This window comes from Nycticebus coucang, chromosome 10 (genome assembly GCF_027406575.1).
Source record: "Nycticebus coucang isolate mNycCou1 chromosome 10, mNycCou1.pri, whole genome shotgun sequence".
Taxonomy (NCBI): domain Eukaryota; kingdom Metazoa; phylum Chordata; class Mammalia; order Primates; family Lorisidae; genus Nycticebus; species Nycticebus coucang.
This window is the reverse complement of record NC_069789.1, coordinates 15,882,728-15,946,097: the sequence shown is the minus strand read 5'-3', so window position 1 is coordinate 15,946,097 and position 63,370 is coordinate 15,882,728. Positions and strand designations below refer to the sequence as shown.

At 41.8% G+C, this 63,370-nt stretch overlaps 2 protein-coding genes across 7 annotated transcripts; one reads left to right on the top strand and one right to left on the bottom strand.

The window, feature by feature from the left end:
* Positions 1-2,712: 2,712 nt before the first annotated feature.
* C10H1orf131 (chromosome 10 C1orf131 homolog) lies at positions 2,713-18,794 on the bottom strand. Of its 3 annotated transcripts, XM_053604720.1 has the most exons (7): positions 18,654-18,794; positions 16,145-16,488; positions 6,560-6,616; positions 5,751-5,846; positions 5,525-5,611; positions 4,249-4,301; positions 2,713-3,205 (listed from the first exon to the last, which is right to left on the bottom strand). In XM_053604720.1, exons 1-7 carry the CDS (start codon positions 18,739-18,741, stop codon positions 3,067-3,069), a joined length of 864 nt encoding a protein of 287 aa, XP_053460695.1. In that variant the 5' UTR covers positions 18,742-18,794; the 3' UTR covers positions 2,713-3,066. The 3 variants fall into 3 exon arrangements, 2 of the variants coding, with proteins under 2 accessions (XP_053460695.1, XP_053460696.1); XM_053604721.1 differs by lacking the exon at positions 4,249-4,301; XR_008382981.1 differs by lacking the exon at positions 4,249-4,301 and having other exon boundaries at positions 3,160-3,205; positions 5,525-5,846.
* A 69-nt stretch (positions 18,795-18,863) lies between these two features.
* On the top strand, positions 18,864-52,513 carry GNPAT (glyceronephosphate O-acyltransferase). Of its 4 annotated transcripts, none has more exons than XM_053604715.1 (16): positions 18,864-19,083; positions 29,190-29,372; positions 36,659-36,835; positions 39,215-39,344; positions 41,252-41,379; positions 41,677-41,752; positions 42,010-42,161; positions 42,272-42,402; positions 43,598-43,821; positions 46,190-46,432; positions 47,470-47,549; positions 48,556-48,696; positions 49,900-49,999; positions 50,088-50,181; positions 50,800-50,861; positions 52,217-52,513. In XM_053604715.1, the coding sequence occupies exons 1-16, from the start codon at positions 19,006-19,008 to the stop codon at positions 52,258-52,260; spliced, it is 2,043 nt and encodes a 680-aa protein (XP_053460690.1). In that variant the 5' UTR covers positions 18,864-19,005; the 3' UTR covers positions 52,261-52,513. The 4 variants fall into 4 exon arrangements, with proteins under 4 accessions (XP_053460690.1, XP_053460691.1, XP_053460693.1 ...); XM_053604716.1 differs by having other exon boundaries at positions 18,874-19,083; positions 29,193-29,372; XM_053604718.1 differs by lacking the exon at positions 36,659-36,835 and having other exon boundaries at positions 18,945-19,083.
* Positions 52,514-63,370: the final 10,857 nt, after the last annotated feature.

Below are 63,370 nucleotides of genomic sequence, written 5' to 3'. Positions count from 1 at the left end.
TGTGTGGCAGGAAGTCTTGTTTTTTCCCATTGGGCTAATACAACAAGCAAATGCTTCCTTCCACTACTGGTCCAAATGCAATAGGAGCTTCCATTGTTATTTTAACAATGCTTTTCAACTTCCCAGTTACTTTGTCAGAGGAAGTACTGGGCTCTGCAACCCTTTTTCAGCCAGTTGGGCTCATTCAAAAGCCAAGGCTCTAGAGGCCCCCCCCCACAGAGTCCAGGCCAGCCCCCCACCCAGCATGTCCCGCAGGGATGCGTTTCCTGAGCTGGGTGGACGTGTGTGCAGATGTGTATGGCTGGGAAGCAGCGTCAAAGAGCAGCACTGGAAGCTACACGGAGGGCATGTGTGCCCTGGGCCCTGAGGTCCACATCCTTAGCCTTGTGGTGTTGCTAGAATGTTAGGACCCTGTCTTTCTTTGGCCTGTTTTCCACTGTGGCTTCTCTCTGCTGCCAACCTTATTAGAGGAAACATTATGAACAGTAAGTAAAAAGCATAGCCTTAAGCTTGATCTTCATTCTTTGAAGTACAGGATTTTTTTCATTGTTTTTATTGTTTTTATTAATCCTCAGTATTTTTCAACCTTTTTTTTTTAATCTCTTGGCAAAGTTGAACCTATTTTTTTTTTTTTTGTAGAGACAGAGTCTCACTGTACCGCCCTTGGGTAGAGTGCCGTGGCATCACACGGCTCACAGCAACCTCCAACTCTTGGGAGGTGATTCTCTTGCCTCAGTGTCCCGAGCAGCTGGGACTATAGGCGCCCGCCAGAACGCCCGGCTATTTTTTTTTGTTGTTGTTGTTGCAGTTTGGCCGGGGCTGGGTTTGAACCCGCCACTCTCAGCATATGGGGCCAACGCCTTAGTCACTGAGCCACATGTTAACCATGGCACACTTAAATTATGTTGATCAAAATAAAAAGAGTAAAAGAAATGTGCTTTGAATGTCTTCTGTAAATAATTTAATGATCTTTAAAAATGTTTGTGGCACACTTAAGATCCTCTCACAGTACACAGGTTGAAATTACTGCTCTAGGTATTTCCAGAGTACCAAGTGGTCAGAAAATTGCTCTTTAAATATTTATGCAGGCTCGGCACCCATAGCACAGTGGTTATGGTATCGGCCACATACACCAAGGCTGGAGGGTTTGAACCCAGCCCAGGCCTGCTAAACAACTCCAATAAAAAAATAGCCCAGCATTGTGGTGGGCGCCTATAGTCCCAGCTACTTAGGAGGCTGAGGCAAGAGAATCGCCTAAGCCCAAGAGTTGGAGGTTGCTGTGAACTGTGACACCACCGCACTCTACTGAGGGTGACAAAGTGAGACTGTGTCTCTAAAAATAATAATAAATAAATAGGCTCTGTGCCCATAGCACAGTGGTTATGGAGCCAGCCACATACACCGAGGTTGGCGGGTTCGAACGCAGCCCGGGCCAGCTAAAAAACGACAACTGCAAAAGAAATAGCTAGGACGGCTCGGCACCTGTGGCTCAAGCAGCTAAAGTGCCAGCCACATACATCTGAGCTGGCGGGTTCGAATCCAGTCCACCAAATAGCTGGGCGTTGTGGTGGGCGCCTGTGGTCCCAGCTACTTGGGAGACAGAGGCAGGAGAATTGCTTGAGCCCAGGAGTTGGAGGTTGCTGTGAGCTGTGATGCCATAGCACTCTACCCAGGGCGACAGCTTGAGGCTGTCTCAAAAAATATATATATGTATAGCCAGATGTTGTGGCTGTACATCCCAGGCGCCTGTAGTGCCAGCTACTTGGGAGGCTGAGGCAAGAGAATCACTTAAGCCCAAGAGTTGGACGTTGCTGTGAGCTGTGACACTACACACTCTACCAAAGGCAACATAATTGAGATGCTATCTTAAAAATAAATAAAATATTTATGCAGTAAATTAAAAAGTCAAAACAAAAACAAGCTTAATGATTTATACTTGGAATTTGCATGCTTTGCTCAAAATGGACTACCCTTGGGCTATGGTCCAGTCTCTGGCCAAGTGTGCCTCTGTCTAAGCCTGATGGCTCCTGGAGGTGTGGTTACCAGGCTGTGCTGGTAGGTTAAACTAACGCACCTCCCTTGCTAGCAGTTCATTTCTAGCTCCTGAGCTTTTCCCTCATGCCTTCTGTGAAGTCTGAGATTTTCTGCACCTTTAAAAAAATTACTCTTAGTGGCAAAAAAATATGTTCTAATGAATACTGCCTTTCAAACTAAAATTGGAAAACACAACCTCAATTTTGCTGGCACTGGTCCAAACATCTTGTGAGTTCCTCAATGGTCAATGCCTTCAGAGCACCTTAAAGACAGGTAACAAAGTCAGCCATTTATACAGTTACTGATCTTTTAGGATTGGAGCTGAATTTTTTGGCAATTGAAAAAACGTCAAAATTGTTAACATCAGTGAAGACTTTTCTTTTTAATGTGCCACAAACTTTGTTAAGTTGCCATCACTTTAAGCAAGGGCAATAACATTCTAAATATGATTTTGAGGGAGAAAACTTCACTTAAACATAGGTAAGAAGATCTGAGTTAAAATTCCCTGTTGTGTTAACAGGCACAGTCACATGTGCTACAAAAGCTGTGTTTTATTTACATAAATTCTTATGAAGTAGTTTTCATTCATATGGTTGGCTAAAAATCAAAACGGGTTCTCCACAGAACTGATAAATGACTAGATTCTTGGTTCTTTCATGATATTATGACATTAAACCATTAAAAATAATAAAAGGCAATTTAATATAAATTACTAGCATTTACAAAACAGTAAAACCGTGAAAAATTGTGTTACAACCAAATGCATGAAATCCCATGAACAGGAAATTGAAGTGATGCTGCTGGAGGAGACTAAAAGGCTTTTCAGCCAGTTCACTTTAGATCCACACTGCACCCGGCCCAATGTGGTCAGCCGCAGTGAAACTAACGCTTGGCTTTGATTTTTTTTCCAAAACAAAAAAGGCAGCTGTGAACTATAAAGTAAGAGTCCTCGAGTGTACAAGTCTCCCACGGTCCCAGCTGCAGCACAGCTGACTTGGCTGTCCTCATTCCTCTTTTATTTTATAGAGTACTTCATTTAGCCACTCTGGAAGAATTTATTTTCTTTATATCAAGTGGGCTCAGAATCAACGTCCCGTTTTTGAATTTTCCAACCTGTCCAGTTGGTTCACTTGACAAAATGCTGGGAGCTGACTTCTTCTTTTTGGGTTTCCTGCAGTTAAGTCAGGGAAAGCACTATAAATAGTTAAGCTCACAAGTATGCATTTCAGCACCACCACCAACCAGGCTGCCAAGTCTGGCCTGCAACCTCCAAGTCCCCATCCATAGAAACACCCTCCCCAACTCCCATCCCCACCCCCACTGGCCTTCCTGCAGCCCCCCCACCCCTTCCCCAACCCCCGGGGCACTGGCCTTCAGGCAGCCCCTGAGCTATGCCCACGGCCTTCCTGCCTCAGCACCTTTGCACTAGTTCCTTCTGTGTACACGCTGTGCTCCAGATCTTCCCAGGCTGTCCCTCTTCTCTCAGTTTTCAACTCAGATGTCACCTCTTTGGAGTGACTTCCCTCACTCTTCATGACTTTTTCACAGTGCTCCATTTCAGCCCTGTCACAGCACTTGCCAACACCTGACACCACCTTAGCCATCAGCTTGTATGTCTGAGGTGCTTCCCTTCCTGCTATGTCAGCCTCTCTAGGGCAGAGTGCCCACTGTGTGCCCATGGCTGCACACCTGTGCCCGGCACACCCTGAGCACTCAGTAGACGGGCACCTGGCTGCTTTACGGTGTACACAGGCACACAAGGAGTCCAGGGAGAAGGGCTACAATGGTCAATTCTGAGAGAAAAAGGCACTGTTCCATTATTCAAAATCATGGTACCCTACAGTATGTGGAACGTCAAAGGACGGGCAATGTTGATTCAGACTCTGCTGTTGTTTTGGCAAATGCCCTTAAGAGTGAACAGAGTATCTTGTTGAAAAGATAATCACAGATTTCCCATTAGTCACTAGTGGTGTCTGGTTTTGGAAAATGGGAGACTGGAGGGCTTCTAATTTATTCTGAGGCAACTGTTTGATCTTAGGCAATTGACTAAGTCCTAGCTCCCCCTTAGGTCCCTAAGGGCCTTAGTAATATAAATGAGAGACAGTGAAGCACCTAACAGGCTGCAAATACCGTATCTATTCACAGTATGACTCTCAGAACTCATCGAAAGACTCATCAGACCATTCAACCCCAGCACCCGAAGGTATCACTCACTTGTCTTGCAGTCCTTTCCTCTTCTTTTTTTTAAAAATATCTGTTTCGTGAGCCTGATTTCAGAATTTAAGATAATATATGTATCAGTACTAGATAATGGAGATTCAAAGTAAAGTCAAGAGGTTTGTGACCAAAAGTCAGAGATACCATCTCTTTTCAGTATTTTTTTCAAGTGGGCACACTAAATATAATAATTTCGAAGTTTTACCCTAAAGCCCTTTCAAGAATGTGAAAGTTTATGTCATTCTGGGCGGAAGTCAAATCTTCTACATTAAGAGGTAGAATGTAATACCTATTCCCCCATGTTTTTTTTTTTTTTTTTAAAGAGTCAGAGTCTTACTTTATCACCCTCGGTAGAGTGCTGTGTCATCACAGCTCACAGCAACCTCCAACTCCTGGGTTTAGGCAATTCTGTTGCCTCAGCCTCTGGAGCAGCTGGCACCACAGGCGCCCGCCACAACACCTGGCTACTTTTTTGTTGCAGTTTGCCTGGGGCTCGGTTTGAACCCTCTACCTTCGGTATATGGGGCCAGCGCCCTACTCACTGAGCCACAGGCACCGCCCTCCCCCATGGTTTTTAATAGAACTTTGTGTTCTATATAACCCAAAAGTATAGGAAGTTTAAGTATAGGAAAAAGGTCAAAGTGCACAATCAGAGCAAGGGATGTGATAGTTTGCATATTTGACCCTCCTAACCTCCTGCTGAAAAGTGCTCTCCAGTTGGAGGTGGGCCCTCCTGGGAGGAGAGTGGGTCAGGGGGCAGGTCTCTCAGGAAGGGCTTGGTCTTAGCACCTCCCTCTCAGTAACCAGTTCTCACTTTATTGGTGTTCTCTTGGTTCTTTTAAGAGTTGGGATCTAAAACCAAGCCTGGCACTGCCCCACTCTTGCCTCCTGCTCTCACTACGTGGTCTCTACACATGGACATTCCTTTGCTTTCAGCCAGGACTGGAAGCAGTTGAGGCTCTCACCATAAGCCAGACGGATGCTGCTGCCATGCTTCTTGTGCAGCCTGCAGAACTGTGAGCCAAACAAAACTCTCCTTTTATGAATTACCCAGCCTGGAATATGCCTTTATAGTGACACAAAGTAAACCCTGCACATGCCAGATTACTTGATGGATACTTTGAAATGGCTGACTCAACGAAGTGCATAGCCTGTGATCCTTCAACTCTGGTGTCCCCGTTGCCTTCTAAGCCTGGAGCATGCCAGTGTGCAAACTGCATCCGCCTTCTCGTTCAGCTCTTTTATGGAGTAAAGAACAGAAGGTTACACCTACCATTCTCTTTTCCTCTTCCTTTGCTGCCTTTTTTTCTTTGATTTGCTCCTGTAAAACCTTGTAATTGACATAACTACTTTTGGGAGGCTGAAATGGAAGAACAAGGACATGTACCAACATTTTTTACTCTGCACAAATGTCCCAGTGCCCCCCTGCCCTGATTTGCCCTTGACTCTCCTCTTCTCTGCATCCTGTCTGGTGATAGAAGGCAGCAGTCAGCCCTCACCTTAGCTCCCAGCATTATGGCACGTTCCTGTTCCAGGACTCTTTCCTTTCCTTTTCCATAACCCGTGATCCCAAACCGGTGTACTTCCAAACGAGCCTGTGGGCACGAAATAGAATCAGACCCAAGTGCGTTCAGCAATGCCACAGAAAAAATGTATTCCCAGGAGTTGTGCATTTCAGATGCACTGCATGTAATAACAGCGGAGGAAGGAATGATACTGCTGCAGTGTGGATGAAGGCGCTCTGTGGGACTCTCCTATCATGCTACCATACCTCACAACTTTTTCCTATGTTTAATTTGGACAGCTAAAACAAAAAATTATCTCCACACAAATCAGTGACAGAGCTCTGACCCTGCAGAGTACTATAGGTGCTTTCTAAAACAAGCATTATCCAGAAAGGCAATGATTACAACAGAAAAGTACCTCTCCAAACACACCTACTCACACTGAGGAAGCATTTAGCATGGCAGCATCAATGCTCACTCTTAGCAGCTGATTACTTGCTCTTGTCTTTTTTCTTTTTTTCTCTTATGTACCTTATTACAACTATAGAACTCACATATTCCTGCTTTTCTTACATGCCACACTGTATCACAGTATTGTGGTCACAAAATCCTCATGTATTAAATGAGTGCATAGTAACCAAGAAAATGTAGTATGATTTGCTTAAGCATTTCCCCAATGATTAAACATGTAAAATATTCATTTTTTGGTATTAACGCACAATTACAATTGTTAATTTGTAATAAATTTTAAGAGTGTATAAATAAAGTTAATCATAAGTAATTTAACAATTTCAAGTACATACCTTTTCTAGGTTAAATTCTTGTACATCCACATCTTTCTTAGAAATGCTAGCTTTAGTCTGCAGAAAAAAAATTCTTATTAAGATCATCTGTTACTATATAATTATAACATCTATAACCAACAGAGTAGATGTTTTAAGAAGCCTTGAAAGTGACAATCTCACATCCATTAGATTGGCTACTACCAAAACCCCAGAAAATAACAAGTGTTCACAAGTGATATGGAGAAATCAGGATCCTTGTCTTCCTGGTGGGGATGTAAAATGGTATAGCCAATGTGGAAAATAATACAATTGCTCTTTAAATTAAAAACAGAATTACATGATTCAACAATTTCTCTTCTGAATATATAGCCAAAAGAACTAAAGCCAGGGTCTTAATGAATGGATTAAATACATGTGGTCTACATACACAATGGAGTCTTAGCCTTAAGAGGAAGGAAATTCTGTCACAGGCTGTAACATGGATGAACCTTGGGGACATTATGCTGAGTGAAACAAGCCAGTCACAGGGCAAATATATGATTTCACCTACACAAAGGACCCCGAGTAGGCAAAATCATACAGAAAGAAAGCAGAGTGTTTGCCAAGGGCTGGGAGAGGAGGGAATGGGAGTTAGTGTTTAATGGGTATGGAGTTCCAGTTGATGAAGATGGAAAGTTCTGGGATGGACAGTGATAACAGTTGCACATTAGCAATATTTTCAATACAACTGAACAGTACACTTTAAGATGGTTAAGATGGTAAATGTGTTATTTTACCATGCTAAAAAGAAAAAAAAAAAGTACTTTAAGCCTGGCTCAGATAGCTAAATACCAAATAGTAATAAACATGGTGTTCAAAATACTAATTCACAGATAACAGAAGAAAAATAGAAATGGTATTTTTTTTTAAGGTCTCAAAGTTTAAGAGAGGAATGATGAGAAACTAAGAAAAAAGAAAAGCTGGTGAGATAGCAATGTCTCTAGCACGTGTACCACACACAGAAAATTGTTTGGTGGAAGGTTTAGAAAAGAATAACTGAGCAGGGATTGTAGAGAGTAAAACTGTTATATTTAAATAATTCCCGTTTGTTCCTGCTCACCCATTAGAATAATGACTCATAAAACTATCTGTTTTAGATAGTTTCTCTGGGTATAGTTTCCAGCTCATAGACTGACAAGAAGCTTGAGATTTGAAGGAAACTATACTGTCTAAGACAGTCTACATCGGGCCAACAGCAGCAGTCACCTCTCCAGCCTACCCCCAGCTGCCCTTGCAGGCCATTGCCGTACAAACCGTGCAGCCTCCAGAAGAGGCACCTTCTTTCCTGGAGGACAAAGGTATAGGGCCTGGTTAGCCCCAAGTTTCCAGGAGCTGGTCCCAGGGTAGTCTGTGTGTGAAGAGGCAGCAGTGTCCTGCCAATGCCACAAAGAGGTGCCCATCACAATGGAGCCTGCCATGTGACTACATCGTCCACAGGGGAGTCCACTTGGCTGCTCCTCCTCCAAACAAGAGCTGCATTTCGGCTTAACCAGGTTTTCTCCCACCACTGCTGTCAGCAAAGACATTCATAGATAGCTACTGTCTCCCTGTGAAATAATGATGCTTCAGATGATGAGGAACCCGCACTTACTTCGCAGGGGGATTATTCTAATGAAATGGGATAAAGTACAGTAAGTACATAGCTAAACCAAAGCTCTGTCACTATCTTATCTACCAACTGTGCCATCAGAAGTGTTCCAGGCACTGCTGCAGTGCTGCATGTCAACTGTCACATGAAATACTGAGTGACTCCCACGGCCTGGCTGAGAAAGGATGACAGTCAGGGCCCAGACGTAGGGCACTTTCCACCTTACTGTTCAAGCTTCCTGGCTTTTATTAAGCTGACGATTTTCTCTAATCCCACATTTTCCCGCCTGGCTGACAGAACCAAACACCTTCCTCAAGGAGGTTGAGTACAATATGGAGGCAGCCAAGCAGGCCCTTCAGCTTCCCCAAGTCTTGTTTCCTGTTCTATCACTGGGAAGCAGTCTATGTTCACTTTGAAGTCAGGGTATCTTCTCCATTGGCATGCACATCTAATTGGTCCAGTATGATAAACAGTAATATACTTGTAAACAAGGATTAAATCTTAAACACTTAAATATAAATTTCACATACCCAAAACAAACAAACAAAAAAAACAAACAAAAAAACCACACTGTATATTGTTCACAGATCTCCAAAATCCCATGAGATTTTTACTGCCTTTCTGAACACTTAAGTAATTCCTTTCTTTCCTTCCTTTTCACCCACTCCACTGGAGTACTGGCTCACCAAGCTCTCTTGGGTGGAACATTCTCCACCATGGCAGATTTCCACCAGTACTGGATTTAGTTACAACATTCTGGCTGCCAGTTACTAGGAAGTCTAATTTAAAAAAGACCTAAGTGCTGTAACATTCTTGGCCACCTGTGTGGTAGCTGCTGGGAGGCTAAAACCCTGGGGGAGAATAGGAGAATGGGGCAATGTCTAGTCTCTCAAAGTCCCTGCTGTCCCCGACAGCAGCACCTCAGGCCACAGTCATCTTGGCTGTGGAGACACCAGGGCCAAAGGGACAGCCTGATCAGAGGCAGGGGTTGGCCCAGACATGGCTACATTGGTGTCCTCATCCCTCTGCTTTCACCAGAAGCATCTAAGTTTTGCAGCTGTTGACGTGTATCAGAGAAAGGGGCTGCGGTTTATATAAAGGAAATGCAAACTTTTTTTGGAAAAATATTCTTGGTTCATTATTCCATATATGCTGGGCTTCTATTTGCACAGCCCCACTGCTGACTTCCACATCAGTACCTGATTCCTAATACACCCCCCGTTCAGAAGTGACCTCTGTCTTCTTTGCCTGTATTTCCTGCAGCAGGAAAAATTACTGCTTCCTGGCAACACTGGGTCCTCCCCATTTCCAGGCACACAGGAGACTCTAGCTTCTCTGCCTACTCGATGTTAGGCATGCTGTGTGGCTTCTCTGCAGAGAACATGAGAGAGGGCATTTGTGCCTCTTTCTGCTGGGAACCCTCAAGAGTCATTCACCAATACCCCCCGCTACTAAAGCAACAAGGCCCTCTGGATGGAGGCACCCATCATCCTGGGTCTGCTGATGAGGTTGGGTGGGGCAGGAGACCTGTCTCTGACAATCCTGATGGATTTGTGATACAGGAAAAATTAACTTGTCTTTTAATCTACTGGGATGTGGGGATTATTTGTTATAAAACTACAGCCTACCTATCCCAACTAATCTAGGCTAACTGTCCCACACCATCCTCACGTTTGGAGACTTTGAGGACTTGTACATTAGGCAGGGAAGAAGGAGGAAAAACTATAAAAAGAGCAGTTTGGGAGAAACATGAGGGGTGAGGGATGCAGGCAGCAGCCACCAGACTCAATCTGTCTAGAGGCTGACTTGAAAGTTTCCCCTGCATGGCTTGGATTTTTTAAAAATAATCTATTAGTTACCATGCCCAGTCTATCTCCAATCAGAGCGAGAGTAGCTGAGTAAATGAACATTCTCTTTTAAAAATGTAGGCAGTTTTAGGAATATTAAATTTTTGTTCACACCTTAGCAAGCACAAATTAATTTCAACTATTAATAGATTCCTTCCCTCCTTATACCTACCTGACATCGGACCTACTCAAGAGCAGGATGCGTGACAGAGCTAAGGGGTGACGCTGGAGCATGGAGGACTTCACAACAGAGTGTGATGGAGGGAGCTAGGCACTACAGAGACCTGGTGTGGGGCAGCGTCTAGTGAGGGTGCTGGGTCAGTGTGCTTGCCTCACTCAAGGGCACACAGTCTGATCTAGCTTACGTGTTACTTCTCTGGTATAGTGGTTAAGTACACTGCTCAAGTAAAATGTACCTGGGGTTTGAATGTGCTGCACCATCCTTTATCTAGTTGCCCTAGGGGCAGTTCCAGCTTCAAAATTCCCAAGGCTTTATCACACTTATTTATTTTTGACACAGAGTCTCACTCTGCTGCCCAAGGCTGGAGTACCATGGCATCATCATAGCTCACAGCCAACCTCAAACTCCTGGGCTCAAGCGATCCTCTTGCTTTAGCCTCCTTCGTTGGGACTACAGGTGCTAACCACAATGCTCCCCTAGTTTTTCCATTTTTAGTAAGATGGGGCTTTGCTCTTGCTTGGACTAGTCCCTCACTCCTAAGCTTAAGCAATCCACCCGCCTTGGCCTCCCAGAGGGTGACAGTTACAGGTGTGAGCCACAGCGCCCCACACTTCATCATATTTTAAAAAGGCACCACTGTGAAAATACTGAATATCAAATACCACTTCCACAGCGTCCAAGGCAGCAGCCCATAACCAAACATGTTCATGTTTCTATATTAATATCTATGACTATTCATACCACATAAGATACATTAAAAATTATTTAAAAAGCCTCATTTTTTTTTTTTGCCAAATAAATTTGCACCAATCTTAGAAGAAAAACAATCAATGAAGTTGTGGTTTTCAAAGATCTGGGTGTTCTGGAGCCTGCAGATACAGGACTGTGGAGCCAATGTTCAACTGCAGGCCAATAACATAACTTCCCTGGACATTAAGCTCCTCTGTGAAACAAAGACAGGTCCCAGGAATTGTGAGGGTTAAGTGAGATGATGAAGGAGTTAAAAAATGGCAATCACTCTCAGCACATGGCGAACACCAAAGCAATTTGCTACCTGTACTTCAGCCCTGGTTACAAGATGCAAGGGTCCCTTCAGACCCACAGCAAATTCTTTGTTATTTTACTTCATCTTTCTTACCCATTTTTTATCTAGGCCACAAAGGCAGCTATGCTTCCTGAAGCAGGTGCAATGAGTGACTGATGTTAAAATGGCCTGATGCTGAGGGGAGGAGAAATGGCCTTGACACAGAGCTCTAAGGGGCCAGCAAGCAACACCTGACAATTTTCAAGGCTTAAGAGCTTAAGATATTTTTTCCTCAGGCAGCCTCACACCTATTAAAGAGGTTCACCCAAATCAGTAGCCCAGGCCACCCCATTTTGAATCCAGACTACTGCAACAAAACCCTAACTTAACCCCTCATGCTTCCTGCCATTGCTCCCTATACCCCACTACAGATGGCAGCCAGAGTGACCTTCTGAAGATACACATCCGAACACCTCATGACTCTCGTAAAATCTCTGGTGGCTTCCCACCTACTTAAAGCTGAAATCCCAAGGCCCCACTATTGCCTACAAGCCCTGGCAAGGCAGGCCTCAACCTGTCTCTAACACCACAGCTCTCACCGTCTTCCCCTTTGTCCTGCTTCTGGCTCCTTGAACACAACAGGCCTTTCCACACCTGGGGTGTTTGCAGACCCCCCCCACCCCCAATTGCTCTTCTCTGCCCCTTTCACTAGCTCTGTTTAATGCAGCCTCAGCTGAATGTTACTCCCTCAGGGACTTCCCTGACCACTCCACCTAGAGTAGGTTCTACATGCTACTTCAGGACTCTGTTTCCTTCAGTGTTTATAATTCTTTTTAATTATATTGTTAACTTATCTGGGGTTCTGCCTGACTCCACCTTACTGTATAGTCTGCTCTATGAAGGCAAAGGACTATTACCATGTTCATCACTGCATCTCTGGCAAATAGCAGGCAACCCACTATTTGCATAATAAATGAAGGAAGAAATAAGTGATCTCTTACCCATAATTTCCTGTCAAATTACTTCTACAGTGACTGCATTAAAAACAGGCCATGATCAGGAAGTTCACTTGCAGGTTAAACATTTGGAATGGGTAAAATGTTACATAAATGGTGGCCAAATTCCCAAATAAGCCCTTGGAAACCTGTTTCAATGCATAATGCAGCTTGATCACAGAACTGCCAGCCCAAGTCTAAGTTCTCAAAAAAGGTCATTTTCTGGGTTCAGGTAGGGCAGCTGGATTGTTGTCCAACTCACCACCACCTCCCTCTTTCTCACATATTCTTTAAAAATGACCAGTTAATTCCATGATTGATCAATGGAAGCCATCATTATTTTACGATATACTCTAATTCCACGCTGCTTGAACTGTCCTACAATGGCTTAGAAGCTTTTAGAGAACAAAGGCACAATTCTACTTCCCTATGTTACACAGTCTCTTGGCACAGCATGATGTAGTCTTGTTAGCCCTGACTGAGTGACTACCCTGTAACCTGGCAGACTCTGCATCCACAAGATGCCATGATAACTAGGGTTACATTCATATGTATTTATTCACATGCTGTGATGTCAACATTCTAAAGTCTTTTTATGGATGTATGTGTTTTTACTATGTCTACATTTTGTCTCCTTAACCCAACACACTCACATTTTCAAAGAATGTCTTTTTTTTTTTGAGAGAGTCTTACTCTGTTGCCCTGGATAGAGTGTGGTGACATTATAGCTCAAAGCAACCTCAAACTCCTTGGCTCTAGTGATAACCCTGCCTCAGCCTCCCAAGTAGCTGGGACTATAGGTGCCCACCACAATGCCTGGCTAAGTTTTCTATTTTTAGTAGAGCTGGGGTCTCACTCTTGCTCAGGCTGGTCTGGAATTCGTAAGCTCAAGCAATCTTCCTGCCTTGGCCTCCCAGAGAGCCATCACACCCAGCCTCTTTTTTCTTTCTTTCTTTCTTTTTTTATTACAAGGAAAGGGTGGAGTACCAAGGTCAACTGAAAATTTTCATTAAGGTCAAGAAGTTCAAAATGTAGAAAAAGCTGAGGCTCCTGAGAAAAGCCAACTACCATGAAAAAGGGCTCACCTGGAGCAGGAAGAAAAAGATAACTGGACCGCCTGGGCAGATGCTGTTATGAAGTTACAGGGAACACATACTCATTCAGTGCCAACCTTGTCCTTTCTATTAAAAAAACATATTTTCTGCAAAAAAAAAAAAGAAAAAAAAAAACAAAAAAAACCTTTCTGGCAGTTCTGTGATGAAAGCAAACACAAATGACTCTAAGAGGAAACAACCAAAGTCTGAGACATCTGAAGAAACAAGGGAAGGTACCTAGGTGCTTTGTGTTCTCCAAGTACAGAATTTCACTGCAAAGCAGTGCTTTCCAACCTTTTTCACATCATGGTGCACAAGGAAACTACTACTACTTGTAGGGTACACTGGCATCACAGAACATAGCCAGCTTTGGGCCTGTGACCACCCCAAGGGCTGAGGGAGTTTTCTTGACCCAGCCGTATAGTTTCCAGAGCCCCAATATTTGGAGCCTAAGAGTTGGAAAGCTGACCTAGAATCCGAAAATCAAGGCAGATAAGATTACAGAATGTTCTAATCTTTTAAGGAAAAGATGCTGGTGAGATTGACATGAAATGCTACCTGAATTCTAGAAAATAAGATTACACAGATGACTTTTAAAGCCACTAAAGATGTGGCAAGCCATGCACACAAACAAGCATTCATTGTTCACAAAGAACTCAAGCTAAACTACCTCTGCAGAGTGTAGAACTGTGGCCTTGGAAAAGATACAGGCCAGATCCTAATCCCCAGGGCCTATGAACATGATCTTATGTGCAAAAGGTCTTTCAAGTGTAATTAAGGATATCAAGATGAGATCATCCTGGATTCAGGTGTGCCCTAAAGCTAACCACAGGTATCCTGATCAGAGAAAGGCAAAAGGAGATAGAAGATTTAGATACGCAGTTATGACCGTCCTGTCATGTCAGGGTCTCTCTGTCCCATACAGTTGGGTGGACAGATCTGCAGCTACTTTGTAGCAGTTTCAGGCTGGACCCTGCATGTGGCGAACACCCAATCTAGGCAGACCTGGGCTCAGGAGTTTGTCTCCCAGACAGTGTGGAGGTGTAGCAGTCTTGCTTCAAAGCACAGGTTGAAAATTACAGGCACAAGTCATTGAAGCTGGGATGCTCTCAATGCCAGTATTTTATCTGACTTCTATCAACTACCACCCTGATATATATATAGTTAAAATAGGAAAGTGCCTCTAATAAGCTCAAAAAACTTACTAACTTGATACAACCTCGTGTCTACACAGGAGTAGGACAATGACGGTGGTGACATGGCAGTACAGCAGGTGCTTCATGTTCACCTTTTCTCCCATTCACAGAAGAAACAGGTTAGGAAATGACTCAAGTTCCATCAGATAGGAATAGCTCTGAACAAAGAGCATCAAGTGTGTAACTTTTTGGCAACATGTCTTCTGGAAAGTCACCTATCTCTTGAGATTTGGTGTCCTGATGTAACAGTAAAAAATACTTGAACAGATCTGGCCACTTTGGAAGAAAGAACCACAACAGAGCTGTTAAGTATATAAGCTCTTCACAGTGTTAAACTGCAATGAACCTAGAGAAGGTTCTCAAAATTTGGCACAGAAAGAAAAACCTGCAGTGTATGTTAGGTGTTTTTGCCTTATGTGTGATAGTGAGATATAAAAAGGGATTTAATATGAAAGGAAAATTTTCATATGGGAGGAAACATAATAGTCTAGCAAGATGCACAGAGCCCACACATGCTAGATCAAGTTCATAACTACTAACCAATCTGTATGTCTAGCAATTGAGATCTTCATATTAGCTTGTATGTCAGATAAAAATACTAACTCATTTTTCAGAACCCTTAAAGATATTTAATATTTAAGACAGAAAAAAGAAAAGAAAAGAAAGTCATGTTAAGACAGACGCAGAGATTGCAGGTATGCAGCCATAATCAAGGACACCTAGAGCCCCTTCCAGAAAGAAGCAAGGTTCTCTGAGAGCCCTCAGAGGGAGTGTGGCCTTCTCAATACATCGATTTTTGACTTTTGGCTTTCAGAATTTTAAGTGAGCAAGTTTGTGATAATATGCCACAGAAGTCTTCAAAACTAATCCTCATTTCTTTTCTTGATATATAAAGTTTTCTAGAGCATGAAGAATGCTACAGAAAGGGGATATCTGGATTTTAGCAATGAATTTGACAAAGGCTTCAAGTTAACCTAGTGGGAAAAAAAACAAACCTAGTGTGAAAAGGCAACCACATCTTTCCTGTGGACTGAATTTTGAGTGAGATTTATAAGTTCAGTCCGAAAGAGATTACTGCTTAGTAAAATCAAATTGCTTTTCCACCAGCATTTAAGTTCCTTAAGAGCAAGAATTTCTGTATATTTTGGTCACTGCTATATTCCACTACCTTGTACAGTGGTTGGCACATGGTAGGAATGCCAGAAAGTTCTTGAAAGGGTTAACTCAGCAGGCCTGAGTTTATCAAACCCTGCAAATTCCCAAGTCTTATTTTCATGATTGGCCATTAGATGATTCCTACTAACAAAGCATTTAGAATATTCTGTCTGATCAAAGTGTTTTTGCATACTTGAGGCCTTGAGCCACTACTATATCAAGTTTACACAAATAGTGCAACAACATAATGATAGGAAATACCTGCTTTTCTCTGGAGGCCTAGAGCGTGGATAATTAAGGCTGGTCTCTATGCCTACATTACTCATAAAAACTGTATGCTGAGTCCTGAGTCCTGTGAGTACTCTTTGCAAATCCTGAGGCCTGAGGGTGCTTTGGGGGCTCTTCTGGACACAGTGTATAAAGATACCTAACACTCCAATACTAGGAGTTTCATCATATACCAATAAGCTAATCAACTCCTTACTTTTAGGCTCTCTTCTTGATCTGGCTTCAGTTTTCTTTTTTTTTTGCTGCTATGAAATTCTACCACTTCTATTTGTTCCCTGTTATTCTTTAGGGAAGAGGAAGATATCGTAGTAGCAGGGACTTCTGGTCCATATGGGAGACTTGCCGGGGTGCCAGCAGGTGCACGGTGCAGCTCTTCTCTGAGCTTTTGGAAGAAGCTGGAGGCACTCTTCCTCTGGCCTCTTAGGAGAAAACCAGGTGAAGGAGCTGGCTCTGTTGCCAAGGGCACTGATGGCCCCACATCTATCTTCTTATTTCTGTTCTTTCTGGTCCACTTCTGTTCTGTTTCACCTTTGGTCTCTCCTATTTGTTCAAACAGGAAAGGAAAATATTTTGGCTTTAGCTATCACCAATAGTAAATCATATGAATGTACATGTGCATATCTCACAGATAAGCATAAACTATTTTTCTTCAAATGGGGGTATTTGCTTAATTTACATAATCCAAAATGCAGTCATCTTTTCCTAGGTAACTATATTCATGTCTTTGTCCCTTAGTAGCACAATAACTAGTCTGCACCGTGGTCTCTATTCTAAGTGTTATCCCAGCAAGAGTCCTGAACATTGGTAATCCCGAACAGCTCACGTTTTACACTAAAGACGGCAGTCATCGCAGCTGCGCTTCTTTTTAACATGCTGTAGGGCTACAGGAATATTCTAAGTCTTCCTGTTTTCTGTCACAGTTTGGAATTAAGATGAACATGAGACAACTGGCTGGATTTGAACGTTTTCATTTTCTACTAAATTTCCTTATCTACTCTGTTTCACCTATTCAAAACTCACCTGAAAGTTCTGACCAGATTCCTAGGCTTCATTACTCATCTACAATACAAATATCGCAGGGTTCTCTAAGTATCAGCTAACAATTTATCCTTGCTTCTATTTGATTAATCTTTTACTCAACAAACATTTATTAAGAGTCTGTTAAATTTTAGCATTAGGGATGTAAAAAAGAGTGGGTACATTCCATGTCTTCAGAGCTCCTAGAATCATGATTTGCAGCCTGTATTGACATAAGCTATATTTAGCATTTTGCAGAATAGTTTTTTCCTCTAGATTTTAGACTTGCTGGAGCGAGTGTAAGACCCTGACTCATAAAAAAATTAAAAACCCAGGCGGTGCCTGTGGCTCAGTGTGTAGGGCGCCAGCCTCATATACCGAGGGTGGTGGGTTCAAACTCAGCCCATGCTGAACTGCAACTACAAAAATAGCTGGGCGTTGTGACAGGCACCTGTAGTCACAGCTGATCCGGAGGCTGAGGCAAGAGAATCGCCTAAGCCCAAGAGCTGGAGGTTGCTGTGAGCAGTGTGATGCCACAGCACTCTCCTGAGGGTGATAAAGTGCGACTCAGTCTTTATTTAAAAAAAAAAAAAAAAAAAAGCGGGGGGGGGGCGGCGCCTGTGGCTCAAGGAGTAGGGCGCCGGTCCCATATGCCAGAGGTGACGGGTTCAAACCTAGCCCCGGCCAAAAAAAAAAAAAAAAAAAAAGAAAAACCCAGCCAGGCACCAAGGTGAACGCCTATAATCCCAGCAGCTTCCAGAGGCTGAGGCAGCAGGATGACCACAGCTTGAGTCTGAGGTTGCAGTGAGCTATTACGCCATTGCACTCTACTCAAGGTGGTACTCAGTCTCAACACCACCACCAAAAAAACAAAAATCGAATTATATGTTAACCCAAGTGCAGGTCTGGGAACAGACTGCCTGGGAAGTGGAACCCAGGCTCAGCAAATTACCAGCTGGTAAACCTGAGCAATTTCCCTTAACTTCTAGTGCTTCTTTCTACATCTGCAATCATGCAGTTAACAACAGTGTCTATTTCATAAGGTTGTTGCATAAACTAAATCGAGTAAATACTACTACAACAACAAAAACATTTTGTATATGATAAGTTCTCAATACTCTGGTCATTGACAATCTTTAATAGTAAGTCCTTTTATTTTCCCTTTCCCCCTATCAAGATAAAGAATGGTCAGCCCACTTGTGAAAAACTTCACGTGAAAACATTCCCTTAGGTCCTTAGAGAGGGACAATACCCAAGGATGAGGCTGGTGAATTACTCAATAACAGGCCTGAGGCCTCAGGGCAACACGACACCCACGAGCTTCTGGGACAGGTAGGGGAGAAGGGGGCCAGGGGCCATGAAAACGCGAAGAAGGGGCCTATTTGGACAGACCAAGGTTCTGTGTGCCTCTCCCCCTAAGTCTGAAAGCCTTGGTGGTACCGCCAAGCAACTACGTTGGTCCTCACGCTTGAGAACAAGGTGGCCCGTCGCGGGGGCCAGACAAGGGTGATTTCCGAGGGAGAAATGTGTTGTGAATCCACTATTGGAACAAGGTGAGACGAAATGACGGTGCTTGAAACGCAAGAAGCTTTAGCCAGAAAGTGCAGGCCGGCCCCGTCGGGGCCACACAGGAGACCCTCGCTCTTCACATCCACTCTCCATGTGGGCTCCCAACGCCCCGCACTCACCAAAGTCGTAGAGGTTCTGCAGCAGAGCATTTAAAAGTGTCGGAGAACCCGGAGACGCGGCTGAGCGCGGACCCTCCTCTTGCGCCATTGCGCCGCCGGCCACCGACCTGCGGCTCCAGCACCCACCCGGCTCCCGCCGCGCTGCGCCCCCGCTTCCGGGTTCCGGCGTCTGTGCGCGTGCGTCGCAGGGCCCCGCGCGGCTTCCGTCCTGGATAAGATGGCGGCGCCCGGGGTCCTGTGGCGCGGCACTAGGCGGGGTCGGACATCCCTGCGCGAAAGAACCGCCCCCAACAGCAACACCAGCACCGCTTAGTATAGCACCCCAGGCCCCACCCGGGAAGGCAGCCGCACCATGGATTCTTCCAATTCATCTGACTGTTATTTCTCCATCGGTTCCACTAGTTCCAGCTCTGTCGTCCTCCTCTATTCCGTAAGCGCCTAGGGGAACGAAGCCCCGGGCGGGGCTGCCAGAGAGGAACCCTTTTTCTCGGTCCTGGCTTCCTCCAGCCCACAACCCCTGCCCAAACGAGTGGGTCTCGAGGCTCCCGAGGAGGGGTTAGGTAGTTGGCTTGGTTTCCAAGGCAACGGTGTATTGTGTGTCTCTGGTAATGTGCGTATGCCTTTAGAAGTTTCTACTGGTGGTGATGGTCCCTTTGGTTCTTTTCTACTCGTTCCTTCTCTTTCCAACTACTATCACCCCAGGAGCTTTCAGGAATAAGGATAAGAATTAGAGTCTCCTATTTCTAACCGGGGAGCTACCTGTGGGCAAACCTCAGAAACCTGCGGGTCCGACCCAGCCTGAGATAGTCTGTGGCTCAGCTGTGATATTACTGGCACAGATGTTTGGCTTATGTGTGGAAATAAGAGTTTTTGAAACTAATATGAGAAGATTTAGAATTTCTGGAAATTCCTCTTGCCTGTTTTCTCTTACATTCATTGTACTTTTTCCACAAATCATTTCGGAGGACAACCAATGCCATTCAGCCTCTCTTAAACTTGCCTTTTCACTCCCAGGCCCTTCTTCCTCTCCTAGTGTTAACCGTTTTTTTTTTTTTTTTTGTTTGTTTGTTTTTTGTTTTTTTACCAGCAGAATGTTGGTTGGTTACTCACAGTTTTCATGAAGAAATCATGAGGTGACATTTTTGTAGCCCTCAGGATTGCTCAATCCTGGAGCAACTGATCTGGTGTTTGCTGTTTTTAACCACAAAATTAATTTTTAACTACTTTAGAAGGCAATAAAAGAATATATTTAAAAGCATATTACCATGTCCTAGTGGTGTCAGTTTTTGACTAAAGTATAGTGTTTATTTGTCCAGGAAGTTTAAAATGGAAAACATAAAAGAGCCTGGTAAATAGAAACCCCAGTTTCAAAAGAAAATATGGCTACCTCTAAATTGGGACACTAATATTCTTTGGAACATGGGTAGATTTCTATTCTCTCCCTCTGTCAATAACTTTGGATTTATGATTAATGTTAATTGCCTACTTCTCTAAAGCTTATTACTTTAACTTTTCTCATCCTGGTCTTACCAACTCACAATTCTGTAGAGGACTTTTTTTACTCTGCCTGAGCAGGCTTGTAGGGAAGAGGAGCTATGTGTTGCAGATCCAGCTTGCAATATATATATAGCTTTTTGGACTCTGAGTTGGTTTGTGAATTGACTGGAATTTTCCTGTTCTTATTATTAAAGGAATAATTTTATGTAAGCATATGCTACTTTTAATGCTGGACAGCAGCCCTCTCTATTCCAATAGTTTTCCATGTTCTTTGTGACTGCATAGCCTTTACTTCTTTGTACTTCAGGCTTTCATTTATTTTCTCAGCTACGCTGTTACTGTGTAACAGTTTGTCTAATCCGAAAGTAGCACTTAGAGATATTTTAAGATACTGCTGATTAAGCAAAAATTAGTAGTATATGCTGTATCCTAGTTATTCCCAGCAGGTCCCACCCTTGCCTTTACCGGCTGAGGAAGTAAGCAAATAATTTCAGTTAAGTCAGTGGTTCTCAACCTGTAGGTTGCGACCCCTTTGTAACAATGAAAATACATCCTGCATATCAGATATTTACATTATGATTCATAACAGTAGCAAAATTACAATTATGAAGTAGCAACGAAAATAATTTTATGGTTGGGGGGCACCACAACATGAGGAACTGTATTAAAGGATCGAGGCATTAGGAAGGTTGAGAACCACTGAATTAAGTGGATAAGGGCATAGCATGTTGTGGGAGTAAGGACAAAAGGCATTTAACCTGTTTGGGGACTTGGAGAAGGCTTCTAAAAGAGGTGACACTAAAGCTGACTTTTTGAGGTGTGAATAGGAATGAGTAAGGGTAGACTGTTCTAAGAATCAATGTAAGAAAACAACTCCCTTGCATATTTGGAGTCAGATTTAGTTAAGTTTGGGTAGAATAAAGGAGACACGATAAACAACAGTAAGTGGGCAGAGGGTATTTTCTCAAGGAATTTTATGTATCTTGTTTACATGCCTGTAATGATAACGTTTTAACTTTATGGAAAATCTTTGAAAGTCTAAGAAGACTACCAGGTTTCTGGTGTGATTGTATGGGTAACTTCTTTTGCTAAGTCAGAGAATGAAGTTGGGGAAGGAGCCTGATGCGTGAACATGGAGATTATTGCAGGAGTGCAGAGAAGTGTTGAATCCTAAAGACAGTGACCCTGGGCCTGGGAAGAATGGAGATGGAGGAATTTGTGTGATATTTAGGACAATAAATCATCAGCCCTTGGAACCAAAAGAATATGGTGGCAAAGGAAAAGGAGGCAGTCTGAAGCTGATTGTTTGGTTTCTTTAATCTGGTGACTGGGTGGATGATGATGCTTTTCACTGATAGGAAATACAAAGAGCAGAGCAGGTTTGGTCAGGGTGATAGAATCATTTTGGTTTAGGGTGTGTTGAGTTTGAGATGTGAGAGGTAAAAGTAATGATTTTTAACTTGTGGATTATGATGGTATGGACCAGCTATATCACAAGAGCTTTGGGACACATCCAAGTAGAGCTAGAAAGATGGAGCCAGAGCAAGAGAGGAAGGTGTGGTCTGAGTAATAGATGTGGTGTTCACTAGCAAGCAGGTTGTGTCCACAGCTGTGAAGGAGCCTCAAATATTTCCATGAGAACATAGGATGTAAAGAAGACTGGGAATGGGTAATCACTGGTATAGCATAGTCCAAATTGTGGCTTCCTGTTACAGTCTGAGTGAGAGTATGTGCAAGACTTTATGTCAGTGGTGTGCCGTGTATATCTTAGGTGTGCTGTGAAAATTTTTAAAGATCATTAATTAAGTTATTTTCAAAAGAAGTTCGAAGCACAGTAAGTATACCCTTTTTTAACTTTTTTTTTTTGAGACAGAGCCTCAAGCTGTCGCCCAGGATACAGTGCTGTGGCATCACAACTCACAGCAACCTCCAACTCCTGGGCTCAAGCGATTCTCCTTCCTCTACCTCCCAAGTAGCTGGAACCACAGGTGCCCACCACAATGCCCGGCTATTTTTTGGTTGCAGCTGTCATTGTTGTTTGGCAGGCCTGGGCTGGATTTGAACCTGCCAGCTCAGGTGTATGTGGCTGGCGCCTTAGCCGCTTGAGCCACAGGCACCAAGCCAACTCTTTTTTTTTTTTTTTTGATCAACATAATTTAAGTTGTGCCATGGAAGTTTATAGGTTTAAATGTGCAGTGAGATAAAAATGCTTGAAAAACACTGCTCTATATTATCTGGTAATTGCTAATGCTCCCACTTTACTAATCTTGTTTACTTGGCTTCAGCCCCCCTGACCTTCTGCTTCTCAGCATCTTCCTCCTCAAAATACTCATAGACCCTGCCCCCTTCCCAGAAGTTTGTCCCTGACTCTTTTTATTATTCAACTCAAGCAGTACCTCCTCAGAGAGGCCTTCCACAACCATTCAACCTAAAGTTGCCCTCCAATCATTTGTCCTCATTAGCCACTCCATTTTATTTCCTTCATATTGTCTTTCTAGTGATATGCCAAAGTCTTACACTATATTTCAAGAGCTTATTGTTAAATTTTCATGATTTATGAAGCCATTGTTAAAACACAGCCATTACTAAAATTAAAGATAAAAATTATTTGAATTTACAATTCTGTTAAAACAAAGGCAGTAAATACTCAAAACTTAGCATTTCCTAATTATTTTACTGATTTTTACTATTATCTATGCCAGTGGTTCTCAACCTTCCTAATGCCACGATGTATTTTCATTGTTACAAAGGGGTCGCGACCCACAGGTTGGGAACCGCTGATCTGTGCTCTTAAGGTTATTTATGTCATCATACTGGCAGGTGGAGACCCTCTGTAACCATGTGCTCCTGCGTGTCTCTCTCCAACTCTATGTCCAGTAGGCATGTATTGGTAGTTTGAAATCTGCCATAGTGGTAGTATATATACCATAGAAATTGGCTCTCCCGTACCTGTTGTTAAGTAAACACTGACCAACACCTTGCTGGTGGTGTTACTAAGTGAACTTTGTTTACTTGTTTGTCTTTCCTTAAGGGCAGTCCTGCCTCCTTGTTTATGCTCTGTCTTCAGCCTGTGAGACAGTGCCTAGTACATTGTGGGCTCTCAGTGTATATCCTGAGTGAATGGATCCTCCAGAGCAGTGGAAGAGAAGGTACAGGAAGGCCTATTTAGCCATATATAGGGAAAGGTGTGCTCTATTATTAAAGATGGGAGAGAAAGACTTCCCTTACATCCCCTTGCTTGGGTTACTGTTTGTATTGTGTTCTTGGGTGAGTAGCCATGTAAATATATGTATTTAATTCTCCAGCATGGTATATGGAAGGCCAGATAAACGAGCAGTAACACTCAACCCTAGCTGTACATAGGAATCACTTTGAGTACTTTTAAAAAGAATTGTGATGCCTAGGCACCACTCACAGACCAAATCAGGAATCTCTAGAGATGGAGCTTGGACATCAGTTTTCTTTTTAAAGTGCCCCCAGGTTGTTTTAATGTGCAGCCTGAGTTAAAAACCACTGGATTAGATATCGAGTAAAAGCCAGATTGTAGAAGTTTTGAGCTTTATCCTGTGAATGTTAGGAAGCCATCATCAACAAGGTTCAAAACATGGTTTCATGCAGTAATTTATTTTTTCATTCTACAAATTGACTCAGTTTCTACTAGGAAGTGGGCATACAAAACTGTATAAGGCACCTTACTTACCAGGACAGGAAGTTGGCAATCTTATAAATGAGGCAGCAAATAGAAATTTAACAAAGTGTTTCGGATACTGTCTGGAAAATCTAATTATTGAGGATTCAGTAGACTTCAAGGAGAGGATAACCAGTTCAGTAGAAAAAAGGAGAGAACCAGGAAATGGTACACACAGAAAGTAAACACAAGCTATGGTTGATAACTTTTCCAGGTAAACAGCGGGGAAAGGGCATTTGTAAATGTCACCTCTTAGTGGTGGTACCACCATCCACTTGGTTTCTCTTAAAAGAGACTGTGTCTATCTTGATCGCCACAATACATTCAGCACATATCACAAGGCCAGGGATGTAATAGTGTGCTCAAATATTTGAGAATGAATGCTCTTTGGAAGAGGTAGGAATTTGAACATTGATCAGGAGAGCCCTGAAATGTCATCAGTTGTTTAGGGAACTGCATGTATTGGCATAGCTGGATTGTTGGAAGAGGACATAAGCAGGTGGTGGGGGATCTCCAAGAGCCTTACGTCATATGCTGAGATGTGTGGAATTGTTCCTGTAAGTAACAAGAACCATGGAAGGATTGCAGGTGATTGTGTTTGGTGAGCTTTTTCAAAGTGTATTAATACGTGCCTGTTGCTCTCCCTTATAGGGTTCTTACTTGTCCTTAGGACTCCCTTCCCCCAGTTATGTTTGTGTATATTAGTGTACTCATCTACACACACACAACTGACCCTTGAACAATGTTAGGGACACCAACCCCCATTGCAGTCGAAAATCCACATAGAACTTTTGACTCCCCCCTAAATTAATAGCCTACTGTTGACTGTAAGCTTACCAATAATATAAACAGTCAATTGACAGATATTTTGTTTGTTAGTTATATATGTATGATCTTAACAATAAAATAAGCTAGAGAAAAAATGTTATTAAGAAAATCATAAGGAAGAGAAAAATACGTTTACTATTCATTAAGTGGAGGTGGATTATCATAAAGGTCTTCATGGTTGTAATCTCTACACTGAGTAGGCTGAAGAGGCTGGTTTTGCTGTCTCAGGTGGCAGAGGCAGAGGACAATCCAAGTGTAAGGGGACCCACACAGTTCCCCCTGCGATGTTCCAGGGTCAACTCTACATGCACATGCACATGCACAGCCATGCACCACGTAATGATGTTTCAGACAGTGATGGACCCTGTATGTGATGGTGGTCCCCCAAGATTCTAATGTCATATTTTACCGTACCTTTTCTGGATTTAGATAAGTTTAGATACACAAAATCTGTTGTGTTACAGTTGTCTGCAGCGTTCAGTGCAGTGACATGCTGTGCAGGCACGTATCCTGGAGCACCAGGCTGTGCCATGAGCCGTGCTGTCCAGGTCTGTGAGTGCACTCTGTGGTGTTCGTGCAATAAGAGTCACCCAACAACACATTTCTCATGAAGTGTCCCCATCATCAAGTGATGTGTGACTGTGTATATGTGGACGTACAGAGGGTGCCAAAAAAAGTATACACATTTCAAGAAAGGAATAAACTGTATTAAATTTGTAATACTCAAGTCACATTTGACTTCTACAATTACAAGAGGTGCTGAATGTGACTTAGGTTTATCTTTCATTATTGGTACATAAAGAGTATTACAATTTTAATACAATTTTTTCCTTTCTCAAACTTTACATACTTTTTGGGGGTACCCTTTGTATATATCTCCACCTGAGGTTGATGCTTTTCTCTTTCCACTCCCAGGACCACTAAATGGGAAGTTTTAAAGATCCTTTTTAGCCCTAAAATTATATATTGGTAGTTTGTTGCAATCTATTGAGTCTGAGCTCACATAACTGCATACATATTAATAAGGAATGTGGAATTTGAGAAGGTTTTCCAGCCCTGTAAGCAAGAGTATGAGATATGTTACAACTGCGGTTTTAAATTATAATTCCAACAATGGGTATAAAAAAATGTTCATGTTTCATATTTCATGTTTCATTCTTTTCTATTTAAACTCCTCATAAATGCCTTTTCCTTCTCTTTTTACTCTCATCATGCAAAATTGTGGTCTCAATTTAACATTCTGTGTTTTCTTCTGTTACCTCAGCATTTAGTCATTCAGTTACTGACCAAGTAGGATACATTTCAGTACAACCCAGACATTGGAAATACAGAGAGGAAGCAAGCTCTCCTGTCATCAAAGGCATCTCATTATGGAGGTGACATGCAGACATGTACAATGCTGAGTGATGCGTACTGTAATAGATGCAGGTAATAGGCAGAGAAGTCCTAGTGGGAAGGTGTGAATGATGCCATCTGGGGAACTCAGGGAGAACTTTCACAGGAGAGTGATGCCTAAGCAGGGAGGACAGAGGAACAAAAGAGCATGTCAGGCAGAGAGATGAGCCATGTGCAAAGGCCCAGAGGGACACCAACAGTGATGTCTGTTGGAGAAATGCAACTCACCTTTGACTGAACTGGGGGTGATAAGACTTGAGTGGGCTGTGGGTTATGAGTCTTGAGTGGGAAGGAAAGGCCAGGCCACAGAGTATCTTATTCTGAAGGAGGTGGGAATCATCTAAGTGTTTTAAGAAGGAAATAATTTGCTAAGAATGGTGTTTTGGAAACAGCATCATGGCAGCATGGTGGATTAATTCATAAAGGGCAAAAGCCTGTAGAAGGAGACTAGTAAGGAGGCTGTTGTATCAGAGAGCACAGGCTGTTCAGGAACCCTATGCTGAGGCAGTGACTGTGAGAATGGGGAGTGGGTGTGGTACAGCCTTGCAGGCCATGTTAACAGGATTGGATGGAAAGGATGAGGGAGAAGGTGTCTGAATGATGCAAAGGGGTGAGATGGTGTGGCAGCTTATGATTGAGATTCCAGGAAAACGATCAGGTCGTGGGACTACATAGAAGAGAAATGCGTTTGGTTTTGGCAGGGCCAAGTGTGAAGTGTTTGCAACTATATGTGTATGTTGGGAGCTTAGGTGGGAGAAGAGAATAGAGCAAAAGATTTGGAGGCATGTTCAGTTTACACCAGTGGAGTGGGCGAGAGGACCTGGCAGGGTGTATGGAGTGGAGCCAGGAGGGGATGTTAACATAGTAAGGGAAGTAGGAGGGAAGAAGACACATTTACAGCTGTGAGGGGAAAACTTGCCCCAGGTGGAGACTCACTGGATTAGAGAAATGAGGTGGATTTTCCATTGTGACAAGACAGTCAGGAATTAAAAACTAAAGCAGGAAAATTTTAGGATGGTTGGAGGTAGGGGTAAGGAGGGGAAGATTTAGAAACAGTGTCAGGCTATAGAGAAGTCCAGGAGGATGAAGACTAGAAAGGGGTCAGGATCGAATGATCAAATGGAAAGAAATAATAAGAATTGTGCACAAAGGTTATGTTTCAGAATATCGCATTTTTTATAATACTAAGGAATGAAGTATGATTCATTTATGCAACATTAAAAATAATAGAAGAAACTTAAATGACATGGAAGAGTGTATATGGCAGTAAGTGAAAAAGTCTCTTCCAAATCATGGTGTCTGTGAAACAGGGCAGGGGAGAATATCTACATGCGGAGAAAAGAGCACTCACTAAAAGGGTCTCTAGCGCATGAGATTGCAGGTGATTTTAATTATTTTCTATGTCCTTTATAGTCTCTAAATTTTTTATAAGCATATTTTACTTTGATTAAATTAATTAAAAATTTAATTAATTTGGGTGGACCCTGGGCTCAAAGGAGTAGGGCGCTGGCCTCATATACCGGAGGTGGTGGGTTCAAACCTGGCCCCGGCCAAAAACTGCAAAAAAAAAAAAAAATTTTTTTTTTTTAATTAAAAACTGTTTAAGAAGTTAGGCAGCTCATTGCCTCATGTCTATAGACCTAGCTCTGGGGAGACTGAGGCCAGAAGGATTACTTGAGGCCAGGAGTTCAAGACCAGTCTCATCTGGGCAACATAGTGAGACATCATCTCTACAAAATTTGTAAAAAATTAATAAAATTAAGTGAACCTCATCTCCAAAAAATAAAATAATAAAATGAAATAATAAAGTAAAAATTAGCCGTGTGTGGTGGCATATGCCTATAGTCCTAGCTGCTTAGGAGGCTGAGGCAGGAAGATCACTTGAGCCCTGGATTAAAGGCTACAGTGAGCTCTGATTGCACCACTGCATTCTAGCCTGGGTTATGGAGCCAGACCCTACCTGTGGAAAAAAAGGAAAAAAAAAAAAAAAAAGAGGAGGCAGTTGAGTACATAAAGATGATTATGCTTCTTTAAAATGTTTTAAAACAATATAATATAATATAGGAAAGTACTCATAATTGACAAATAAATAGATATTGTTCATATTTATGAATAAAAAATATTTCTAAAGCTATGGATGAAAATAATGAAACTACTAAGTAATAATATTTCTGGGATATAAAATTGTGGGCAATTTATAGCTGCTTAATGTTTCCATGATTCCAAATTTCCCACGAACAACGTGGTGAGTAGTATAGGGCAGTGGTTTGGAGCAAGGTTGTGAACCATAGGCTCACGTTTGAGTCATGTCTCTATCATTTCTGAGCTGCGGGACCTTGCATGAATTATTTCATGTCTCTGTGCTTTGGTTTTCCATTATAACATGGGGGTGTTGATAGCAATTGCTTCATACGTTTGGTGTGAGGGTTGTTCTTTAATATGTCAAGCTCTAAGAACAATGCCCAATGCTGAGTAAGCTATAATCTTACCACGCATGTAATCAGAGAAATGCTTTTTTTAAATTGGTAATTTGAAAGTCATAGTCATTCTTACAAAGAAAAGTTTTAGGGGCTGATTGGATGAAAGCTGAATGTCAGTGGCCTAAAGAGGTGGTCACAGCAGACAGCTAGCTGCTCAGTGCTGCACAGTAGCTTAGACAGGAGTGTTTTATTCTTGAGGGATTGTCCTTCTGTTTACACCCATGTGGGTTTAGCTAACATAATTTTGGGTTTCTAATGTATGCTTTGATTTAATTTTTAAAGCTAAGTAGAGGCAAATTGGACAAGTTTGTCAACATGGTAGATGAAATGTAAAATTGATCAGATTACTCTAGACTTAATGGCTTATATCTTTGCCTTCTTGGTTGAATTTCCCAAAGGGGCACTGGCTTTACAAGGGTAACTATCAGAAATATGAGAATAAATATGATATATGACAAATTCATTATCAGTTTATTGATCTTAATTATCTTTACATCTCTTTCTTAGTATATGAAAATCTAACATCAGAACACTCTGCTCTTGTTCATATATTGTAGCATAAACATTTGGCAGAGATAAAACTTTCCCAGTGGTCCTATTTATTTTACACGATGTGTATTGCTTTTCTTTTATTTGCCTTATCCACAGAAGGATCTCAAAAAGCGGGATGAGTTTGAAGATATTTTAGAAGAGAGAAGACATGTCAGTGACTTGAAATTTGCCATGAAATGCTATACACCTCTCGTCTATAAGGGAATTACTCCATGTAAGCCAATTGATATTAAATGTAGTGTTCTCAATTCTGAAGAGATTCATTATGTCATTAAGCAGGTAAGTGATTCCCTCTTCAGCCATAGCCAGATTCGATCACTGTCAACATTTCTTTCTCTTCTTGATTTCATGGATTTATTCTGCTATCTTTAATGGATCCTTTTAGGCAGCTTTACTAGACCCTGGATGTCTAACAGTGAGCAGACTGAACACGGTGCATGGTCTGGTAGGGATCAATGACAGTTGTGTAGTCAATTACAGTGAAGTATGAGGCATGCTAGTGGTAGCCCAATGTGCAGGGACACTAATTACTTGTTTAATAGGAATGTAGGGAGGCAGGGAAGTGATTTTGCTTTTGCTTTAAATGAGGCCTGAAAGCTGATTAGGGGTTCTCCAAGTGAAGTGGGTAAAGAAGAGTGCTTCTAGCAGAATAAACAACTTATTCCCATGGTTTTTAAGCTTCCTTATGAGAATTATTCTAGGAGCTTTTAAAATTCTCTGTATCTGCAAATTACCCCCATGGCAATTAAGTCAAAATGTCAGCAGCAGAGGGTTTTTAAAGAAGCCCAGGTGATCCCACAGTATAGCAAGGTTGAGGAACCAACCACTGGCTTATTTTAAGGATGGGAGCCACAGTGAAAGCAGCTTAATGTGACTAGAGAGCAAAGAAAGGATGGTAATAAAATATGAGCCTGGAGAGGTAAGCAGGGGCCATGTCATGAAGGGCTTTGTAAATCATGTAGAGGAATTGGGTTTTATTCGACATGCATTACAAAGCCATTGAAAGGTTGACATGACTATCAGTCAATATGTTAGGAACAAACACCATTCTATTAAAACTAAAGACTGTAAGTGTGCCTCTTGCAATAATCACTTTGTGCAATTACAGTTGCCTGGACTAAGTTGTAGAAATGAGAAATGGACAAATTTAGGGGATTTGAAAGGTTGAATCAACCTTTTTTAGTGACCAGTTGGGTGTAGGAAGGGAAAGAATCAAGGATGATTCTCTTAAATGGAGAACTTTGAAGAGGGAACCAGTTTGGGAGGGAAGCTAAGTCCTATTATGGACGTGTGATGTGAAGATAGCACAATGAAGGTATTTGTGGGCATCCAAGTGGCTGGCCCTCCATGCCCCGCACCCAGGTGCTCACAGGTGATAATGTACATTTGCAGCTGGTGCTCCTCTGGTGCTTGCTCCCTCCCAGGTTCTCATGTCTCATTTTTACCAGTAGCTGCCTCCTCCTGCTCCATGAGCCTATTTTCTCTGTTGTCAAAAGAGAGCATATTCCTCTTCCCTAACAAACTCCTCTAAGGAATATGCTCACCTCTTTCATTTTTTTGCTCCTCTATAAATATCTTAAAGAAAAACACGCATGCACCTAGTTATGTATTTTTGTAAAGGAAAGAGTAACTGCTTCGGAATTGCAGCATTCTTGCTTGTTTTAAAGAGCATTAGTTTTGTAGCCCTGCCTCTTTGCTCATGTAGACTGAGGCTCACTCTTATCTTCCCCAGACAGCAGACTGACTCCATGTTTGAGGAGTTACCTCAATCCTGTCCATACCTCCAGTTTTTGGTAGCCATATCTTCAGTTTCAGCATATTGCCCTAGGCTTAGTTCTGTTTGTTCTGCAGCTTCCTCTCTGACCACTTGGAATGTGCTCTGGTTTCCAATTGGTGAAGAGGAAAGATAGTTTTTAGGTTTTTTATTTCAGAGTTGGGGGTCTCACTCTGTCTCCCAGGCTGGAGTGCAGTGGCACAATCATAACTCACTGCAGCCTTGAATGCCTGGGCTCTAACAGTCCTTCCGCCTCGGTCTCCTGAGTCACCGGGCTTATGGGAATGAGCCATCATACCTGGCTAGTTTTCAAGTTTTAAATGTTTGACTCCCATGCTTTGAAGCTTGCCTGTAGAGATCTTGCTTTTTTAAATTTTAACTGGGATTTAATCAGGCTTATGGAAAGTTCTTTTATTTCTCCTCTGTTTATATGACCTGTGCTCTTAATCACTGTGTTTTGATTGGCTTTAAGTATAAAGAAGCCATCCATTTTCTGTAGTTGGGCCTATTTCAGAGGTGCAGTCAAGTTTCCTCATCAATTAGATGCTAACAACAGTACTGAGCATGGGCTTTTCAGTTAGAATCTCCTGGAGAACTTATGCAAAAAGTTATTATCCACTAGAACCTAAGCTTCTGGAAGGCAAGAATTTTTGTCTTTTATTTCTTTTTGACTGCTAAATTCTTAGTGTCTACTAGCACGTAGTAGGTATTCAATAAAAATTTTTTGAATTAGTGAATGAAAAAATGATGCTGTGGCCTCATATGTGGAGATAACTAAATATCAGAGTATAGGACCCATGCATCCCTCTCATTCTCTTCTTCTTTTTTCAAATAATTCTAATGCACTGCCAGGTTAAGTGTGGCTTATTTATTTAAAATATCTTATTCAAGCTAGCATTTGTCAAACTTGGCTGTGCTGCTGAGAAAAAATAATCACATAATCTAGACAGATTGGAACTCGGGATTGTACAGCACAGTTGGGCTTCTGTATCACCCAGTAATTCTTTGTTTTCCTGTGAACTGTCTCCCATTTACCAAAGTGCAAGTTTTAGCTGCTCCACTCTCCCCTTCCCTACACTCTTAGCCGCTGACTTTTCTCCCTCTGTTGCAAAGAAAACTTAAACCATCATATGAGAGCTCTCTTGGCTTCCTTTGATCAAATATACCAATTTACCTGCATGCAAAACTCATCATTTTCTTCTTCACTGCTGTTAAAATGTCAGAGACCCCTTATGTTTTGAGTTCAATCTCTCTATCCTATTCCTTTGTTCTGAATCTGGCCCCCTCCTGCATCTTGTGTTGACTCTCCCCTCATATGTCTCCAGCTTCTTCCTCTTTATCAGCTCTTTCCCATCAGCATTTAACATGCTCACTGCCTCTTTCAGCTCAAACAAACCTCCTTTGACCCTACTTTCCCTACTTTCTCCCATCTCTTCCCCTCCTCTTCTTTGAAGAAATTGACTATGTTGCCTATACTTAACTGCTAAACTTCCTCACCCTCCACTTACTGCTCAGCTTGCGGGAGCCTGGTTTCTGATCCACAATAATGCTCTTCCCAGATTGTTAATGACGTCCTCACGGCCGAGATCTGCCTTGTTCAGATCCATGACAGTCTTTAGCATTGCTCTTTCTCCTTTCTCACCAGGGCAGCCCCGATAACTTTGATCATTCCTCAGTTGCTGTTAAGAGCTTCTTTTCCTTTGCTTGTCCCTTTATTGACTGACAGATGGATCGACAGAGTCTTGTCCTATCACCCAGGCTGTAGTGCAATGGTTTGATCAAAGTTTGCTGTAGCTTCAAACTCCTGGGCTCAAGCAATCCTCATGTCTCAGCCTCCCAAGTGGCTAGGACTACAAGCACCCACCACCACACTCAACTAATTTTTAAAATTATTCTGTATAGAAGGGGTCACACTATGTTGTCCAGGCTACTCTGGAACTCCTGGCCTCAAGTGATCCACCTTGGCCTCCCAAAGTGCTGGGATTACAGGTGTGAGCCACCATGCCCAGCCCTGCCTATCCCTTTAAATGCTGGTATTCTTCAGGATTTTATTCTAACTCCTTCTTCTGTCTTCTACCCACTCACTGGGCAGTTTCATTTATCACCAGGATTTTTTTTTTTTTTTAATTTATTGTTGGGGATTCATTGAGGGTACAAGAAACTAGGTTACACTGATTGTATTTGTTAGGTAAAGTCCCTTTTACAGTCCTGTCTTGCCCCCAAAAGGTGTGGCACACACCAAGACCCCACCCCCTCACTCCTTTCCTCTCTCTGCTCTTCCTTTCCCTACCCCTCCTTCCTTCTTTCTCTGCTCTCCCCTTCTCCCACCCCCACTGTGTCATTAATTGTCCTCATATCAAAATTCATGCTTCTCCATTCTTGTGATGCTTACTAAGAATAATGTGTTCACTTCCATCCAGGTTCATACAAAGGCTGTAAAGTCTCCATTTTTTTAATGGCTGAATAGTATTCCATAGTGTACATATACCACAGCCTGTTAATCCATTCCTGAGGTTGATGGGCCTTTAGGCTGTTTCCACATTTTGGCGATTGTAAATTGAGCTGCAATAAACAGTCTAGTGCAAGTGTCCTTATGAAATTTAAGGCATGAAACAATAAAAATCCTCAAAGAAAGCATAGAAAAAACACTGATATTGGCCTGGGGAAAGACTTCATGAAGAAGACTGCCATCGCAATTGCAACAACAACAAAAATAAACAAATGGGACTTCATTAAACTGAAAAGCTTCTGTACAGCTAAGGAGACAATAACCAAAGCAAAGAGACAACCTATACAATGGGAAAGGATATTTGCGTATTTTCAATCAGACAAAAGCTTGATAACTAGGATCTGTAGAGAACTCAAATTAATCCACATGAAAAAAAGCCAACAATCCCATATATCAATGGGCAAGAGACATGAATAGAACTAAAGATGACAGACGAATGGCTAACAAACACATGAAAAAATGTTCATCATCTCTATATATTAGAGAAATGCAAATCAAAACAACCCTGAGATATCATCTAACCCCAGTGGGAATGGCCCACATCACAAAATCTCAAAACTGCAGATGCTGGCGTGGATGTGGAGAGAAGGGAACACTTTTATACTGCTGGTGGGACTGCAAACTAGTACAACCTTTCTGGAAGGAAGTATGGAGAAACCTCAAAGCACTCAAGCTAGACCTCCCATTTGATCCTGCAATCCCATTACTGGGCATCTACCCAGAAGGAAAAAAATCCTTTTATCATAAGGACACTTGTACTAGACTGTTTATTGCAGCTCAATTTACAATTGCCAAAATGTGGAAACAGCCTAAATGCCCACCAACCCAGGAATGGATTAACAAGCTGTGGTATATGTACACCATGGAATACTATTCAGCCATTAAAAAAATGGAGACTTTACATCCTTCGTATTAACCTGGATGGACGTGGAAGACATTATTCTTAGTAAAGCATCACAAGAATGGAGAAGCATGAATCCTATGTACTCAATTTTGATAGGACAATTAATGACAATTAAGGTTATTGGGGGGGAAGCAGAAAGAGGGACGGAGGGAGGAGGGTGGGGCCTTGGTGTGTGTCACACTTTATGGGGGCAAGACATGATTGCAAGAGGGACTTTACCTAACAATTGTAATCAGTGTAACCTGGCTTATTGTACCCTCAATGAATCCCCAACAATAAAAAAAAAAAAAAGAAAAAAAAAATTTTTTTTGTCTTTCTGGGTAGATGCTCAGTAATGGGATTGAAGGATCAAATGGGAGGTCTAGCCTGAGTTCTTTTGAGGGTTCTCCATTCTTCCTTCCAAAAAGGTTGTATTGGTTTGCAGTCCCACCAGCAGTGTAAAAGTGTTCCCTTCTCTCCACATCCACGCCAGCATCTTCAGTTTTGAGATTTTGTGATGTATCACCAGGATTTTAAGTACTTTTATGTTGACACCTCTCTGTTGTAATAAATAATAATATAATAATAAAGGTAAATAATATCTATTCCTTTAGCCCAGATTTTTGAATTCCATACCTCTATTTTTGTATGTCTACTGGAATATCTGCTTGGAAATTCCAGAAGCACCTCCGATTTAAGATGTCTAAATCAAACTCTACTCTTCCCACTTCCATCCCAAGAGCACATACCTAGATACATTACCTCCCACTCTCCAAGGATGGCCCTTACACATAGTGGCTGCTCCAACCTATGTGCCTGTGTCCACATTCAGGCTCACATGCACCTTTTAGTCCTGTCTCAGAGACAAAGCTAATAACCTCACGTCTGTGACCTGGAGGACCCCTTTCCAGCCTCTTCTCAGACCCCCAGCAGGTGGCCTCTGTCCTGTGCCTTTCCTCTGTCTTTAGCCTGTCTCTCTCAGCTGACTTCTTCCATTTCGAAGGCTTTAACACCACTGAGCTGCACACTTATATGGTTAAAATGGTCAATTTTATGTTATGTGTATTTTAGTACACTTTTTTGAAAAGTGGAATGCTAATTAATAAGAACAAAAAAACAGTCCAAGCCTTTTCCATCCTGGGAAGGCATTTTTGCTTTAAGTGATAGCCTCCCTGTTCTTCTCGTTCAGACTTTTCAGTCATTCTGCGCCAATGTCTTTTTCCTCCCCACCTCTTATTCATTCAGGCTTTAGTCCATATAGTCAGTATCAGTTCTTTTCTGACCACACATATGTGTATTACTGAACCTTTTCTTGCTAAGTAAGGTCACTGTTTCAGACAGCCTCTGAGTAAAATAAAGAAATGCAACTAAATGAAAACACTTTATTCTAGTTCTTCCTCCTTGGGCCTATTGAACTGAGCCCTCAAAAGAATAAGATATGGAGCTGGGTGGAGGGTGGTTGCACGATACCTGTCAAGGCACTAAATACCACAGAATTGTTCACTTTAAAATGGTTAACTTTATAATGTGTGAATTTAACCTCAATTAAAGGATGGGCTACTTATTCACTACTTGTAATTGGGTGCTAGCCTCCCACCTCTGATGCTCCGCACCTCACCCTAACACGTAGCACTCTCTTTTGGGAAGTGTGGGCACTACTTGTCACAGGGACTTCACCTCTTTTTAGAGTATGTGTTTAGGGGAGAGTCCAAATGATGAAATCAGGGTTACTGGAGGGCAGAGACTATGACTTGTTCATTCCCAGACCCTTGACAGTCTTAGCACACAGCAAACATTTTGTTTTTTTCCTGGAGATGTGGCAGCCATGTGAATAAAGTAATTCCATTGTAAGATCTTTGATTCCACTCATTAGCCTTTAGTTGGGGTTTTTGACTGATGTATCTGATGTATCTGATACATGTGACTGATGTATCAGTGACTGATGGATCTGATGTCTTGATTGGTCATCTCAATGTAATCTTGTACCTTGTCTGACACCTTGTAATAAATAGCATTAAAGGAACAAGCTGGTGAAGTGCTGCTGCCACCTGCTGATGGAAACTGCTGGCTGCTAGGACACTGCACCCCCAGGCTTATGTCACAGAGTTTGTGTATAAACTTGCTAACAATCAGATAGAAAAGTGAAATGTTTTTCTGCGCTCGGAAATGCCATTCTAGAAAGCTGCTTCTCCTTGAATTTCTAACATTTAAACTTGTCTAGATAGGATTATTTATCTACTTTTGCTGTGTTGGAAAGTAAATTATGTCAATTTAGGTTAAGAAGAAAACACAATCTTTGAGTTATGTAATATTTATGCATTTGAAACTAGTCATACTGGTTTGAGTAAGGGGTTCTGGCTTTTTTATATCAGAAACTTTTACTTTCCTTTTTCTTTTAGCTTTCCAAGGAATCCCTTCAGTCAGTTGATGTCCTCCGAGAGGAAGTTAATGAGATCTTGGATGAAATGAGTCACAAACTGCGTCTGGGAGCCATTCGCTTTTTTGCCTTTGCCCTCAGTAAAATATTTAAACAAATTTTCTCGAAGGTGTGTGTAAATGAGGAAGGTATTCAGAAAGTGAGTATTGTCAAGGACAGCCTCTTTTTCACTCCACACAGTTTAGTCAACTCACAGATACCTCACTTGGGTGGGAAATGCCTAAGGCCCAGTTACCAGGCCCCTTGTCTGGAAGTAGAGGGTGTGCCTCTCTTGTTTTTTGTATTTTTTAAATTTCAGATTAATATGAGGGTGCAAAGGATTAGGTTACAATGTTTGCTTTTGTTAGGCACGGTCCCAATTGTAGTTGTGACTCTCACCCAGGAAGTGTGCCTTATACCCTTATATTGTGCCCATTAGGTGAGAATGTACCAATCCCCTCCCCCCCACCTTGTCTGTACCCCTCCTCCCTCCCTCTTCCTTTTAACTTTGGACCTACAGCCTTCAGACTTAGTCAAGTAACTTAATGTCAGATACTCACTAAAGTTATAAAAGTAATAAAAGAACTTCTATATACACTTTACCTAGATTTCTCTACATTTCCTTTATCCTTTTCCCAATAACTCTGGTGTGTTTTTCTTACAATTAAGAAAATGCTGTCATGGAACAGTTACCAAATAAGAATATTTGAGGTAATACACACCTCACTTGTGTTTCACCAGTTACTTCCTGTGTAGCTAAAGAAAATGCTGGAGCTTGTGTTGCATTCTGCTTCCATATCTCTTTAGACTAAATCTCTAGAACAAGTTCTTGGTCTTTTTGTTTTATGTTTCACAATAATATGTTTTTATAGAACAAGCCAATTATTTTATAGTGTTTCTTGATTTGGATTTGAGTTATGCTATTTCAGTATTTGATTTGGGTTGTGTCCTTTTGGTAAGAATACCCCAGAAACAATGTTGTATTTTTCTCAATGCATCATATTGGGAGCAAATGTTGTGTGTTTGTTACATTAGTAGAGATGTTCACTTTGCTCAGTTGGTTAAGGTGGTGACAGCCAGGTTTCTCCACTGTTATTTGTACTTTTATAATTAACAAGTATCTTGTGGAGAGACACTTTGAGAAGGGTTAAGTATCCTGTTTTCCATCATATTTCCCTCACTGTTTTTTGCTTTCATTGATGATTTTTGCCTGAAAGAGTTATTACTGTAATGATTTCCAAATAATGAATTTTTTAATTTCATCATTCCTACTGTTTATTTTTACTTTTTCCTGTGAGGAAGAGCTTTCCCTATGAAAATCGTTTTTATTTACTTACATATTTTTAATGTTTTTTATCCTGGGAAAGTTCTGACCTTTATTTGCCTTCTTCCTCATGCCTTTTAATATTTTGTTTTTATTCAGTCTTTTAGTTTCCTGTCAAGTATTTCTCCTTCCTTCTATGACTGTTTTCAAAATTGCCATCTTATGCTCTGGATCTCCCAAAGAATATTCAGTATGGTGTGTTCGGGCCAGGGAGTGTCAGTGAGAAATGTCTTAATTGATACAAATTACTTGGCTTCAGTTGTTATTAGTTATTTGATACCAGTGAGTATTCCTTTTTTTTTGAGACCGAGCCTCAAGCTGTTGCCCTGGGTAGAGGGCCGTGGCATCACAACTCACAGCAACCTCTAACTCCTGGGTTCAAGCGATTTTCCTGCCTCAGCCTCCCAAGTAGCTGGGACTACAGGTGCCCGCCACAACGCCTGGCTTTTGGCTTTTTTGGTTGCAGCCATCATTGTTGTTTGGCGGGCAGGGCTAGATTCGAACCCGCCAGCTCAGGTATATGTGGCTGGCACCTTAGCTGCTTGAGCCACAGGCACCGAGCCACCAGTGAGTATTCTTAAGGTGGATAGCTTGGAAGGATATGTCTGAAGGATATATCTGGAAATTCAGACATATCCTTCCCAGCTTCATGGTGCCCATTGTTCTTGGCAGTGTATCCAGAGAAATATTATTCCTCTTACTTTGTCCTAATAATTTATAGGTTTATTTTTATTCTCCCCAAGCTTTATTTTCTCTTAGTGCAAACAACCAGTCCATTGAAGTGCTTAACACTTGACTAGTTAAGTCAGACTGACTTGAGTTTAGTTCCCAGCCCCACCATAATTGGATGCATGATCATTTTACATTGAAGAAGCTGAGGCTTAAACCTTATTAATAAATATGTGATATTAAAAAATGCATATGAGATGACTAATATGTAAAATAGTACCTACCCAACTAATAGTGATCATCACTCTTATTACTATTCTAATCCATAAAAAATTACATTTTTAATATTCTCTTTATGTAAAATCATTTAACAAGCACTCTGAAACAATATTCGTGCCTTTTCAGGGAAAATCGTGTATAAGGAAGATGGAAAAAGATGATTAGTATTCGCTCTGTACATAGTCTTATTTTTCCATTTTCTGATTTGAGATATGATTTTATTACATGACAACTGAAATGATTTCAAACATAACATTTATTTTCAAGCTACAACGAGCCATCCAGGAGCACCCTGTTGTCCTGCTGCCCAGTCACCGAAGTTACATTGACTTCCTGATGCTGTCTTTTCTTTTATACAACTATGACTTACCTGTGCCAGTTATAGCAGCAGGAATGGGTAAAGATTGTTTTTCTACTTTTTTTAACTATAAAAATTAATATGTTCACTGGCATGATTCTAGCATTACCAAGGTATTAGAAAGAGGTGATGAAAACAGCCTCTCCTGAATGTGCTTTGCCATCCTAAACGACATGCACAGGCATTTGTAGGACTCTTTGGTTTAGGCTTGAAAAATGAAACTGTATTACTACCTTCATGTGTTACTTGCGTTTTACTTTTATCTGATCGTATATTGGTGGCTATCTGTCCAACCAGTAAATAAATCTAAACATTTTTAATATATTTTTAATTGGGATAAAATATACATAACATAAAATTTACCACCTCACCCTCTTTAAGTGTGTGCTTCAGTGCTGTTAAGTATTAACACTGTTGTGTTACCATTATAGCTCTTTTCATCTTGCAGAGCTGAAGCAGTACCCATTAAACATATTCCTTACTCTACCCTCCCTCGGCCCTGGCAACTACCATTCCCTTTTCTGTCTCCACGAATTTAACTACACTAGATACCACATATAAGTGGAATCAGGCAGTATTTGTCCTTCTGTGACTATACTGTGAAATGTGTACTTTGACTTAGCATAATGCCCTCATGGTGCATCCATGTTGTAGCATAGGTCAGAATTTCCTTCCTTTTTAAAGTTTGAAAAACATATCTGCTGAAGATATGTTTCAATTTTTTTAGATGTAAACCAAGAAATAGAATTGGTGGATCATAAGGTAATTTTATTTTTAATTTCTTGAGGAAACACCATACTGTTTTATACAGCAGCTGCACCACATTGCATCCCACCAGCAGTGCACAGGACGTCCACTTTTCCACATCCTTGCCAACACTTACTTTCTGAGTTTTCTCTATAATAATCATTCTGATGGGTGTGAAGTGGTATCTCTTGTAGTTTTAATTTGTATTTCCCTAATGATAAGCATCCTTTTTTGTGCTTGTTGAATTTTATAGTTTACGGTCTTATATTTAAGTCTTTGATCCATTGAGTTAACTTTTGTATATGGTGTAAGGTAATGGTCCAAGTTCATGTCTAACAATGTTTTTAATAGTCTTTAATATCCAGCACTTTGGACATATCATAGTTCAGTAGTTTTATTGTAACAAACTGTTGCAATGTGAAATATCAGTGCTTTTATTTCTATAAGATAGATTCTTAAAGGAAGATAGCTAAGGCAAGTAAATTGTATATCAGCTCCCTTTCAGGGTAGCCAAGAAAGCTGACAGTCAAGTGTACATTTTTGTTAATGAATGTAGTAAACAGTAAGGTAAAAAAGTCAGAGGTAAGGACTGTTTTAAAACTGCTGATGGAACTCTTCTACTCATACCAAGTTTACTTTATTCATCTCTTCCACTAAAAGTAAGGTGACATTTCCAGGCTGTCCAGGGCATGAAGGACAGGACACATGTTGTTGGTTGTCAAGTTAAACAGGGCTGGCTAAAGAAATCAGCATCATGAATGTTGTTATGTTGTCATGTTACCCTGCTGTTGTCACTGGTTGCTAGCTGGCCTGGTAGCATATGTAGTGGTGTTTGGAGTGACACAGGTAACCTCCCAGTGAGCACCCAGCCCACAGAGTCTCTTCATAATTCTGCTAGATGTCTCACAAGGATTTTCTTTCTTTTTTTTTTTTTTGCAGTTTTTTTGGCTGGGGCTGGGTTTGAACCCACCACCTCTGGTATATGGGGCTGGTGCTCTACTCCTTTGAGCCACAGGCACTTTCCATGGAATATTTCTATATTAAAAAAAAAAAAAGTTTTTTTTTTTTTTTGTTTGGGAAAGAGTCTCACTTTGTTGCCCTCACTTGCATGAAATCTGTCTTCACAAGGTCTGAGTTTAGATCTTTATAGAAAGTTCCAAGATCTGCAAATAAATATTAACCTGTCTCTTATTTTTCAGACTTCCTGGGAATGAAAGTGATTGGTGAGCTGCTACGAATGTCGGGTGCCTTTTTCATGCGGCGTACCTTTGGTGGCAATAAACTCTACTGGGCTGTATTCTCTGAATATGTAAAAACTATGCTACGGGTAAATGCAGATCATTACTGAGTACTTTCAAGCTATATTTTCTTTCCACTGGTGTTTGCATATTTAAATTTTTAACTTCTGAACAGACCACTGGGGTGTTATTTCCCCTCAAGGAATGTCCATAAGCTCAGCAATCTGTTTAATCTGTGTGACTCTCTTGTTCAAGTTTCACTGTAAGCAATGTTTGTTCAGGTAGCTGGGGAGGGAGCCTGGGAAAAGAAATCAAAAGGGCATTCATCATTTTGCGAGTAGGCAATGGGTTTTGTGTTTTGTTTTGTTTGTGTTTTCTCTTTAAAGAATGGTTATGCTCCTGTTGAATTTTTCCTCGAAGGGACAAGAAGCCGCTCTGCCAAGACATTGACTCCTAAATTTGGTAGGTCACTACAGATCAGAAGGAAAAACACAAACCCAAAGCTTTAGGTGTGGTGTCATCATAGCTGCTACGTAGAACTCGATACCTTGCTTTTAACAAGACTTGTTTTCTTTGTAAGTGTAATTACTTCACTTTATATTTATGGGTTTAGTGTATAATGTATACTTTTAGTATCTTTCTGTTTATGTGGCAAAAACACATAAATGGCTGCTCTAGACTTCAATATGTATAGTAAATGTTTCTCCCTGTGTTTACAGGTCTTCTGAATATTGTAATGGAGCCATTTTTTAAAAGAGAAGTTTTTGATACCTACCTTGTTCCAATTAGCATCAGTTATGATAAGATACTGGAAGAAAGTCTTTATGTATATGAGCTTCTAGGGGTTCCTAAGCCAAAAGAATCTACAAGTGTACGTAAAGGATGGCTAAACTTAATTTTATTTGAATTCAGAGACTATACTAACTTATATGTCAATTAATTTCTAAATATACTCCTTTTCCACTCCTGCGGTACTATTAGGGACTGTTGAAAGCCAGAAGGATTCTTTCTGAAAATTTTGGAAGCATCCATGTGTACTTTGGAGACCCTGTGTCACTTCGATCTCTGGCAGCTGGGAGGATGAATCGGAGCCCGTATAACTTGGTTCCAAGGTGCAAGGCCTATGTTTTAATAATAGTCATAGAAATAAGGATTAAAATCTCAAAGCATGAATTGTTACTCTTGAATTGACCACTTGTGAGACTAATACTTGGTTTACTTAAGTTCACACAGCAAATTACCAGGGATGCTGTGTTGTTGTATTGTTATCAGCGGAAAGCTTCAAGTAAAGAATTACGTGCTTGCCAAAGCAATCATCAGTTGTGGGAGATCTATGTCAAGCATGCAAAGTCAGACACTGATCACTCTTCTCGGGGGAACTAACAAAGTGGGAACAAATGATGCCATTATTGACAAACAAGCACAAAAATTGTTGAGCATTGTTAGGACAGCCAAAGTATGTACTAAGTGTTATTTTTTATTCTAGAAAGGATCACATAATAATAATTATGAATGGAAGTGATTCTCCGTTCTTAAGAACATTATAGCTTTATGGGCAAGAAAATATTAGTTTCTTTCAGGATGTAAGCTATAGATTACGTTTGGGTTTTCTTAATTTAAAGAAATATTCCTGTACATAAGGGAGACAAACCGCCTCTGCCTCAGGCCTCATATGCCTCAGCCTCGTTCATAGTTTATTGGTAACTTCAGCAGTTCCCCAACAGCCACATTGGTCTTTTTAGAAGCAAATGTTAGCTTTTTGCTGCCACAGACCTCTGTCCCTAGATCCCAAGTTGGGTTGCCAGTTTTTATCTAGTGCAGGGCACCCGGACTGGCTGCAGCTTTCACATTGAGCTACCTTATTATGTGGCTGCTTTTAGGTCATACATATTAATATATATCTGCCCCAGTCAACTCTGTGTTGGCCTCATCATAAACTTCAAAGTTTGGTGATCTATACGTGAGGTCAGGCAAACTGAATTGATGCCAATTCAGTAATTCAATCTCCTGGGGGAGGCATCAATTTTCCCTTAAGTGATATGTCCTATTGATGAAGCAAGAAAAGTTTTTCGCCTAGAACTGAGAATAACAGGACCCTTGAGGGTTTTTTTAATCACTTCTCAAGAATATAACCCTCGGAATGTCTGGGCAGCTTACGCTATAGCAAAGTGAAGAAATGCTTCTTGTAGGTGACTTGAGAGAATTCAGTGCGCAGAAAGTCTGAGAAGCCCTGTGAAGGGTTGTCTTCTACCGTTCCCATCATCCAGGCAGTAGAACTGTAATTGTTGTCTTTGCTCTTCCTTTTAGATACATTCCTCAGAAGCAGTCCGCGGACATGCATGCCTTTGTCACTGAAGTTGCCTACAAAATGCAGCTTCTGCAAATTGAAAACCTAGTTCTGAGCCCCTGGTCCCTAACAGTTGCTGTTCTACTTCAGAACCAGCCATCCATGGACTTTGATGCTCTGGTGGAAAAGACGTTATGGCTGAAAGGCTTAGCCCAGGTGTTCGGAGGGTTTCTTGTTTGGCCCGGTATGTAGGTGAGACATAGGTGGTGAGAATGCTTGCTTAATTTGCAGAAGTTATAGCCTGGACCAGAAAAACCTATAGGAGACTTTTGGCAGAGCATTGGTCAGAGTAAGAAAGAACACCTAATCTGTTCTTACTGCTGTAGGACGTCAGACACAGCATATTGGTTATTGAAGAATAATTATTTACATGTCATCTCCCCTCACAAGACCCCGAATGTCTTGAGGACTAGAATGCCATCTCCTTGGCACCCAGCAGGGTAGAGAATGAAGACACAGATCTTCTTGTAGTCCACAATTCCTTCACTCCACACCTGCTTTACTAAACTACATTATGTTTGCAACCCATTTGTCTCCCTGCATTGTAAGGATTAAAGGTCAGGTTCTATAGAACTTTATGCAATTCTCTGGTAATAACAACTGTATAAAACCCTCATTGGAGCTATGGATACAGTGGGGAGTATGGGATGTGTATGACAATAGTTAGCTTAAGTTGTTTCAGTCTCTTTGCTTTGCAGTTATACAGACTAGAGTTGGAAATGCAATCCTTTCAAGTCTAGACAGTTATTCCTAGCCAAGTATGTCCTGTTTGCTTGTCAGTCCTGTGCTGAGTCCTGGCTGGTGCTGGTACTGCCAGCAGTACAGGGTGAACAGGTATGATCCCTGTCCGGAGGTTGTCCTGATTTGTAGAAAGTAGGGTAGGTGGGTGGTGTGTGAACTGGCAGTGAGTGTTGAGTGAGATGGAGATGAAGAGCTATGGACACGCTGTGGAGAGTGCTGGAGACTTCTGTGGTGGAAAGGGCCACACTCTTCCTGATTTCATAGAAGTGACCCTTGAGCTAAGCTTGACAGAAAAGTAGCAGTTCTTCAGGAAGATGGGGTGAGCAGCCTTGCCAAGGAAGGCACAAGGAAACACAAGTGGGTGGCCCAGGCACCAAGGATGCATTGGTGATGCTAAAATGTTGGCTCCAGGAGAGGGAGTGGTGGAGGATGAAGATGTGGAGATTGCTGGTCAAACAGCCCTGCGGGCCTTGGGGCTCTGTACTGAAACCTCTAGTTTAGTGGAAGCACTTAGGGATTATAAGCAGAGAAGAATTGTAGGTTGGCCTTTGGAAAACAACCTGGTATCAGTTTTAAACTGGACTCAGTGGGAGAGACTAGAGGAGGGAAGACGAGGCCTGAGGCTGCTGTGCCCAGATGAGAAGTAAAGAGGCTTGGACCACAGCAGGGGCACTGCCAAGGTACAGGTACAAGGTGTCCAGGCAGAATCACTGTCACATGCCGTTCACCATTAGGGAACAAAAGATGAGTCAGACATCTGTTCTAAGTACTGAGAAAGGTGAGGGGCAGGAGAAGGACTTGTTTCTGCTACAAGGTGAAGAGTGTTGGGAGTTGTGAGAAACAGGTAAAGTGCTAAGCCCATCACTATTGGCCCAGGAACATGTGAAAACATAGGTGCCTATCTTTCTAAAGTGTTTTGCTTTTTCAATATGAGATAAATAAGTGACTAATTCATAGCTAAAAGTGACTATTCAGGCACTATGGTAACTCTTACTACTATAATGAAGTGAGGGTTGGTATCCAAGTGATGCAGAATAGTGGGGATGGTTAAATATAATTCCTAATTTAGAACAGGTTATTAATTTCCCATGCTGTGGTTAATTGTTAAATATTGCCATCTCTTCGTTATGCTTCTGCAGTTCTAGCTGCTGGGCTTTCTGCAGGCCAGTGTAGTTTTGGGTGGTCAGCTACATGAGGCGGCTGCTTTAGTTCACTTTGATGTGGTAAATTTCCTTGGTATCCCTCTGTGCACATGAGGGCCTCATGGTGGGACTGTTATCTCTTTGGGTTGCCCTTTGATCCACCTGCAAGGTGATATTCTTGCCTCCTTGGGATAAGTCTCAGCAACGTGTGTGTGTGTATGAAATGTGTGCATACGTGTGTGAAGTATGTCTTACTGTACTCATTACACTAAATCATGGGCCTTTTGTCTTAGTATTATTGCATTCACATGCTTGTGATTTTCCAGTTTATGTGACTTCCTATTACAAAACTCCGGATACCCTTAGCTCCTGAGGTAGACAGGGGAAGTATTGATTTTTAGAGTGGAATTTACATACGTTTCAAAATGGCAGACAGATTTGGGGTCGATAAGAAAGTATCTTATTACATGTTCTCAGATAGGGATTTGATTTATCAAACAGTATTGTTCAGATTTTCTTCCATACAATATTGTTATCTCAAATGGTAAAGATAAAACCTAACACTTGAAAATAAATGTCTGTGCAGCTACTATTAATAGCATTAACTATTCAAGGCCTAGGACTCCTACAATGATCCATCTCATAGGAATAACTTGTTTTTGTGTGTAGACAACGAACCTGCTGAAGAAGTGGTCCAGTCCAGCATTCTTCTGCATTCCAACATTGCCACTCTTGTCAGAGACCAGGTGATTCTGAAAGTGGATGCCGGAGACTCAGAAGTGGTTGATGGACTTATTTTCCAGCACGTCACTCTCCTTATGTGCTCCGCTTATAGGAACCAGCTGCTCAACATTTTTGTCCGTCCGTCCTTAGTAGCTATAGCATTGCAGATGACACCTGGGTTCAGGAAAGGTAACTTTCAGGAATGTGATCTTGAATTTTAGGACAGGCCTGACCACTCTTTTCCCTGTAGGGAACAACATTTGAAGCCTTGTGGTATTCAGCCATACCCATGTAGCCCTTCCTCCAGTAAGGAACAGGCCTGTGCACTCAGGAAAAGTTAGCTTTGTTCCCTAAATATATGGCCATCTGCTTAGAATTCTGGAATTGGAAGGGCCTAGAAATCATCTAATCTAAACCTCTCCTGCTGTGAGTAAGAAAGATTAGGCCTAGAAAGTTACCAGTTACTCAGAGACGGATCTGGCATTTGAGCACAGGTCTCAGACTGTTTCTGCTATAGCAGCTCCCTGGTCCTGTAGAGGCAGATGGGGTGGGTAAGCTGTCCAGCAATCTGTGAGTGCTTACTATATGCACAGTAGCTTTCTAGCTGCACTGAGGAATGGAAAAATTAGTAAGACAGTTCTCCTTCTCCAGAGCCTACACTCAAGGCCTGGGGTTTCTGCCCAGGCTACATGTTAGAATTATGGAGAGGGCGGGGTGAGCCTTACCCCAAAGATCCTTCACTTGGTCTGGGGTATGGGCAAGCCATTGGTGTTCTGCTCTGGTCTCAGTTTTTCAAAGCTGCTCAGGTGATTCTAAGGAAAAATGCTAAAGATATGGTAAAGATCCCTGGATATATGAATATAGAGGGCAATTAAGAAATCAGTTCCTTTTCTACTAGGGAATGGCAAGGCAGGGGAAGTGAAGTGCCTTGGCTTGTAAGGACTATGGTGTCTTGCTTGTTACCAGACTGACTGATTACAAGCCGGCTTATAATTTAGATTTGGTCATTTAAAACTATGCTGGACTAGTTTAATTTATAGGTAAAATTTAGATTGATTTTTGTTCCTTTTAGGGGAACTTAATTCTTGCCCCTGTTATATGAATAAAACATATAAATAAAACATACGCCTTTGAAATACAGCATTTGGGCATATCATGGACTTCGTGATACTCCTTGAAAGTTTAAAAAGCAATGTTGTAATTTTATGTGATTAATTTATTTCTAGAGGACATCTACAGTTGCTTCAGTTTCCTACATGATGTTTTTTCAGATGAGTTCATCTTCCTTCCAGGAAACATTTTAAAGGTAAATTCTTTACAACAAAGGGCAGGTATGCCTGCAGTGTGAGTTTCAGAAACATCAATCATGAATCCACAGACTTGTCACAGGCAATGTGTCATCCTTCTTTTCAAGGTGAAGCAGAGCAGGCATGAAGAGAGACTAGGGCATACAGTTTAGCAGACTGTAAACCCAGGTCAAGTTCACCTAATGACTTATGGATGATTTGGTGATTTGGTGAGAGGAATGGTTCTTTGAACCATTAGTGAGGACACTGTAAATAAACTAACTCTATTTTAGTGATCATTTAAAAAATCAGCATTCGGGCGGCGCCTGTGGCTCAAGGAGTAGGGTGCCGGTCCCATATGCCGGAGGTGGTGGGTTCAAACCCAGCCCCAGCCAAAATAAATAAATAAATAAATAAAATAAAAAATCAGCATTCATTTTTTCTTTTAACACCTTGTGGGAATGAGTTAGCCAGGTACATGCCTTTTGTTTTGAGAGTAGTGAATGATGTTCTTGCCTGGTGGTGTGGACAACTGAGAAGCTGCCAGGCTCCAGGAGCAGGGTTCTTGCCTGGTTGGCTGGGACAGGGAGTGACAGAGTAGGTGAGGGGTGTGCTGTGCATTGCTAAGGTCTGGTTTTATTGGTAGAGAGTGAGGGCAGGAGTGTTGCAGGTTTTGAGCATAAGTATAATTCTAAGTATTTTTAAGACTTGCTATATGAGATTCCTGTTTAAACTAAGGAATGTGGCTGTGTAGAGGGAAACAAAATCCATCACCCAGGTCATAATTTCTAAGGGTTTTCTACATTTTTTGTGTTTGAGGATCAACATTTTAAATGTTAGATCAAATGCTTCCCTGGCTACTGTCTTAATCTCCAGAACTGTTCTGGCGGGGGGGAGGGGAGGAGGTGCTGTGGAAACTGCTGGTATTCTCTTATTTGAGGGTGTCTGGCTATGTAAGTTGAAATCAGCAGTGTAAACATTAACCTAAAAGAGTGAGTGTCTGATGGCTTCTCCTTCTCCTGCCAGGACTTTGAAGAAGGCTGTTACCTGCTTTGTAAAAGCGAGACCATACAAGTGACTACGAGGGATATCCTAGTTACAGAGAAAGGAAATACTGTGTTGGAATTTTTAATAGGACTCTTTAAGCCTTTTGTGGAATGTTATCAGGTGTGTAAATTTGGCACTCTTCTTGACCGTCCCCATGTTGAACATACAAAGCCTTTCTCGCTCTGCATATTTCTGATCTGAAGGGAAAATATCTTCCCTAAGCAAATGGTAGAACTACAGAGAGATGGACTAATATGATGAATAATTGTGAGAGGTCAAATGCTCCCTGTATATAGAGGAAAGCTTGGTCTATTACAGGCCCAAGAGGATAACAACTTAGTGATGCCATGAGCACAGTATTCATGTGACTACGGTTACACCCAAACATTGTCATATTGTACTTATGTCTTTTGTTCATAGTATGTAGCAAGGAGTTTGATATAAAGTAGGTACTCAGTAAAGGCAAGACTTGAATGATACATAAAGTCAGTTATATTGCTAAATGCTAATATTGGAAGGGAAAAAAAGTTTAAGTACAAGTATCTGAGTTTGTCAGAGCTTTTAGGAGTGATTAGAGAAAAGAGACGATTACGTTCCCAGCAGGAATTGTGCCTGGACTCGGAGCGAGGGAGCTTTAAACGTAAACTGTAGGGGAGGCCTCGCAAATGTTTGAGACAAGAGAATTCAGTGACGTGCAGGTCTGTTTATATGTGTGCTGGCCACGGGCCCCAGGACTGACCTCCTGGCAGAGTGGTGTTTGTGGTCCATGAGCTCAAACAAAAACTCACACTTACTGAGCACCTGATAAGTGCTCTATCTTTTTTTTTTTTTTTTTTTTTTTTAATTTTTTTATTAAATCATAAGTGTATACAATGATATGATTATGGGGCATCATACACTCACTTCATCTTTATTCCTCTTCCTACAGTAAAAATCATCAAGTATTTTCGGGCTTGGCACTTCATTAGATATATTTTGAGGAAAAAAAAAAACCCACAAAATTATAGAAATCTGGCTTCTCTTTTCCTAAGTAGCATAAGAAATTAACCTGATAGTAATTAACTTGCAACCCATTAACTATGAATAATTATGCTTTAATACCAATATCATTTCAAACTGTTTTTTTAATTGTAAGAAATAATATAAGCTCAAAAAAGATGTTCTAAAAGTTCTTCAGCTTTTCTCTGTTCCAGGCTTGAGAGTCTTCAGGGTGCTCTAATATGATAAGTCATTCTCTTAAAGGGGGCAACAAAAAGATATTTACTGTTCTGTTGTATTTGGCTACACTTTTTCTGTTCCCCTTATCCTTCCTCTTATAATCAGATAATTTGCAAATACCTCTTGAGTGAAGAAGAGGACTACTTCAGTGAGAAACAGTACTTGGCTGCAGTCAGAAAATTCACAAGTCAGCTTCTTGATCAAGGTCAGTCATACCTCTGTGGGTTGTAATTTGTTTTAGTTGAGAACAAAAAATAGTCCATTGACTGACTCTTTCTCACCCTCTATGCTAGGTGCCTCTCAGTGTTATGATGTATTATCTTCTGATGTGCAGAAAAATGCCTTAGCAGCTTTTGTGAGGCTTGGTGTGGTGCGGAAGAAGAAGGTGTAAGTACTGGCTGGGATCCTTGGGTGCTTAATGGGCAAGGACATCAGTGACATTTGAGCCCAAATTCCAGAGACACAAAAATGTGTGATCTTGCTAGATCATAATTTACTAACTTTATATTGTACTTTACTTATCCATTCCCTAATTAGGTAAGTCTGTATAACTTGCCCTGAAAATTTTATATGGTTGTGAATAAAAACAGAATTGAAGTAAAGAAAGAAAATACACTAGGCCACTATTTGACTTACTATTGAAATATATAGATGAATTACAAGAAAGATTTTTGGGGAAGTATAATGTGTATGTATGTAGCTATATGACATACAAATACATACATATAGATTATATATATGAGACACGTATGAGTGTATATATGTATAGATACATTGATACTCTCCAAAGTGTGCAAATTTAACAATAATAAAGCTTAATGTGTAACCCTCACAGTCCTGTCTCTTACGGGTCCAAAAGATGAAACTGGAAGTAAGATGGACCTCAAGGGAGACTCTTGAAAAGTACTCTTGCAGTATCTACATTCAGCAACACAGTGTTATAATGGAAATTATTTGTCCCCATGGTTTATGCAATAACAAAGCTTATGAATTCTTTTCTCCTAGAAATAATGAATGTATATTTAATGTGAATGAACCTGCCATAACCAAATTAGAAGAAATGCTTGGTAAGTGCAGCTTAGTATGATACGATGTTTTCACATTGTATTAATCAATATACATTAAAACAAAAAAGTATACCATGGTACCAAACACTGTATCAAAATGAATGGTAGTGGAGTTCTACTGTAGACAGGCAACTACTTATACAATGGTAGTGGAGTTCTACTGTAGATAGGCAACTACTTACATAATCTAGAATTTTCTCAAGGACACTAAAGAGAAAGTACAAAGAAAATTAACAAAGAAACACAAAGAGCATAAAATAAGGAGTCTTCTACAACATTGAGATTCAGTTTCTGACATCACTAGTCTGAGTGAGAAATCCAGACCCTCGACATCTTAGTATTGGTGAGAATACCTATCATTTTTGTCCTTTGATTCATGTTCTCCTTCTCAATTCTTGGGTCCCTTCTTTATCAGGTGAAGAATTGGGGTCAATATCCATATCCCATGAACTTTTTGAATTTAGAACCAGGGATTGATAGCACATCCTTGAGAGAATAACCCAATGCTTACTCTTCTCTAGATCCTGTGAGTTACAAAGAAGTAGTCCTACCCCAAAAAGGTGGAGCCGTTGGTTTATGGTACTTGGAGTTCAAAGTGTTGACATAACAGTGATACAGTGGCTCAGTGGAGGTTGAGAACACTTCTCATGGTAGTAATGGGACAGTTTGAGAAGAGGAGGGTATTAACAGTTGAAAAAAAAATGATTATCTGTTGATTATATTGAATAAACATGGGTATCCTTGAGTAGATCTTACAAATAGTATTTTTGTGCCTGATCTTAATTTAGTACCTTTGTCATACTGTGCTTTGTTGGAATTAGGAGAAGACCAGGACAGGGCACATGGACAGAGGAGACATAGAAGAAAAGGGCTAGAAGTGCAATTAAATGGGTGCCACAGGTAGGGAAGACAGGAGTCCTAGTCTGTGTGGAAGGAAATATGTAGGCTAAAATTCATTCTTCTGTTCATATCCTGTCTGGAAATCTCAGAATATGCAACCTTCAAATTTGGTAAGAGGAGTATATATCTAAAACAACCCCAAAGCTATCGTTCTGTGAGGGTGACCCATGGCTTCATGCTGGGAAGCAGATACAATGTGAGTGTGAACTACTAGAACACACTGAACCCGAAGTCAGAAAACGTGGTAGTTGGCTCCTGGTTCTGGCCCTGTGGCACTGCCTATACTGTCATCGCTTGGGGCGCGTCTTCTATCTCTGCTGACATCTGTTGCTGCACTTGTAAAGTTCTATACAAGTGTTAGGTGTCTGTCTTGGGCGGTGGCTTAAGGAACAGTTGTGTGAGGAATGGCAAAATTTACATCATTTCCTGAAACATCTTTCTCTTTTTAATCTTAGGTGGTAAGATGCCAATAGGAAAACTGGCCACTGCAAAACTTTAATAATTACCAACTAGTTAATGGAAAATTTGGTCATGTAATTGCTGGCAAAGGACTCTTACTACAACAAACAGGGAAGCAGAGGAAGACACACATCTTCTTGTTCTTCACGAGGCTTTGAGGGCAGTGGACTTAGCAGAGGAAGAAGATCGTTGTAAACAGTCCATGTGATCTTCCCCACCACAGTGGTCAAAAGGCATTTGTATACAATGCTGTGTACTTTAAAAGACAAAAATCTTTTGGAAACATGTTTGGAGAAAAGCTAAGCCCTTATTTCACTAACACTTTTGCTTAACTACATGTCTTGAATTTTTATGTTGACTTTGGAATTAAAGTGTGATATCAATACTAAAGGCTCTGACTATTAAAAGTACAGTAAAGGATATGCCTTACATTTCTTGTAGCTTTAATCAAAGTTGCCTCAAACAAGTGTAGGTTTGACATAGATACAATAAATTAGCTAGCTTACTTTAAATTTTGCCACCCAAGTGCCTTAATTAACAAAACTAAACTAATCAAAGTGTATGCAACAGAGAGATGGTATGTAATGTATCATAAATACTCTGAGGAACTCAAGGGCAAAGAATCTTGAAGGAAGCTGGGTGAACACCAGAAACCTTGCTAGGTAGCCTCCTCTGGAGGTGACACACAAGTGGAGGATGGACAGAGCAGCCCTCGAGGTGTAGGATTAGAGTGATAGAGGGGCAGTGGAGTGGTGTGTGCAAAGACCAGTGATCAGGGTGTCCTGGAGTTGTTTCCGGAGGACCCAACAGAACATAAGCCTGGCTGGAACAGGAGTCATGGACAGTAAACATGAAGAGCAAGGCAGTCCAGGCTTCCACAACAAAGTACCATGAACTGGGCGGCTTAAACACAGACATTAATTTTCTCCAGTTCTGAGGTGCTGAAAGTCCAAGATCAAGGTAACCCACACAGTAGCTTTGTTCTGTGGCCTATTTTCTGGGCTTGTGGGTGGCTCCCCTCTCGCTTGTGTGCTTCTGGAGAGGAAGTAAGTTCTCTGCTGCCTCTCTTAAGGACACTAATCCTACCATGAGGACTTCATCTCCGTGACCTCATCTAACCTCCCAAAAGGGCCCATCTCAAAATCCTAGCACACCGAGGTTAAGAGTTTTAACATAAGGGCGGCGCCTGTGGCTCAGTGAGTAGGGTGCCGGACCCATATACCGAGGGTGGTGGGTTCAAACCCAGCCCCGGCCAAAACTGCAACAAAAAAATAGCTGGGCATCGTGGCAGGCACCTGTAGCTACTCGGGAGTCTGAGGCAAGAGAATCGCCTAAACCCAGTAGTTGGAGATTGCTGTGAGCTGTGATGCCACAGCACTCTACTGAGGATGATAAGTGAGACTCTGTCTCTAAAAAAAAAAAAAAAAAAAAGTTTTAACAGAATTTAGGGGTAGGGGTTACAATTCCGTTCATAGCAGGGATCAACATTGACAGTGGTTTAGAGACTTATAGTAAAACATTTGAATTGAAATCTTAAGTTCCACGGGAAGTTATTGAAAAGTTTCTCTAAATGTTGTTCTAGATTTATCTATATCCAAGTTCTCTGCAATATGCTTATGTTTCCCAGAGCCCAGACTGCTGCTGCTCCTGTTCAGACTGGAAGGCCGTTACACTAGTGACCAAGGGGCCCTCTGTGTGTCTCTGCTTGAAGTTTTCTTTGGGAAGCCAAAGAAGATTCATGTGTGTTGAGGTTGATCAACGAGTTGAGGAGTCACTCGAATGGTTTTCATGGCTGAGAATTTTATGGCCTGGTAGCTAAACAGAGCCCCTAAGCGGCTTCCCTCCAGGGAGAGACAAACTGTGCGGTCCAGGACAACTGGGAGACTGGGACCCTAGCTGGTTCTTACAGTGTAGAACCTTAGAAAGGTTTAGTATTAGTTACTGTATTTACTGTATTTAGTTACTTTTCTTCATAACATTCATGCTGTGCACTCACATGTTGAAGGCTGAGTAAGGTCACCTTTATTTACTTTTAGACCTGTTTGTAACATGTCAGGTTTGGACAAAGACTTTGGAGTTTTGAGTGCAAGTGGCTAGACTCAAGTGCTGGCCAACTGTGCTGTTAAGTCAGATAGGCAGATTATGTGGAGGTTGAAGTGTGGGAGGAAATGGGGTGCAGCAAAAAGCAATGAGGCTTTGCAGGAGAAGGAGCTGTAGGAGACGGCCTGGGGGAAGGCTTACCACCTCTCAGTCTATTCATCACTCATCCTTCAAGACACTCTCACTAAATCTATCTTCTTAGTCATAGAATAGTATGCTTGCTATGCTATTAGAGCGTCAAAGTATGCACCCTGTACCCCACCTGCTCCTGCACAAACCCATAACTTTATTTTTTTCCATTAAATCATAGATGTGTACAATAATGCAATCATGAGGTACAATGTGCTGGTTCCATACACAGTCTGAAATATTTTCACCAAACTGGTTAACATAGCCTTCATGGCATTTTCTTAATTATTGTGTTCAAACCCTTATACCGTACACTTAGTAAACTTAAACCCATAACTTTAAACCACACTGCTGACTCTAAGCCCTTCCACTCCCTCCCATCTATAAATTCTGGAGTTGTCACTGCTTTGAGTTAAGTAGAAAGAAAGGCCTGTGGCATCTGGTTTTCCAGGGTCATCTCCCATTCACACACAATATAAAAGTAGTGGCTAAGAAAGCCTAACTGGGTTTGAAGTCCACTGTGCCGAATACTAGGCTGTGCGCTCTTGGGTGAATTACTCAACATGTCCACACTTCAGCTTTCTTGGCCATAAGATGCAGATGATAGTAATACCTACCTGTTGCTGTTCCACTTCAGTGGATGGACCAGGAGGGAGTGATGCAGAAAAAAGCACTCAAGGCTAAGTTATTAGTAGTTCCCTAACGGGCTCAGAGAGGCTACAACTCTATTTGTATAAGAATGGTAAGGATGGGCAGTGCCTGTGGCTCAAAGGAGTAGGGTGCTGGCCCCAAATGCCAGAGGTGGCAGGTTCAAACCCAGCCCCGGCCAAAAACTGCAGGGAAAAAAAAAAAAAAGAATGGCAAGGATGTGCTGCCTCCAGGGAAAGCATCAGGGATCTTCTATTGAACAAAGTTAATTATAGAGAGAAAGGACTTTACCCTGGCAGTAAAGAGCAAGGAAGAAAGGAAAAAAAGCAGAAAACAACTGTCATGTCACAAAATCTTAAAAATGAGTAAGAACAGATACAATGCTTTAAAGGTAATATATAACTCTATTGATCCCAATTTACTTAGACTTATCCAGTTAGATCTTTAATTGCTAACCATTTTGTTTGAACTACTAGAGTGGTGCTAACTGATTCTGTGAGCAGCAAGGGGTGTTATTAGAACTCCAGCTGTAGCCATAGAACCTTAAGAACGTTAGCTGTGGGCAGTCTGAGGTGCTTAACATCCTGTTCAAACCCCCAGGCTCCTACAGGCCTGTGCTGAGGTGTGTGTGTGTGAGAGAGAAAGAGGAGTCCAGACTTTTACCTATGGGCCCTCCAGAATGTTAGCCTAAATTGGTTTATATTCCTGATCTTTCACCCACACCTACCTCTTATAGTGAGGACTAAATATTAGTATGAGTGTCTTAGTCCACTAGGTGCTGCTATAACAAAATATTGGGACTGGGTTTTTAAATTATAAATAATAAAAATTTATTCCTCACAGTTCTAGAAGCAGAGAAGTTCAAGTTCAGGGTGAAGTAGCACCTTGTTGCTGTGTCCTCCAGAAGGGATGAACTCTGTCCTCTTGTGGTGGTGGAAGGATGGAAATATTAAAAAAAAAAAAAAAAAAAAAAAAAAAGGCCTAAACGGGAGGCTGAGGCAAAAGAATCACCTAAGCCCAAGAGCTGGAGGTTGCTGTGAGCTGTGACACCACAGCACTCTACCAAGGGCAACAAAGTGAGACTCTGTCTCTTAAAAAAAAAAACAAAAAAAGGCCTAAGTGAGTTCCCTCCAGCCTTCTTTGTGTACAAGGCACTAATCCTATTGATGAGAGCAAAGCCCTCATTGGCCTAATTATATCCTAAAGGCCCTACCACTACAATGGGGATTAAGTTTTAAGACATGAATTTTGGGGGACATTGAAACCATAGAAATAGGCAAAATGTTTGAAACAGCTTTTTGGCAATAATTGTAACCTTTTATTATTACTACTAACAAATTCTGCTTGGCTTATGAGAGAAAATGAGATTGGATGCCTTCAGAGTAGTTGGTACAGCTATAGGTATTTGCATCCCTCACCCACAACCTTGAGAGACTGCCCAGCCCAGAAGTTAAGTTCAACAGCATTAGCTATGGCTCATTCCCCTGGCATGGTATTCACAGACACCTGCTACCTCTGTTCAGCTGAGTCATGGTAGAAATCACAAGTTTTCCCTGCCCTTCTTTTTCCTCCCACCAATAGAATTAAATTATTCACAGTGGGGTAGAAAAGAGATTTTGATGCCACCTTGACTTAAATTTATCAAAGTGACAAAGTACATTTATTTATTTATTTTTTTTTATTAAATCATAACTCTATACATTGATATGATCATGGGGAAGCGAGTGTATGATGCCCCATGACAAAGTACACTTATATGCCACCTTTAACAAAGTTATGAAACTCTGACAGAAGTATTAATCTCTCATTAATAGATTTGAATACTTTTTTTTTAGTAGCCCACTGTGGGCTAATTGCTTTCTATGTCTGTTGAATAGTGACCTGGGATTTTCCTTTAATATTATCTTGACAATTTGCCTCATTTTTCTGTGTTAGATTCCTCTCTTTCTTAAACACTGTCTTTTCCTGTTTACTCATTTTAGTGAAGCCCTCTTTCCAACTGTATGGAAGATTACTATTTTAGATCTTGAATGCTTAAAAATATCTTTTCTTTCATGCTCATGGTTGTTTAGTTGTTTGATAATTTAGCTGGATATAGAATTCTAGGTTGAAAATAATTTTCCCTCAGGATTTCCCTATTTCCTTTTAGTTTCTAAAGTTGTTGTGTTTTTTGTTTGTTTGTTTGTTTGTTTGTTGGAGAATGACTGTTGTTTTTGCAGTTTTTGGCCGGGGCTGGGTTTGAACCCGCCACCTCCAGCATATGGGGCCGGCGCCCTACTCCATTGAGGCACAGACACTGCCTGAGAATGACTCTTGGCTTCAACCAGCTCACAGCAACCTCAAATTCCTGGGTTCAGTCAATATTTCCACCTCAACTTGGAAGTCCCACCAGTAGCTGGGATATAGGTACCTGAGAATCATGCCTGGCTAAATTTTCTACATAGTATTTTTAGTAGAGACAGGATCTTGCTCTTGCTCAGGCTGCTCTCAAACTTCTGAACTCAAGCAATCCACCTGCGTTGGCTTTCCATAGTGCTAGGATTACAGGCGTGAGCCACTGACCCCAGCCCTCTAATATTAAGAAAAGCCATTCGATCCCTGAACACAAACTATTTGCTTCAGTTTCCAAGGTATCAGGTGACACATTTTATGTGGATCTTTTGAAATCCTTATTCTGGGCATTCATTGGATCTTTTTAATAGATATGTGTCCTTTAGTGCTGGGAAGTGTTCTTGTATTATTTCTTTTATAATTGATCCTCTTGTGTTCTCTCTGCTCTTTAATGATAATGTTCATATTATTTTAATTTTGTACCTCCTATACTGGCTTCTAATTTTTTTTTTTTTTGACACAGAGTCTCACTTTGTCACCCTTGGTAGAGTGCCATGGCGTCATAGCTCACAGCAACCTCAAACTCCTAGGCTTACGTGATTCTTTTGCCTCAGCCTATCAAGTAGCTGGGAGTACAGGTGCCCACTACAATGCCCAGCTTTTTTTAGAGATAAGGTCTTGCTCCAGCTCCCAAGTGCTAGGATTACAGGTGTGAGCCTCCACGCCTGACTGGCTTCTAATTTTCTAATACCCTGTTTTCTTTTTTTCCTGGATGCCATATCTTTTCATCTCTCTGATAATATTTGTAATTTTGTGGAAGTTTTCTTTATTTCCTGCAATTCTATTTTTAAGCTTTTGCCTTTCATGTTTGAGTTTGCCCCCCAAATATCTGACCTTTGGCTATCTATTCACAGCTGGAAGTGAGCTAATAAAAGCTGATGGGCACCTCTCTCTGTGGATAGGTTTTGCTTCCTACAAAATGAGCAGCATAGGTAAAATACTAGGACAGGGACTTGGCAGTTTTCCTGGGAGATCTTAAACTTAAGTGTATTTTGATTTTTCTCTTTTTGGCCAGTTTCTCTAAAAAGAATCTTCTAGTTTCTTACCTGAAATAAATAAGTTACTGCAAACATTTTGGGGACTGAGGGTCTTAGCCCGTGTGTAGATTTTCATAGCACCCTTTGCCCAGCTGTGTTTAATGAGCCTAAACCTGGAGTCACTTTAACCTCTCCAGAAAGTAAGTGTGCAGTCTTCTGGAGGTAGAGGGTAGGTGGGCAGTGAAGACTGAAATAAAGTCCTAAACCCCTCTGACACAATAAGAGACCCTCTGAGGCTAAAATCCCCAATGTTTAGAGTTCCTAGCCTTGGCCATGTGGGAGGATGGTCATGTCCCATTTGCTTTTACCCTCTTCCCTTACTCATTATTACTAGATTTTATCAAAGGCCAGGTTAAGGAAACAAAAGACCAGAAGTCCCTTCTGCTTGCTTCATCCAGCTCCCAGTGCCGCTTCCTGTTTTTTGTTCCAGTGACATTACAAAACCATTTCATCTCTATGTAGACAAAGATAAAGGGATAGCCAAGGAGGTGTTGACCCAGATCTTGGGGCCCTGAACCCGCCCAGTAACCTACTTATCAAAAAAAACTACACCTGGTGGCGTCAGGATGGCCCCCCTGCCTCCACATTGTGGCAGCCACGTGCTGCTCGTAAAGGATGCAAACTCACCCTGGGGCAGGAACTGTTGCTGACCATGCCACATGCCATCAAAGGGGTCTTGAAACAACCCCCGGACTGGTGGATGAGCAAGGTGCGTCTAACACACTACCAGAGCTTGTTACTTAACCCACCACAAATCCGGTTCTGGCCCAGCACTGCCCTAAACCCCGCCACTCTCCTACCCAACCTGGATGTGGAGACACCACTCCACAATTGCCAGGATATCCTAGCCCAAGTCCACAGCATGTGCCAGGACCTGACCAACCAACTGCTGCAGGATGCTGAGGAGACCTGGTTCACAGATGGCAATAGTTTCATAAAAGATGGCCAATGGTACTTGGGGGCGGCGGTGGTCTCTGAGGCAGGTACACTTTGGGCTGAACCTCTTCCAGTCGGAACCTCTGCCCAATGGGCTGAATTATTACCCTTACCAAGGCTTTAGTTCTAGGCCAAGGAAAAAAGCTTAATATTTATACTGACAGCTGATACGCGTTCACCACTGCTCACATACATGGGGCCATCTATTGGGAGAGGGGATTGCTGACAGCAGAAGGGAGGACTGTTAAAAACAAACAAGAAATACTAGACTTACTAGCTGCAATCTGGCTACAAAAACAAAATAAAACAAAACAAAAAAATACTAGCCATCATCCATTGCCCAGGACATCAAAAGCCTACTACCCCATGGCAAAGGGCAATCATCAACCTTCCCTACAAAACATGAAACTGCTCAAACCATGGTGAAAAAGCTGCTAGAGGACATTCTTCCCAGGTATGGCCTGCTGGCTATAATTGGCTCAGACAATGGGCCAGACTTTATATCTCAAATAACTCAGAGGGTAGCCACAGCACTGGGAACAACCTGGAAATTACATTGTGTGTACAGGTCCCAGAGCTCAGGACAGGTAGAAAGAATGAATAGAACTTTAAAAGAGACCTTAACCAAATTAACCTTGGAGTCTGGCGGGGACTGGGTGGCTCTCCTTCCCTTTGCCTTATATAGGGTTAGAAATTACCCCTATACCCTAGGTCTCTCCCTATGAAATTCTCTATGGGAGACCACCTCCTATTATTCCAAATAACTGCATAGATCTTTTAACAGTGGCAAATGATGAAGATTTTCTCCTTTCCCTCTGCTATCACCAGCAGGTTCAGAAAGAGAATTGGAACCGCCTGAGTGCCATCTACGTGGCGGGCCCAATCCCAGAGCCTCACAAGTTCTGGCCAGGGGACTAGGTCTATGTCAAGAGACACTGGCAGGAATCTCTCAAACCACAGTGGAAAGGGCCTTACGCTGTGATCCTGACCACCCCCACTGCACTCAAGGTGGATGGCATCACTGCATGGGTCTGTCACACCCACGTCTGGTTGGCAGACCCATTTGCCATCAAAGAGGATTATATCCGACAATGGAAGTTGGAGAAAGACCTTGCCAACCCACTCAAGCTCCCCTGACGATCCCAGACTCACCACTGAGGCCTCATGATTAGGTCCTCTTAGTTACAAGGAGAAGTGGGGAATGAAGGACTCAGTGACACCGTGACACCATTTTGGGCTTTTTGGGCTTTCATCCTCCATTTTTAGAAAACCTGAAAGTTCCTAGTTTCGTTTCTTAGTAAGCCACACCCCTCCCTGTCTCCCAGAGTGCATCCCTATCTCCTGAAGTGCCTCCGCCCCCTCCCCCCCCCAGTCAGCCTTAAACTCTATTATAGGCACAAGAAATAACCAATCCAAGGGCCACACTTTGCTTCCCACACCCTCATCCCATATCCCCCTCATAAAACCCCACCCGCTGTGAACACGGGGCTCTCGGTCCCAGCTGCGTCTAGGAGTGCTGACAGCCCAGGCTCGAGCTTGAATAAATGCCCTCATGTGATTGCATCAGTGTCCGGCTCTCTCGTATGGTCACTGGGGACCCCAATTCTTGGGTGTAACACCAGCATGATAGCTATTTTGGACCACCTAATTTCCTTTTTTTTTTTTTTTTTAGAGAGAGAGTTTCACTTTGTCACCCTTGGTAGACTGCCGTGGCATCACAGCTCACAGCAACCTCCAGCTCTTGGACTTAGGCGATTCTTCTGCCTCAGCCTCCTGAGTAGCTGGGGACTACAGGTGCCCGCCACAACACTCGGCTATTTTTTCTGTTGCAATTTGTCTGGGATCGGGTTTGAACCTGCCATCCTTGGTATATGGGCCAGCACCCTACTCACTGAGCCACAGGAGCCACCCAGGACTACATAATTTCTTAATGACAACTACTGGCCGTAGGCTGGTTTGGGCCAGTCTCCCTAGAATACACAGTTCATGCACTTGTGCCCTGCATTTTACCTTTTCATATACAGGACCTATTTACAATGTATTTAAGTATTAAATCTCCACCACAAAGTGGATGTATATTACACACACCTAAACCTAACACACATGTGTGGGTCTCCTTCATAAATATCCATAGCTCAGGAGAAGGAAGGGTATTTGGGGGGACCTCACCTAATGTGCATGATGCAATGTTACATTTCAAAACTATTAAGAAAAATGTATAATTGTGATGGGTGTATTAATTGGTTCAATGTAAGCATTTCACATTGTGTATTGTAAGAGACCCAGCACCAGGCTTCTTGAGGGAGGCCCTGGGAGCGGGACAATCTCCCAGCCAGCATGGAGATGTTTTGCAGCCCAAGTCAAGGCCTCAAAGCAACTGCATGGTTAAGGAGAAAGAGATAAGATCAGTCGCTTGTTAGCAAGCAGGTGTTGGACCTTGAACATATGTGGTGCATCAGGGTGGGAGTCAAGCCTGTGGGGAAACAGCAGGCAGTGATCATTAAGCATGTAGTCCTTGTACATGGGTCCCCCACGCCTGTTGTATATTGTTTCAATAAAAGTCATGGCAGAGTTACTTGAGGCTCTCCTGCAGCTACGAGGAGTCCACCTCTTGCAAGCTTGTACTTATAATCCATGTACCGCCTGTTCCCTGCATGTAGTGACGAGGTCCCAAAGCGGCACCAACATATATCAAATCAGTACACTGACCCCCATAAATTCATCAATGTACACAGTTATGATTTAATCAAAACAAAACAAAATAATATGCATAGTTCCTCCTGTAACCTATTGAATATGTGCCCTTGGGCAGTGCCTGTGGCTCAGTGAGTAGGGTGCCAGCCCCCTGTACCGAGGGTGGCGGGTTTGAACCACCCCGGCCAAACTGCAACAACAACAAAAACAAAATAGCCAGGCATTGTGGTGGGCACCTGTAGTACCAGCTATTCAAGAGGCTGAGGCAAGAGAATCGCCTCAGTCCAAGAGCTAGACATTACTGTAAGCTGTGACGCCATGGCACTCTACCAAGGGTGACAAAGTGAGACTCTGTGTCTACAAAAAACAAACAAAAAAGAATATGTGCCCTTGACTATTCCCTTCAGCATAAATTTTTGTCTTTCCCCTCCCTCGAAGTGCTTTCTAACAGGCTATGCCTCCCAGCTTTAAAAATGAGAAAGGTTGTGACCCTTTAAAAGAAGTCAAGTCTCCTTTCTAAATTTATGGACATTGCAACTCTTTTAGCTGACAGGTTTTTCGAGGGACTGCTTACTGACTGCTTCCTACATAGATAGCCTTCTGAGCAATACTCCTTGCTGGTGCTTTCGAGTCCTCAGCCTTTCCTAGGTTCTGTGGCACAATTCTCTGTCTTCAACTACAGATGAAAATTTTGAGGTACTGCCTATAATCCTAGTACTCTGGGAGGCCAAAGAAGATGGATTCCTTGAGCTCAGGAGTTCAAGACCAGCCTGAGCAAGAGCCTGGCTAATCAGCATTGTGGTGGGCACTTGTAGTCCCAGCTACTCAAAAGACTGAGGCAAGACAATTGCTTGAGCCCAGGAGTGTGAGGTTGGTGTGAGCTATAAGCTAGAGTGCCATGGCACTCTACTGAGGGCAACAGAGTGAGACTCTGTCTCAAAAAAAAAAAAAAAAAAAATTCTCATGTACTAAGTCAGTGAACACTTCACTAAGTCAGTGAACACTTCACTGTTGGCTTTCAGCTTATAAATTTGTTTTAGCCAGGTTGGTGCCTGTGGCTCAGGAGTAGGGCGCGAGCTCCATTTGCTGGAGGTGGTGGGTTCAAACCCAGCCCCAGCCAAAAACTGCAAAAAAAAAAAAAAAAATTGTTTTAGCCAAATTTCTCTTAATTGTCTACTTTTTGACATAAAAAATGTTAGCAACTTAAATCACGCA

What these genes read in the sequence shown, in the direction of transcription:
- C10H1orf131 (XM_053604720.1), bottom strand. Translation starts at nt 18,741, where the DNA reads ATGGCGCAAGAGGAGGGTCCGCGCTCAGCCGCGTCTCCGGGTTCTCCG. An exon ending in ATCAAGAAGAGAGCCTAAAA is followed by an intron (nt 6,617 to 16,144) that starts GTAAGGAGTTGA and finishes TTTTTTCTGCAG; the next exon opens with ACTAAAGCTAGCATTTCTAA. An exon ending in AGGAAAGGACTGCAAGACAA is followed by an intron (nt 3,206 to 4,248) that starts GTGAGTGATACC and finishes ACTTAACTGCAG; the next exon opens with GAAACCCAAAAAGAAGAAGT.
- GNPAT (XM_053604715.1), top strand. Translation starts at nt 19,006, where the DNA reads ATGGATTCTTCCAATTCATCTGACTGTTATTTCTCCATCGGTTCCACT. An exon ending in ATGTAAAAACTATGCTACGG is followed by an intron (nt 41,380 to 41,676) that starts GTAAATGCAGAT and finishes TTCTCTTTAAAG; the next exon opens with AATGGTTATGCTCCTGTTGA. An exon ending in GACACCTGGGTTCAGGAAAG is followed by an intron (nt 46,433 to 47,469) that starts GTAACTTTCAGG and finishes ATTTATTTCTAG; the next exon opens with AGGACATCTACAGTTGCTTC.